We start from the raw sequence: 71,620 nt of genomic DNA, 5'->3' as shown, positions 1-71,620 counted from the left end.
AGTGCTTGGAATGTCTGCATGGACATGTATTTTATAACTTATATGTATAACTTATTTCTAATATTATATTTTTCCAAGATATATTAAAAGGATCTCATGAAACATGTGAAAAATGACATCACTGAGGGGTTAAAGACCAAGATTTATGGGAAAATATCCAATCCCCGCATCTCCATCATATAAAGAGAAGTTGTTGAGTTGGGAAACAACTCCAAAGAAGATACACTCAGAAAACGAAATACATTTGTACTTGGAACGACTCCAGATAACTCATCATTCAAAGGGCATGAAGGTCCAATTCATGCTACAGTAGCCCAACAAAGCAGAGGAGATGAAAAATGTGAAATGTCTTTGAAAAGGATCGGGAAATCTAAGAAAAACAGCACATTTATAATCCTGCACTGTCAGCATCTGCCAAAGATTTGAGCTGCTGTTGTTGTCCGTTACTCTAGAGCAGGGGTCTCAAACTCAAGGCCCGGGGGCCAAATCCGGCCCGCAACTTCATTTTATGTGGCCCCACAAGAGCTTGCAAAGAATATAATACGTTTATTATACGGTTACATACCACTTTACAGAAGCAGGTTGCCCATAAACTACATGTCCCACAATGCATCTCGTTTTGTGACATGCGCACTGAAGAGACTTGCAATTATTTGCCCTGGACTTCTACTTTCAGACGTAGTACACGTAGTAGACGTAGTAGACGTAGTAGACGTAGTAGACGTATGACTAAGTTATTACCCTATCCGATAATAATCCAATTCAGAGGCAATAATGTAATACATTATTTTATATATATATTATATATTTATATAGTTACAACCGGCCCTTTGAGTACAACCTTTATGTGAATGTGGCCCGCGATGAAATTGAGTTTGACACCCCTGCTCTAGAGCCTTTGTACTTTGCAAAGCTCACTTTGCTCTAGGAAGATCTAGTAGAGGACTTGTACTGCGTGAGATGAAGCTGTAACAAACTCGCAGTGAGCTTGAAGTGCAGGATACGCCCTGTGGACTTTGTGTGCCACGGATTTGTTGCCACTTCCACGAGCAGTTTACCCAGGCAGTTAGAGCAGGGTTTGTGGTTAGGGCGGAGGTCAGAGCGGCACGCTGGGCTTCCCTATAGAGGAGCCACTCTGGGTAGAAAAGAAAGGCCAACCCTCGGAGGCTTATATCATAACAACATTTGATCTTACATATCACTTGATAGCATAACAATTAGATCAAAAGCTTGTAGATTGTAATTGTTTTTACATAGTTTCAAACCGACTGCTAGAGCATTACACCACGCTGATGTAGCCCATCTGTACCTCATGAACAGACAGAATTGCCAATTTGTCTTACCTAAGTGATTCAACCGGAGATTGTGTTCATGGTAAAAAAGGAGGAGGAGAGAGGTTGTTGTTTCTTTAATCACACGGTTGGTGGCTCTCAGCCACCAAACCCTAAGTTGCCCTTGGCAGGACATTTGATCTACTTGGCGACTGGCTGTAGGTAGTGTGGTGGTGTAACAATCCGAAGGTTGGGGGTTCAATTGCAACCCCTAAAGTCAACATGTTGATGTGTTCTTGGGCAAGATACTTTATAGAAGTTGCTCCTGATGGCATGTGGTTGCGGTGAGTCACCATTTTTGAGAAACCGATAATGACCTCTGTTTTCTACCACCATTGTCTGCTGACTCATCACTCCTCTTAAAGGGCCGGTAAGGTCAGAAAGCGATCAACAGATTTTTTTCTGCTCAGTATTTGTAACTGGTATCATTGAAAGGCCCCCTTGCTTGATGTGTAGCCCTGTTTCTGACAGTGTGCAGGATGGCCTGGTTCTGACAGAGTAAGGTTGCTCCTGTATATTTCAGCACTGCATCAACAACACCCCAACACAGGATGGATGAGTTTAGTCAGGAGCTAGCAACACACTCTCTGCATTTGCTTGACATATGATTTCATTTATCTTACAAAGCTTTATAACTTCTTTTTGCATCACAGTCGGCCATTAAATGTTATCTTGTTGTCAATGCACAAGCGCACACTCAGAAACATATGAAATAAAGCTGAGGTTAACGGGGGAAAGGATTAGAGCCTTCAGAAATCTTTTTCTCATAAGAAGAACTACCGACTCCTGCACATACTCAAACGAAAGAACAGACAGGAAGAGAGACGTAAGAGAAGCCAGAACCTAATAATGAATGAAAGACCTTTGAAGTAAAGACAATGATGGAAGTGACAACCAAATATATGTATTTACTTTTAGGAAGTGCTTATTCCGGCTTTGGCACAATGGGTGCCATGGTTGCAAATGTTATGTTGTCGTACACGAATTTGATTATGTTTGGAAATAGGAGAATACAGTGAAAACATTTAGAGAAACAGCAGCATCGGATTACGTTGCGTACAGACTGGATTTAAAGTGAATTGACCTCAGCAGTGAAATAGTGCAAACATGCCCCTGCAGATGTGGAGTGATGGGATTTCAGGTCCCAATAAGTTATGGAATGTGCTTCTGCCACTTGTCTCTGTATGGACCATTAAGCAAGCGTCTCCTCTCTGGACAATGGGCCCCCTTGTGAGAGAGGAAAGATGTTCAGGGAGAAAGAGCTGCCAACAGAAATAAAGGATGGAGGAGATGGAGCGCTCTGCAAAAACGTGGAAGCTTTTAAATGAAAGAAGAATAAGATCCTTGCTCCGCTGTGAGACATCAATCAGTCCAGAAGCCTCTTTCTTTTTGCTACAAGAACAAATGATAATATTTTGGTCAGCATAAATTAGAAGCTCTACAGAACACTGCAGAATGTTTTATTTCGTCTCCATGACAAACATGTTAAGTGGTAGTTCTAAATGTGAGACATTTAATATATCTTATACAATGTATAGATAAATCTAAATAGGGAGTGAAGTTAAGTCTTGGCTTTCTACTATTTCTCTTTTGCCTAACTTTGTCTCTTCTGTGTTGTTAAAAAGATTTGACTGACTCCAACAAGTAATCCTGTTATGTATATTCTTGACTGTAAAACTATGAATGTTGGAACTTGCAGTATAGATTTAGTCAACATAAAAGTTGCCGGTGTCATGTTCAGTTGTTGACAGTTTTACAGTGTAAAAACAGTCAGACACACTTCAAGGATTAAATGTACCTTTGCTGAGCACAATGAAGAACAATTATCTTTAAATAGCTATCACTGTGATGTAAATGGGTTGCTTAATGTAAATACTTTTGAATAATGATACAGTCAGCGTTTAGATTGGCTCACTTTAAACCACGCTTTCACTTTTACATTTTTTATGCCATTGATGACGTTCTCCCGGGAAAATGAAGGCTTAATATAGAGCACAAAGGAAGTGCATAACCCATTGCTCAACCAAAGCAGGAAGAATATATCGATTTAAATTCCCAGGTAGCTATCAGTAGCTATCCCCAGGTACCGGAAATGCCAAACATTGGAACAACCGGATTAACTGTGGAAACTCTACCCGGCAAATGCAAAAGAGCCCCATTGACAGAGAAGGCAAAGAAGGCGCAGAGGGAGAACGATAAAAACCGAGGTAAAACAAGAGCGAACATCATTCACTCATTGGACTTGAGAGGGTTCCAAACCGACATCCAGTTGGCATTCCTTCTACTAGATCAGTATGTAACGGAAAATAAGTAAAAACGGAAAGTGATCCAGTTGTCTTTGTGCAATGGCGCCAATGACAATAATACCACTTGGAAACGATGGGGGGGAGTTGAAAACGTTGTCTTTCTTACACTATAACACACAAACATTAAGGTGGTATAAATCTTCTCATCCAACTCTCTGAAAGAACGTTATATCATACTGAAAAATCCAACTGCAGCAAGCACTGAAAACCCAGGTGGATGGGTGTAGGTTAATAAGCATTAAGCAACAGTTTGAAATATTTGACAACTTAAAAAAAAAAAACATTCAGTGGTCTCGCTGTTGTTTTTAATGGAGGGAGTTATCACTGAGGTTTCACAGCAAGGCTGCTAACAGTTCACGACAAAAACAAGCTGGAAGTGGAAAAAGTAGTGAAGGAAAGTTTGTAGTGGGATCCTTATGGGAACAAATTGGCTGCGTTAGGGGAGTTTCTGTTAAGTGTTGTAGATTCAAATATGCTGTTTAGTGGCAGCTGCAGCCACTGGTGGTTATGGAAACAAGTGAGCAATGCATGACACGCTTTTTATCAGCACAAAATATGGTTAAGGCAGCAGTTTTTCTATGACAAAAAAGCACACGTGAGCGTGCCCAGTCAGGTCAGCCATTTCTGGTGATTATTAGTGAGGACATCATTTTCTTTTGTTTTGCTAAGGCATATTCATTTGTCTTGTGTCTTGCCAATGGAATACAACATAAAACCTGTGTGTTGCTAATGCTATTGAGGATGGTTTACCAGGATTTTCAGGATAATTCTTGCTCTTCTCTTCTCTATACTATACAATTCTCTCACGTCTTTTATTGTATAACCCTCCCAACTCCAATGTCATACAGGGACATTATAGGGCTTGTGTTGCTGCTATATGACTGTGGGTCCAAGCACTGGGACCAGTGCCAAAACTACACCAAGCTGCTTTCCTTTTTTTCTTTTTCTTTTCTTTGTTTTCTTGACCCTTTTGATAATGTCTCCTGATTCTATCATAGGTTAGGTAATTGGTTGCTACCTTTAGAGACGTACAGTATAATACCATGGTATTTTTGCACATAGGTGAAATAGTTATGCCAAGTCAAAGTGAATAACAGTTGGTGCAAAGCATGACATCTGTTTAAAATTAAAAAGAGTTGCCACATTATGGAAAATTCTTTGCTTTGACTGATTGAATGTGATGATTGTTTCCAGTCATTATTTTCCCTCAAGGTACGTAGCACCGAGCTAATGTAACTTTTACTTTGTACTTCTGTGACGTTATATGCCTTACATTTTTTCTTCTTTTAATTTAATCTATGACCAAATTTATGTTTTTTCAGTTATCACTAATTACTTTCCTACCCGTCAATCCACAAATCTCCCCGCTAGATTTAACAGTCTTATTGCTTAAACTAACTGCAACAAACTATCATTTTCTCCCTTTGAGGTTGGTTTCAAATATGAAGTTGGAGCATATTTAGTGATGGAAACCACCAGAAGTGCTAAAAATACCTCTGCCAGTCTGCTAGCCACGAGGCTCCATCACACACTCATTACCACACGACCTGAGGTTGGGAGGAGAGGAGAGAGGAGGGGATGTGGTCAGGAGAGAGGCACATAGCATGTGTGTGTGTGTGTGTGTGTGTGTGTGTGTGTGTGTGTGTGTGTGTGTGTGTGTGTGTGTGTGTGTGTGTGTGTGTGTGTGTGTGTGTGTGTGTGTGTGTGTGTGTGTGTGTGTGTGTGTGTGTGTGTGTGTGTGTGTGTGTGTGTGTGCGTGTGTGTGCGTGTGTGTGTGTGTGTGTGTGTGTGTGTGTGTGTGTCTGCCTGTGTCTGCACAGAGTCAAGAATGGCTGTGGTCAGATACATTAGTATTATATGATATTTCCTATGGTCTCCTGGCATTTCTGAATGACGGCACATATTGCAGCCTACTGGGCTATTATTGAGATCTTGCATCACATCATTTCTGAAGAATTTGCAGTTTGTTTGTCTGGACAAATCCCCCTCTTCTCTGAGCCCCCTCATCATCTCTCCCTTTCTCTCTGTCCTCCGCACTTCCAGCCTCCTTCCTCTTCCCCTCTTTTCTGATTTATTCCCCTGTTTCTCTCCATCCGTCCGTCCGTCTGTCTGGTGTTCTCTGTTCCAGCTGCCGAGTCCCTCCAGGACCATCAATCCTTCTCCTCAACCCATACCTGGCCCTTGTTCAGAAAACACACACACACACACACACACACACACACACACACACACACACACACACACACACACACACACACACACACACACACACACACACACACACACACACACACACACACACACACACACACACACACACACACACACACACACACACACTAAGCATCCACACGTGTACAAATATAAAGCCCTGATGTGCACGCATGCAGACACATGTAGTATGTATGCACGAACAAGCACTAAAACATACACAGGAACACACACACATCAGGAAGCCAGAGGGGCAATCTGATCCTTCATTCAACCTTGGAGTGAATCACACAGATGGAACTTCCAGGTTTGGTCCGAATCTGAAATCAAGACTAGCAAGACGATGTGCGGCTCCGTGTGCTGGCAGAAACACGGTCTGAGCTCGGCCCACGGACAGACACTGTCCTCCCCCACGTCTCACACCGGGATTTTTTTTTTTATTTGAAAAAAAAAGAAAGAGATGGAGAAGAGAAGTATCATTTTATTCTTCACTAAGTTATATGATGCAGTTTTGACATGTGTTACCTAATTGTATTTATTATATCAATGTACTGGTCATAAAAACACAAACACACACACACAAACATATAAAATAATGACACTAGATGAGTAAAATAAAATATGCAAGAATATAATATAACATTTGAGATTCAAAATAGATTAAACACATCTTCATATACACATATCATTTATACAAAGAATATACACTGGGGTTTTAAGTGTATTACTTGATCCTGAACCACAAAATGGCCCAGGGATCAAACAAAACAATATTTTGCAGATGTCAGTGATATGAGCATATTCACATTAGGTTTGTAACTGCGGTCAAACTAATCGTGGTGAACGTCGTGAAAGATTAATTTGTGTGTGTGTAAAAGTAATTGGTATTAATATTTGGTAACTGAGCCATTATATTTTCGTTAATGTAGATTGCAGGATAGGAATTGTTTTTTATTTCATTTATTTATAGTCCTATTATTTTTGAAGTCTTGAAATGCTTTGCCGGTTACATTTGTTTACTGTAAATATGTGTGGACCCTTATCACTGCTGTTGCCTGACTGGAATGTTGGGAGGCAACCTGCGACAAACAACATTTAACGGTGCATAACACAACGGATCACTGTTGTCTTTATGGTTGTGTTTGGATAGCGTGTTCGGACCTCTGCTGGACGTCTGCAAGTGATAATTCTTGTCATGATCCTAGTTTTTAGTTTGTCTGTTTCTTTATGTATTTTGAAGTCTTTCTGGGTTTTCCTGCCTGTTTGATTGTCTGTCCTGGCCTAATTATTTTCACCTGTTCCCATCAGCGCTGCAACCACCTGACCTTCTGTGCACCATTATCCCCTCATTATTCAGATTATATTCAAGTCCTGCTTTTGACTCCAGTCATTTTCCTATTCTTGAGCATTGTGCATTGTGAAGTTCTGCTCTGTCCTGTTCGGGTTTACCTCGCCTTGCATTGTTCTATCTTGTCTGGACTAAGCTTTAAATAAAGGTATTTTCAGTTAAGCGTTTCTGCATCCCGCATTTGGGTCCACTTACCGTGAAAATCACCATCCAACAGCTTGTGTTTGATGGAGGAGGTAAGATGTGTGTCTAAATATGATAGAGAGGAGGCCCCCGTGACAAATATGACACACCATTGTGTTCGTCCATGAAAATCAGTTTCTCTGTACAACATAGATCAGGTGCAGCAGCTGCAGAGAGGAAGCATTGCTCGGTCTGTGAATTAAAATCCCTTTGCTGCTCGTGTGCGGCACCATGGGACACGGCTAAAAAGAAGACACATCTCTTCTCTATTCACAGTCATTCAAGGTAACACGAACCAGAAGTGTCAATTCTCCCTTATTTGTTGGATGCTTGAGGCGCAGTGATGTGAGAGCTGTCCCACACACACTTGTTCATTAGTCCTTCTCCCCGGGCATTTAGAAGTGTAAATGACTGTATTTGGACATTTAAACAGGCAATTAAGGGAGTTGTCTGGGTAAACATTATCACATATTTTGGCCCATTTCCATGTCAAAGAGCGCAGAGCAGCCCAATGCAAACACATGACATCAGAGAGAGACACTTACAGACATCTGTGTCGAAAGAGTCTCAGACATGAAGTGTGAGACAAACAGGAGAAAGAGAACATTTAAAAAAAATTGTATACATATAGATATGTTTCTTGGTTGGCCAGCGGCTCAAGGGTGCGTTTAATACATTTAATAATAATATACCTTTTTGAACAGTTCCTGATTTACTAAGTGGGAGAGGTGATAGTGCCGAGAGAGAAGGAAAGATGAGGAGTGAAATAAAGAAAAGAGGTCACATACAGGACCGGGTGTTGATGCGTGAAGCCCAGAGGAAAAGAGAGAAGAGGGTAAAGTGAAGGTGGTAATGTGCGCAATGGTCAATCTCAACATTGAAAGAAGAGAAGAGACACAAAGGGAAAAATACAGGAGAGGAACTGGAAGCAGAAAAACAGTGTAGAGGAAAGGAAAGAGGAGATGAGTTACATTTAGCTGGGTATTGTGGAGAATAACTTGAGTTAGCAGCTGTTTAAACATAATAGTATTTATAGCGCTTTAATAGCATTGAGTTAAAGATTGGAAAAAACATCCAACCCTATTTCAAATGGAAAACAGACTCAAATCCATAATGCTGTCACATATAGTCAACTCCTTTTGTTCTGCAACATGTGATTTGTTTTTACAATATTTTATACGAGTTTTTTATATATCCTTTATTGTTTTAAATTGAAATAGCCCTTAAAGAAAAGAAGCTGGGTTAGTACAGAATGCTGTCTCTTTGAATATATATATATATTCTAAAAAAAATCTTCCTTTGGTGGTTTCTTTTATGGAGGAGTACAGTCATACATTTTTCCTTGAATTCAAATACAGCGTGTTATTGCATGGAACATTTAAAGAAAATGCATAGGGATAAATACAAAGTGCATGAAGTGATTTTGTGGAAACAACCTCATCTAAGGATTTTCTAAAAAAAAAAAAAAAAAAGCTTAGATGTATGAAGGCCTGAAGAAGCCTAGACATATCACTTTTTACTACCTTAAAAGCCAAAGCTGTAACTTATGGTCCATAGTAATGACATATATCAATTTAAAAGAAAATTATATACGTATACATTACCTTTTTTTTCCTTTATGAATACTATGACAACACACTTTACGGTGAGACAGTTTTGAAAATATTAATAATGTATTATTTGTAACTTGAGTTATTACATTAATACCTATATTAAAAAAACTAGCAATGATTTTTGAAGTTGTAAGCACTATGAAATGCTGTGGTTATGATCGGATTGGGATCGTCAGATTTCTACAGCTGTGGAAAAAAACCTTAATGAATAATATGTTTAAGTAATTTAGCAATTCTACTTTTGGTGTTATAAGTGTTATAACAAAAGTATGTCTCATGAGTCAATTCCCTTGACTGTGGATTTGTACGCTGGGTACTTTCAGTCTAAAATATGCAGTTTTACAAAAACACTCATTATTTATTCTGGTAAGAGTTTGCTCATCTCTGTCTCTGACTCCTTCTCTCTCTGTTCCTCCAAGAAACTTTGCTCATCCCTCCAGAGACCCACCTGATGTTTTTGACATAAGGTGAGCGAAAGAGAAGAGACACGTTGTACTCTTAAGAATGTCCTCCTGACTTTGCCATACCACGTCCTTCACTCACAAACTCATCACATTTCCCCCTCTCTGTCCTCTGACTCTCCATTCTTTAAACCTTACCACTCACCCAAACCACTGGATGACTGAACTTTTGCTCCTGCGCTCAAAACAAACCGCAACAAGTGGTCGAAAATACCTACAAACACACTCACATGGAAACACAACGTTTATGTAAGCACTTCACATCTCCCCAACTGGAAAACCAGTTAGACGTAGAACATGCAGTTAAATGCACAACATATATCACACACATTTCCCCCACGCAAACACACACCTGCTAGGAAAATAACCATCTTTTATGCCAAAGGCGAATATCGTCATCATAAAAAAGGAGCAAGAGACAGGAAGGAATTGAAACAACTGAAGGAAGTGGAAGATCAGAAGCAGTAAAGAAGATAAGAAAGTGAAAGGATTTACAAATTGGAGAGATGAAGCTCTTGCTGTGGTGAATCTAGTGTAAGAATAAACGTTTTTATTCACTGCAACTTAGTTCAAAGAGCACTCCACCGATTCAGTACCATACTTGAAAATTATTTTATAGTAATACTTGAGTAACAATTTTACTTTACTTGAATATTTCCATTAAATGCTACTTTATACTTATACCTGACTACATTGTACTTTTTACTCCACTACATTTATTTAACCCTAACAGCTACTACTTAATACATTTGTAAACACATTATATGATACAGTAATGTTATACTAATACAGCATTAGAGCCATTCAGCATAACAAGTACTTTTGATACTTTAAGTACATTTAGCTCGAAAATACTGCAAAATGGTGTTATTGTGCAGAATGAGTACTTTTACTTTTTGTACTTTAAGTATATTTTAATGCTTACACTTTTGTGTTTTTACTTATAGTATAATCTTTAATTCAGGGATTTTACCTGTAATGGAGTGAAAAATCTGTGGAGCTCACTTTTACTTTATTTAACTATTGGTGCTGTTCTTGGATAGTAAAATAAAAAATAAAAACAAAACCATAAAATAATGTAACATAAGATGGTGGCAGAAAATGCCAAATCCATCACAGAATAGGGTTTACTGCTGGGAAAACCTTTATCTCACCAGTTATTGTCATGTAGCTAAACTGAATTCCTCTAGAATTCTACATTTGCTCCTTTTTTACAACTAAATTCTTGTTACTGTTGTTATGTATGCACCATTATACACCAAAGCAAATTCCTTGTATGTTTATTCCTAGTTGGCAGCAGACCTGTTTCTGAATAAATATTCTTTGCCTTCTGTGTATGAGTGATAAATTGCCAGCTCAACAGTATTGTATCACTCTGCCAGGTTGTCAAATGCATCGCTGTGGTAGCTCAGTGGAATTGGAGAGCAGTTTATTTCACAATACCTTGTTGCCTTCACAGTGAACCCCGGCCAAAGAAAGGAAAGGTTCAAACCTGGCAGAGTCCCACTCAGCGCTGAGGCTGATTGTAGAGTTATTACAGGCAGTCTATCTCTCAGAAAGACATCGCTGTGAGAAGAACTTCACAGTTGTTCCAGAGCCAACAGTGTTTGTAGGAAGCTGCCAAATCCAGGTTGAGGATTTCAGATCAGATTAACAGACATCCTACTGCGGCCTCCAAGGGAAACAGAGCTCTGTGTGATGAGGTGACACTTCCAGTCCCTCAGTGGCAGGCCAAAGAAAACAGGGAGAAGGGGAGAGGAAGTGAGGAGATATATGCAGGAGAAAGACAGGTAGGATGAGAGGAAGGTAGGAATGAAGGTGGAATGAGACATTGATCTATCTCTGCTCACTGTGGTAATAATCTGAATTATGCAAGAACATCAGAAGTACATTACATAACATGACATATCATTTAAATGACGGTTTTATCCAAAGTGACGTAAAATTAGGACATTCAACCATGAAATAAATTTAAAAAGCAAAAATCCTGCAAGTACATTAGCTTCTTCTAAGACAAACCTTTCTGTGCTACGTACATACATACAGTACGTACATTTAGCTATTATTCAATATAGTATGAAAATAATCTAAATATTATGTTGGGGTTGACAGAAATGATATGACATAATGTACAATGTCCATCTGAGGTAGCTCTTACATTCTCTGCATCGAGCTTCACATTTTTCAGATGCCCCAGGTTGGTTTTCTGCTGCGGTGAATCAGGAGGACATGGAGAGCAGCACCCAAAGCACCAGAGCCCCACATCCACACTGAAGTGAACTAAATGCTCACCATAGCTCACATTTCCATCCTCAATCTTTCTTTTTTACTTTTGTTTAAAAAAATATTTACATCTTTAATTAAGACAGGGCTGGGTTAATTTACACAAGGGGGTATTACAAAAATACAGTTTCAATTTGGAAGGGCTTACACGACTTACTGTACTCCATATGTTATCATTATCATCCTCCATTTGTACCCAAAGAAAATGAATGCTATGCTACAAAAAATACCACATCATTGTTTCAGATTGGTTTTCAGCGCATGCTTGTACATATTCAACTTTAATGAGTTTATAAATGCATTTATAATCAAATATTTGATTGTGCTCCTTGTGGTATTTAAGATATATATTTTCTCGACACACATGGGATATGGAAATATGTAGAAAAAACAGTATGTGCCCAAATAATTCATAGTATGAATAATTTGGGCCTATTTTCAGCCAAAATGCTTCAAAAATGTTTAACGTTCAAAATGTAATGCAGGCAAAAAACCAGGCTGACCTGCTAACAATAATTAGCTTACTTGTCAACACTTAAGAATAATTTGGCCAAAAAGATATGTCTCAGTTGTTAATTTGGACTTGAATATATGTAATTCCTCTTAAAAACAAAAGGCTTACAGAGTTAATAATGGTGCTCTGTATAGTGTTGTCAGGTGTGTGTTGCCCTCTGCTGGACAACAATGCAATGCAATACACCTCTCTTTGTTTTTCTGTGTTGTGGCATTAATGGAACATTTCTGTCACAATGAAGACTCATCTATCAGTTTTAATTGCAACAACAGTGTGTTCTGTATTGAAAAAACTGGTTTGTATTATTAATTAGCCATTTATAAGTATTCTGTTAGCTGTTCTGAGGGAAGAATCTTAGTCAACCATCCCAAGGATTCAAACCATGTCTTCACTTTTTACCCATGTGGCTACCGTCAGCTTCCTCCACTTTCAGGGTCTGACAGACAGTTAGGAACATTGTTGAAATGTTGCATACGGTATGTATAAGTGGTGTCAAAGGTTTGAATCTGACTTAAGAAGGCTACTTCACCCCCTATCCTTCCCATCTTTCCTTTTATTTTCCACTATATACTTTCTTAAAAGGCATCATAGGCCATAAAAAATAATTGTTGTAATGAATGTTTTAACTTTGGCTAAAATCTGGCCCTCGAGGCTCTCTATCCAGACTTTGTGGTTTACTGATGCTAAGCAGCTCTTGGCATGAGTGTAACTCTACGATTAGTGCCCCTTTAAACACTTATAATTCAGAGCCTATGAAAATATTATCAGAGAGGGCCAGCTCTCTGCCTGAGGGGGTCAGGAGGTTGTTTTAATGGTACCATGGGCTCAGTGTGTTGAACTGTTGGAGCTCTCGGCATTAGTGTTGTCTTAAATCACTTTCAGTGGGTCGAGAATGTGAAGAAAACTACAACATATAATCATATGTGTATGGAGTAATGTAAACGTGAAAATTATAGGCCTAATACTGTGGCTATTAAAGACACGACATAACTGGAACATGTGGAAATTCTTTTAAAAGTTTGTATTATAATGACAAATGGTTTGTTTTTCCAATGTTGTGTGTGAGACTGGATTCTCATATGTTCACATTTGCACACACACCTCTACTCAGACCTAAATTTCCTGTTAAGTAGTGCTAGGATGTGTATATGACGAATTTGTCCTTCAGCTGGTGGCTCATTTTAGCCAACAGTTTACAAAAGGAAGCTTAAATGTCAATAAATACTTTGTTCTGCTACACAGGTGCTTTCCGTTTTCAAGACTCAATCTATGGTGTGTGGATGAAAGAAATAATGAAAAATAACTGAGAAGCGGTTCGACTTTATGATTCGACACCAAAGCAAAAAATGCAATAAAGCTTTTTTTACCTTATCATCACATACCAGATGAATAAACTACCCTTATTTGCGTTCTTCTTTTCTTATTTACTGGTAACATCCCGGAGTCGTAAAGTCGACTAACTGGACTTTGCATTTTGCAAGGTGGATTCAAAAGCGTATAATGTTTTTTCTGTTAGAAGTGTATTTTTAGAATCCCTGACAAACATGTTAAATTACTTTTCACAGATTTATAATACTGTTATGAGCCAGACAAAACACACAAAACATGGTCCATCTATGAAAAGTATCTATAGCCTAATGAACATCTGCCTTACTTCAAAATAGTCAAAATAGGGATTTTTCAGTTTCACAAAAGAGATGTATCTTAAAACACTGATTACCTTTACACCTTGGTTTTGTGCATTCATTAGACACAACTTTACAATTTAATCACTTTAATATCTGTTTCCAGATAGTAAATATTAACATATTATGTTCAACTTAAGGTGACTGGACACAAACTCTGTCCCCCTAATGACGCTCCATATACTGTAAAGGCAAGTTCGCCCCCTGCTGTACAACAATGACATTGCATGGATAATGTAACTGGAAAATGATGGTTATTCATACTTGCCAACCTTGAGACCTCAGAAATCGGGAGCATTTCAAAACCGCCGCGGGGGAGTGAGCAGAGGGTAGAGTTGTCCATTCTTGTTCTGTTTTCTGTGATATATCTCAGAATTTCAGTTGCGCGCTACTAAAGAGACGCGCTACCATGGAAACCAAACAATGGTGTAGCTGTATTAAAGTCCAAGTGGAAACAGTCCTGAGTGAATCTGATTTTGTCAGAAATCGGGAGAAATGTGGGAGAAATATGACCCCGGGAGGAAACCGGGAGAGGGCAATGAAATCGGGAGTCTCCCGCGAAAATTGGGAGGGTTGGCAAGTATGGGTTATGTTTACATACTTATTTGGTTATTAAAATGTAAACCGATCTTTTTCATATGGGTGTTTTAGAGTTGTACACCCATCTATTCTCTAGTAATTGTGTGCTCAAAGGGCACCAGATTGAAGCATTTTACTGTAAAATGTTAACCACCAAATCATAATCTCGCCTAGGGCACCAAAATGTCTAGGGCCGGCCCTGCGTCCAACTGACGGCCCACAGCTGATAAGAGGTAAGACTGGTCCAGTGCCATCCGTCATGCAAGGTCAGGGAGATAAAAGTCTTCAGACAAACGTCAGGGACATCTTTCTTGCTGAGAATATGTTGTCTAGGACTTAATGCGCCATCCAAGTTATACAATTGTAGATAAACTAAGTTCTGGTTTGGGGTAAATATCGAGAGAATTTGGCTCTGTTTCAGAAATGAAGATCTATTTAATCTTCACCGTTGAACATCACATTGATCTTCTGCAAGCTTCATGAATTTTAATTGCTATGCTTCCTGTTACGGCTGCTGCCTTCCTGGTCGTCTGAGTGTTTTCAGCTGTGTGTTCTATGTAAATGAGCTGTGCGGTTGCCCTCCCGGTATTGGCTCCCATCTCCTGGTCCGCCTCCTGAAGATTGCGATTGGAGCACGCCGGGCCCGACGCACTCCAATCGCAGCGCACAGCCGGCGCACACCTGCTGGAGATGACTACAAAGCTTGGGGACAATCCTCATTCTGGAGGCTCTGTAGGTGGACAGATGCCTCTCGCTACTTGCTCTTTGTTCTGGGGTTAAAACTTGTGTGATTAGTTAGAGTGTAGAGTAGCTTAGTTAGTGTTTAGAGTATAGTTAGGATTTGTGACTGTTGCCTGTAGTTTAGCTGTGTTTCTGTCTAGATTATTTGTGTTAGTTGTACCACTTTTAGAGTGAGGTTTTGTTTCGTTCCTTATTTAGTATATTAGTATGTATTTTCCCTGTATGTCTTAAGACTCCCTTTTTGAGTCCTCCTTTAGTTGGTTATTTGTCAACCTGTGCCCTTTTGGCGCCTTTGTTTGTTTCAGGCTGCTTGCCTGCCATTTTGTTCACAGCTGTTTTTAAATAAACACTTATAATTAATACCAATTCCATACTGGTGTGTGTTGCATTCCTCTTCCCCTAGTTGGGACGTAACATACATGGGGGCTCGTCCGGGATAAATAACTAATTCCTGGGGTTATAAGTGGTTTGTATAGCTAAAAACAATTTGGTAAGTTTGTGTGCAGTTTAACTGAGTATGGCAACTTTTGATTTGGAGTCGTTTTTGGTCTGTCCTTCTCATGAGCAGTTAGTTCAGTGTCGTAGAAACGACTTATATGAGATAGCGCAACATTTCGGTCTCCCAGTGGCAAAACAATTGTTAAAAAAAGAGTTAAAGGCTCTGGTGGTGGATGAGTTGGTGGAAAGGGGTTTTCTGGTGCTGCCTGCACAAGCTGAGCTCACTGTGCCAAATGACCGTGCTAAACCAGAGGGTAGTGGCAGCGAGGGGGGCGAGCCGTGTGAAGCACTGCTCAGGCCGCCTCGTAAATGTCCACCCTCTCCGGTTGGTAGTATAGATTCCCGGGAAGGGAATAAACTTAAAGTCCGCCTCGCCCGACTTCAGTTAGAAGCAAAAGACAGGCAACAAGACAGGCAACTTCAGTTGGAGGCAAAAGACCGGGAGCAAGACAGGCAGTATCAGTTTCAGTTGGAGGTAAAGAAAATCGAAGCCGATAAGGAAATGAAGAAAATCGAAGCAGATAAGGAAGTCCGGGTGCGGCAGATGGAGCTAGACTCCCAACTGCGCGCATCCGGTGCTTTTGACTCTGCCGGAAGAAACTTGCCATCTCCACCTCCTCCACCTGCCTTTGACGTGAGTAACAACATTTCGCTAGTGCCAACATTCTGTGAGACTGAGGTGGATGCCTATTTTAGCGCATTCGAGAGCATTGCTACAGCATTGCAGTGGCCGGTTGAAGTTTGGGCTCTGATGGTAACGTGCAAATTACATGGAAAAGCTCGGGAAGCAGTTGTGGCTCTCACGTTAGAGGACAGCCTGCAGTATGACTCAGTAAAAGGTGCCATCCTCAGAGTGTATGAGTTAGTTCCTGAAGCTTACCGGCAAAAGTTTAGACACGATAGGAAGAGTCCTGATCAAACGCACGTAGAGTTCGCTAGGGAAAAGGGAATGTGTTTTGCTAAGTGGATTGCTTCATGTAATGCTATGGATTATTCTTCTCTGAGAGAATTGATCATGTTGGAGGAGTTTAAGAAGTGTTTGCCTGATCGCATTGCGGAGTACGTGAACAAACAAAGGGTAAACTCTCTCTCTGCTGCCGCTGTGTTAGCTGATGAGTATGTGCTGATGCATAAAACTGTGTTTTCCCCTGTCTCTACGGAGAGATCCCGCCGTGTGTCAGCCGCACCATTTACTCAGCCAGCAAATGTGTGTAACGTGAACAGAGAAGAGAGGGAGTGTTTTTACTGTCACAAACCTGGACATGTCATCGCCAACTGTGCAGCACTGAAGCGCAAGGAACAGCGGCAGAAAATATCTCCGCCTAAAGGCATTGGTCTGGCTACACACGCACACGCACAGGCAAGTAAACGTGACCCTGATGTCCCATTGTCTGATCCTGTGATTGTGCCTGTGTCTTCAGATAAAGCAGTGTCTGAGGAGAAGCCAGAAATTGTGGCTCCCCCTCGTGAGGATGTCATGAGACCAGCACAACACGCCGGCTCAGACAAGCCTCTAGACTTCTCGACACTCCCGGTAACCAGAGAGCGTCAGGTAGTTCATCGGATCTTAGTGTTGGTGTTGGCTCTACAACATTTTAAGATTCATGTTGGACCCAGCCTTTGGCCAATTGTGGTGTTTAGCTGTTACGATCCCTTCATATTCTGCCCCAGCGTGTCCAAGCACAACCAGCGTCTCCTGCAATGGGCTCTGATTGTACGGGACTACAGCAGTAGACACCCGTCCTTAAAGGGTTCAGAGAGTGTGTTGGCCGATGCTTGTCCAGGTTGAGTTTGTGATGTTAGTGTGTCAGGTTGAGTTTGAGATGTTAGTGTGTCCATGTTGAGTTTGTGATGTTAGTGTGTCAGGTTGAGTTTGTGATGAATGTGTGTTATTAGGAATTTCGTTAGAGTGCTTAGGTTCACAAAACCTGTGGGTTTGTGTCTTAAGGGGGGGAGTGTTACGGCTGCTGCCTTCCTGATCGTCTGAGTGTTTTCAGCTGTGTGTTCTATGTAAATGAGCTGTGCGGTTGCCCTCCCGGTATTGGCTCCCATCTCCTGGTCCGCCTCCTGAAGATTGCGATTGGAGCACGCCGGGCCCGACGCACTCCAATCGCAGCGCACAGCCGGCGCACACCTGCTGGAGATGACTACAAAGCTTGGGGACAATCCTCATTCTGGAGGCTCTGTAGGTGGACAGATGCCTCTCGCTACTTGCTCTTTGTTCTGGGGTTAAAACTTGTGTGATTAGTTAGAGTGTAGAGTAGCTTAGTTAGTGTTTAGAGTATAGTTAGGATTTGTGACTGTTGCCTGTAGTTTAGCTGTGTTTCTGTATAGATTATTTGTGTTAGTTGTACCACTTTTAGAGTGAGGTTTTGTTTCGTTCCTTATTTAGTATATTAGTATGTATTTTCCCTGTATGTCTTAAGACTCCCTTTTTGAGTCCTCCTTTAGTTGGTTATTTGTCAACCTGTGCCCTTTTGGCGCCTTTGTTTGTTTCAGGCTGCTTGCCTGCCATTTTGTTCACAGCTGTTTTTAAATAAACACTTATAATTAATACCAATTCCATACTGGTGTGTGTTGCATTCCTCTTCCCCTAGTTGGGACGTAACACTTCCCCTATTGCTAAATTCCTCTACTGCATTTTTAAGAACTTCTGTCTTTGCCAATCTGAACACTTTCCACATTTGTTCTAGTGTTTCCACTGCAATGAATCTTACAAACACAAAAGATCCACTGAGAAAATGAACCATCGTAAAACCTTCTATGTGCTGCATGTTTATAATCCACAGTGTGCTGACAGTCAACAGAAACAATAATGTCAATGAGTGTTGTTAGGACAAGACACAGGACGACTGCCTCTAGAACAGCTATGCACAACATAGTCGGCAAAATTGTCCAGCCGATGGCGCCATAGATGTATTCCTGATCGTGAGTGGACCCTGTGATTGTGCAGAAATAAAATAATTATATTTGGAATTACCAAAACATAAGTAGCCCACTGTGATGGTGATTGTTTTATTTCATAAACTAAAGAAAATAAAATAACATTGATTTAATTCAAAATAGGGCATGGGCAAACTGAAAGAAAACGATGAGCATGCCATGATTTTGACAATTTATTTTCATTTTCTAAATGTTTTGCAGAGAACTTAGATATATCTGCAGAAACTATCTACTGTTAGATTGATTTCTATGATTGATAGATAGATAGATAGATAGATCGATAGATGGTTTGATCCTACTTTACAAGGCAGCAATTCAAAGCCAATGCAACAGGGGATGTGCAATGTATGCAAATCATATTGGTCAACGACTTCCTGCTCACTGCGCTGCAGGGATCTCCCATGTTACAGCAATGCACGCATCCTCCCTCACGTAGGCTCGTTCTGTCTGACACGTGCTGAGACATGAGGAGAGGAGGGAAAGCAAAGAAGAAAATTAGAATAGCATGAAAAAGAATAGGATATCATTCAAAATAAGTCTAATTCAGATATACTCTTAAATATTATTTGTATTGTTAGCTCTTTTTATATGTTTTACTTCTGTAACATTAGGTAAACAAATTGATGTCACAGAATGTAGAACGTGTCTCCATGGGATCGTGGTTGGTTTTATGATCGCTTATAACAGTGCTGCATCCATAGGCACACACACACACACACACACACACACACACATACATATGCTGCATCCTAGGTGACCCAGTCTGCAGTCCTTTACAGTTCACTGCACAGTGTAGGCCTAAACATGTGTCTGTATATACAGAGGGTGATCAGCCACCAAATAGACATTGTGTTATTTTGACTATTGTAATCTACAGCTGCTATAGTTTCATGTCTCTATTAGCTACATATAAAGGCTGTCCATGCATAATCTTTGATTCTTCTGTATTTCATCCCATGCATGTGACCAATCCATCGTGGAAAAGGGACAAAATGCTTCATCATTCCCCACTTCCACGCTGGCATCCTGCCAGTGTCTCTGTCTGTCCTATCTGGCTTGTCCTTCATCTCTCTGTCTGCTTGCCTGTTTTTCTCTCTGCTTAATATCACCTTTCATCATCACACCACACTTGTCATATATTAGTTTATGAGTAAGATGTGTGAAAAAGTATTTATTCCCTCTGTAGTTACTATGGCAGCCGTGACCAGCCCCTCGTTCAGAATGGAGCCTAGCAGCATAGGATGAGGTGACGTCACGTCGCCAGGACGACCAGGCTTCCCGAGGCACGTGTCTTGTATAAAAGCGGAAGGCGGCACCTAGTACTGCGCACCCAGACTCAAGAAGCATCAGCAGGAGGTAAGCCCAACACCGATTTACCGTAAACTGCACTGTGTAGAAGCCATTATACAGTAAAACAAATGTGACTTGATAGATGACGTTACCAGTATTTGACACTACTCAGCCTTCACTACGGGTTTATATGTTAGCTTATATGTCTGTGTACACATGTAGGCCAGTCGTACAGTAAGTAGGTTAACTATGCCGCTTTAAATATACATATGTACCCTTAAATTCGTCGAATATTGTCCCGAGACTGAAATGATTAAAAGCTGTAAACGATTTATGGAAGCCAATAGCCACCCTGGAGCCATTACAGTGCATGTTTTAATCGGCCACGTAACCGTTTACAGTGGCGAGAGACAGCCAGGCAAGAGGATGAGAGTGAGGTAACATTAGCTTATGTCACATTTAATGTTGCATTGGTGAAACAGTCTAGCAGTAAGCACCTTTAATGATGGTCTGCAGGAAGAGAAAAGCGAGGATGGTAAATGGATGCGGACATGGCCTTTCAGTCAGGAGAGAGGCTGCTCGTTGTTCTCTCTACTTCAGTTTGTCATTGCATCATATAGCCAGCACCCACATCCTCTATCTATAAACTCTCAAGAGAATCAAAAGCAATCGTGCCTCATTGTGAAGAAAAGGTACATAATATGGAGCTGTTTCATAACGTTTAATTCATTCATCTGAAGCTGAGCTGTTTTACTGAGTGCGTGACGTGACATTGGCAGCTCCCATTGCTGCATCTTTGCGGAAGTGGATTAGTCTCCCTGTTATATAACCTCAATACCATAATATATATTTCCGCGTTTATCACAGCAGAAACGTAACAATATTCCATTGAAAATAGCTATGCAGTGAGTTTGAATGTGTTAGATGTAAAAGCTGTAATTTGACTGCAGGTACATTTTTGTATTGGGCTGTAATGGACGAAATTAACGGGAGTGTACGTGCATGAAGGGTAAGCTACGTGCTTTCCCCAGACTTCATGATGAAACATGTCGTTCCGCCATTAGATTTCAGAGATGAGTTGTACTTGAGGGGAATTACAGATCACAGTGATGCAAGAACGGAAACGGGAAAAAATGAAATAACCTTGGCTTTATTTAATGTCGAAAGATGAGAGAGGCGTGGTGCAACAGGCTGCAGTGATGGCTGTGAAGGGCAAAGGACTGTGGTGTCGCATTATTCTGTCGCAGTTTGACTCGACAGACCTGTTGACGCGGTTCGCAAAGAGGCCTGCACTTTTTAAAGCAGCAATACCACACCAAACTAATTGCAATCTTTTAAGCCAATCAGCCTTACACTATAAACTCTTAACTCTTTATTGCCTTATTTAGTATTCAGCATTATTTATAATAGTAAAAATAGTGTAATGTATTATTACTGTTGCAATGCCTATTTGCTTGCAGTTACTTTCATACATCCCATGTAGGTGTGGTACATGCAGATGCAGCCATGTCTGGCCTTGTCTCCCTGTTGAAGGTCATCACTGCAGCTGAGAAGGTCACAGTCAAACTGCGACAGTGCTGCAGCAGTGATGCTGACCAGCTGCTAAGCTGTATTCTTTAACTATATATCTACTTGAAATTGTGTTTTCCCCCACTGTACTCGTGGATGGGGAGTAAGGCCTCTTATCTCAGGCTCTGGATGACTGAAGGTCACTCATAACAGGCCCAGAGCTGCCAGGGGAGATGCTAGTATAGTCAAAAGCTGTAGAAGTTGCCAAACTGAAGGATCTATTATCATAGTTTCGGGGAAATTGAACAGCAATTTGCTATGCATCAGAATCATTTTAATTTACATAATTTATCATTATAACCCCCTTTGTATTTAATTAATCAAAAAATAATTTGTATTGCACATGTATAACAATGAGATTATCATGCATGTTCAAGTATATCAGTGATTACATTCATGTTATTAACGAGATATGGACAACCCACATACACACATCGTGATATATGCAAGTATGAGGGTCATGGGGTGTATTACATTGGTGATAGTTATGGTTGTGACTCTCAGGTTCTTGGCGTTACAAGTAGATAGGTTTTTTTGCTCTTCTTCTATTAGATTAAAGTCTGCACGTGCTACTTATGTTGGACATAAGCTCCTACTCTTCCTTCTGCACACACACTTAAGTAAATGATTGTATAGATGGGGAAGAATCCCTCATACTCAAACTCCTGAGAATATTTCATACAGTCATTAGTTCCTCTTGTGTTGATTATGACTTGTTTTTCACTAGATTAACACACGTTTTCCACATAATGTGATGTGGTTGTTTCAAGGCCAAGGTTAACATGAGTGTTCCTCTCCATTCTGCTCAATGATCAACCAGCCATCTTGTCCAGGATGTGTGTCAGAGAGAAGGATCTCAAGAGTGACACAGCGCTCTGCACCTAACTGTCACACATTTAGGGAAATAAGCCCTACAGTAGGTAAGGATAGACGTCTGGGACAAAAGCAGCCCTTACTTGTAAAACAAAGCAGTTTTGCATAGCTTTTTTTATACAGATATTGATGGGGCCAGTTGTTTGTACAGCAAGAAGATAGCAAACACAGCATAACACTGTAGAACTGTAGCTTGAGAAAAAGAGGCCAGTCACAGAGGCTGAGCATGAAGGGAATCTGTCATCGGCCTGTGTGTGTGTGTGTGTGTGTGTGTGTGTGTGTGTGTGTGTGTGTGTGTGTGTGTGTGTGTGTGTGTGTGTGTGTGTGTGTGTGTGTGTGTGTGTGTGTGTGTGTGTGTGTGTGTGTGTGTGTGTGTGTGTGTGTGTGTGTGTGTGTGTGTGTGTGTGTGTGTGTGTGTGTGTGTGTGTGTGTGTGTGTGTGTGTGTGTGTGTGTGTGTGTGTGTGTGTGTGTGTGTGTGTGTGTATATGATGTGATGGCATTGGACATTTAACTGACTGGTTATTAGCAGAAAGTGACATTGCCTCAGAGGTGACACTGTAAAAAGGGCAGCAAAAGAAGAAGAGGAAGCAGGAAAAGTTTTGAACACAGACAGTTTGAATCGATTCTATCAGAGTGTTTGTATCTAAGAGGCGTAAAGCATGATTTGTGATTCTGTAATGTATATCTTTTTTAAATTGCGACCAGAAAGGCGGGCAAGAAGAGAAAAGCTAATAGGCTAAAGGCCAGGCAGACTATCCAATCAGCACTGCAGTGGAAAAATACTGAAGGACGAGGGTGTGACAGAAGGAGGAAGGTTTTCAAACGCAAAAGACACTGAAAGCCAGGAGAGCGGGGGAAGGCAGGGGGAGTGGCAGAGTGGGAAAAGGAAAAGCAAGGGCAGGAGCTCTATCTTTACTCTTAAACTCTTTAAAATGATCCACTCTATACCAAATAAGTAGCCGTGTAAATGGTTTATTTATTTAATCCTCTCAAAACTCAGGTACATATTAGGTTAGACTGGAGTCCACACACTATCCAAAGGCTCTTCAAATACTGTTGACATAAAAGAGAAAAGAAGAGGTATTCTTCCCCATCCCTTGTTCGTTCACATGTTTAATATATTTAGTCGTCCACCTGATGCAGAATTATTTTCTGCCCAACTAGTCATGAGTCATCCTTCCCCCAGTGCTCTGCGATGCCCCAGTTTGCCCCCCCCCCCCCCCCGTGGTTAAACTCTGTTAGTGTGAGTGGGTCGCAGCTCGGACAGGGGGGACGAGGGTTGTGGTGCTAAATGAGGGGGATCAGACAGACAAAGAGAGGCGCGGACAGGAGGAGGTAGGGAGTTGAATTGTAATGATTAGTTTGAGTGGTGTGGGAAATGGGGGGAGGGTTTGATATTCTGAGTGTCAGCTGATTTCAAGCTGCAGCTAACAGCATGTCACTTCATTGCTTTGCATGCACAACACTGCCTCTATGAGCTGAGACATGTCTGTGTGAGTGTGTGCTGAATGCCAGATCAGACTGATTGCTCTGCAGCCAAAAAAGACAAGCCTCCAGTACTGAAGAAAGTTTGCTGCAATTGAAAAAATGAATGTTACTCTACATTGAGAAATTGCATGATTTAACAATACTGAACCAGGGATTGAACAACATATACACAGTTTAATGTTACTATCAATGCCTAAGTACATTTAGCACAGTTTATACCTAAACTAAATCTAACTTGGCACTACATTTGGAAGCTGAACAGTAGGGCTACAGTTTAATTCCTTATATGCATTCATTAAAACTGCGTTGGCAATGTTTTTTTGGCTTCTCGTATAAATGGGTAAAAGCCAGACACTGTTGCTAGGCATCAGGGGTTGCACACAGAGTTATTCAACTCACATTTTCATAGTTTGGCCTTAAACAATTGTACTATTATTCTTTGTACACTGCAAACTAGGGAAGTTTAATTATCCATCAACAGATCTCTCTAATGTGGCCATATTAGTCTTTGTCCAGGCGCTCCCCATGCCTTAGTGAATCAGAATAGCCTTCTCTTTTAAGTAGTATCATTTGTCAGTAGAGCAACCATTTTATATTGGAAAACCCAGGGAACCCGGCTCTGTGTAAAGAAAACGGAGAGAACAGAGAGAGGGAGAAAGCCACAGAGTGAGACAAATGGTGAGAAGTGCACAGGGCGAGGAGAGTTCTGAACACACAATAGGACATGGTGGGAAAGACATAGAAATGTGAGAACAGCATGGTAATACTGTATGCACCCTCTTTCTTTTCTCTCTACCTCTCTCTCCTTTGGCGACCTTGTATAATAGATGCTACCAGCAGAGTTCAAAATGGCTGCTCAGCTCTAAACAAAAGGCACATGAGACGAAACAAAAAACAAGCACATACACTTACAAATCACCCTGTTGGAAATCTGACAGTGGAAACGATGGCAGACAGTTCAATAAATAGATTTTAACTGGCATCAGATTGGCTTAAAATCCCAATTAGGAACAAGTGAATACATTAAAGTAAAAATTACTCCAAGCTTTATGGAGAATTGTTCACATTTGAGAGCGCGTGTGAAAATGAGAGAGAAATTTATTCTAATCTGCTTGCCCATTTTAGTCTATTTAAAGTGCTCCCACAATGCATTTCACCAGATCGACATCCTGTCCTACAGGCTCCCAACTGGGACGCACATGACTCACACTCAGTGAGACGCATACACACAACAGATTAGGAGATTACTATAGTCTAAAACGACAACCAACCAAAATCAAGGACAATCAGCGTTAACCTCGGTCACTCGACCACTATCTGTTTATCTGTTCACCTGTATGAGTAAGTGTTTGGGTACATGTTACAAACAGTTTTATTGACCTTTAATACATCTTAAATGAATTTGTATATTCATTCTAAATTGTGTAATTGTCTTATAACATATAACAATAAATAGTAAACATAGCTCAATTTGAATTGTAAATGACCATATTAGATAATATTAGTTATCTATGCCAAAAGGTGCAAGTCCCAAGACATGATTTGCGAAGCTAAATAAGATATCAGAGTGTATATCCCTTCGAGCACAAACAGATTCAAGGACAGCAAAGGAGAAGAAGGGGTGGAGTCAGAAGATGAAGGAGGAAAAGGAATTAAAGGAGAAGGGATGCAAGTGGTAGAAAAGTAGAAGGCGAGGACAGAAGAAGCGTTGAGAGGAGAACCGGCAAATGAGTGCACAGCATGAGAAGGAGAGGAATGCTGAGGGTAAAGGAGGTCACATAGTTGAGTCAAAGCCAGGCTTCCTCTGTTCAGTCGGCAAGTCTTTGTTTGTCAAGTTGCGTGCAGTACCTACAATTTCTCTCTCCTTTCATTGTTGTCGAAACATGTCCCTGCATGATGTAAGACGCCCCCACTTTTGTGTGTTGAACATAAAACAGCCTGCACCGTCACTGGTAACAAACAGTCAAACCCAAGCTGGTATTCTAACTTTGACAGTAGTAACCAGCTCATCTTGACATTATAACTTCAGAAACTAACCCTCATGTATACAATACAGCTTTATTTATATAGCACTTTAAACCTCCTCTAGGTGTTTTCTTCCTCGCTGTAGTGCTAATGCGCCACACTTCTACTGTACTGTGAAACTACTGCTCCCTGCCTGTCTTCATGTTATTAGGAGCTGACACCATGCAACACATTTAAAACATAGAAAGTAGCCTAGATGTTAACATTTGTTGCACAGAGAATTTTGAAATGCTTTAAGCTACATACACAGGCCTGCAGTAGATCAGTCCGCAGGGTTTAATGCAGAGATTTAATTTCAATGCTGTGAACATGTTGGATTGGAATCCTCCATTCCCCCAAATACAGACTTTTAGTCATTTCTGGAGCCTGTTCAGTACGGAGCGCATATTGGACATGGTGACAGCTGCAGTGATTCCTGGCACTGTTCATTCATTAGACTGGATATGTTGCATGTTTTCTCCATCAATCGGTAGCTGTAGTTCTAATGTCCTTGGTCCCTCTGTTTCTTTCTTGTATCTCTCAGGTATCTCAATCCCCCTAAACAGCAGCAGCCATGTCAGACCTCTGTGTTGGAATCAATGGGTGAGTTTAAAACACACACAAACAGGACTGATTTTGTGATTGTTAGGTTAGGATGTCAAGTAAAGCAGACTTTTGTAATAATCAATCAATAATGTCGTAATAATGGCACAGGAAAAGATGAACTTACTCTGATTAGATGTCACAAAAAAGCCTTGAAGTCAGGTTTTATTGTCAGTTTCATCATAGCTTAACATCAGTGGAGCTATAGGAATACAATAGTGGAAACTCATGATTTCATGTGTTTTTATGGAAGGTCTGTGACATTCGGAAAAAGTATACCACCATTTTTGCAAAACAACTATTATTGATCCCCCTCCCTCCTCTCTCTCCCTGCAGATTTGGCCGTATTGGCCGCCTGGTCCTGAGGGCTTGCCTCCAGAAGGGCATCAAGGTCGTGGCCATCAACGACCCCTTCATTGACCTGCAGTACATGGTGAGAAAGCGTAGATCTACATATTTGCATACAGAAAATGAACAGCAATGTATTTAAATATCACAGGAGTGTCTTAGAACTAAAACATACATATTACTCACTTTTATTAAATTATAACATTGGGTCGAAACACAAGCTTTAATGCTTTAAATCTTTATTTCTGAATGGGTTTGGTTAGCAAAATAACAAACCGAAAACTGACTCATAGATTATGTTTTTAATTATACCTGAGCTAAACTTGTGTTATCTTCCCGCCTCCAAGGTCTACATGTTCAAGTATGACTCCACCCACGGCCGTTACAATGGTGAGGTCTCCAAAGAGGAGGACAAGCTCATCGTCGATGGCCAGGCCATCTCCGTCTTCCAGTGGTAAGTGTGGATGATGTTTAGTGGTTAATGGCAAGCAGATTTATTTTAAATGATTTAGTGCCAGTTTCACCTCCTGTTATTCAGTATCCTCAGGGTGTCCGCGGGGTCTTAAAAAGTATTAAAAGTTGATAAATCAATTTAGCGAAAATTAAGGCTATTAAAAAGTATTAAAAAGTATTAAACGGCATTTTCCAAGGTATTAAGGAAAGAAACACCCTTTAATTTACTGAAACGACATGTCGGGAAACCCCCTCAAGGCGGCTCCATGCATAGTGCGCCACTCCGCTCTGTGGGGGGGAGGGGAGGGGAGAGAGTCTGTTGATGGGGATCAAATCTCTCCGGTCCCACATGCTAAGTGCTAGCCAGAAAACCGCGGCGTTTAAGTCCCTATTCTCCTGATGGCCAATCCGTGCCCCCCCTGACTGCACGTCGCTGACACACACCGCTGCAGTGCAGGCTCTCTGCACGGAGGTGCCGCGGAGGAGCTGCGGGGTCCGGGCGATGCTGCTCCTCCAAGGAAGAGACACATGTTCACTAAGCCAGACTATATCCAGTCACAGAGATCTGCTATTTTAAAGTAAAGTCAACACATATTGACCCTAAATATAGTCTATATTAAGAACGAGAAAAGTCTTAACATATATATCGTTTTGTGTAAACATATGACAAATGTGTGAGGGTGATGACGTCAGAGCATCGTCCTGTGTGCCGGGCCAATTTAACCCCTGGGTATTTGTGAGGGAGCTCCTATATGGCATTACCCCGCTGAAGCTCACCAAAGTTTAATATATTTCATAGTTCAAAGTTTTGTCAATTGTTTTGTTTATTGGTCAAATACTGGTTTCTAATGGTTTCTGAGGAGTTTTACTGGAATGAAAGAGCACAGAGTACAGAAGCAACAAAGCAGCATACTGCATTAAACCTGACCTTCACAGAGAGATTGAAGTTCATGTGGAGAGGAGGCTTCAGTAGTCTGTCTGCACTCTGTTTAGTTGTGCTGTCTTACAATCAATATAGTAAATGTGAGGTAAAGTGTGTTGCCAATGTAACTGGTTAGAACTCGAAGTTGCGGTGAGGTCTTAAAACGTATGGAAAGGGTCTTAAAAAAGGTCTTAAAAGGGATTACATTTGACTTCAGGATTCCTGCATATACCCTGATCCTAAATAAAGGCTTTGTGCTGACTCGGCGATCACTCATTGGAGCTGGCCCTCCACCCGTAGTGCCGGCTGTTGTTTTAGTCCGTTCAGCAATGGTGCTTCCTCATCTTCAAAATGCAACGCCATCAGAAAGAATAGTTAGAGAGTCCTGATCCTCTGAGCACTGAGCGTCAATTATTATTCAGTTCTTATCAAATAAAATGCTAAATATGGCAGGATCTGAACCTTAACTGCCTCGGTGTTGAAAAAAACTAAAACGTTTCATCACTGGCATAACATGATCCAAAGAGGCTCTGCTGTACTCTATTTTAAAAGGCCCTGTGTGTGCTGTGAGGACCCCTCACTTCACTCTCGCTATTTGTATTGTTTTGGTGCTACTTCTTTTGTTAACCTTTTTATTTTATTAGTATCGACTCGGAAAAAGATTGCATACAAGTGTATAAAAGTTTTTCTTCATCCTCCCCCTTCTTAATTTTCCTGATCATCATTTTATTTTTCCCTTGACTACAGCATGAAGCCACAAGAAATCCCCTGGGGCAAAGCTGGAGCCAAGTACGTTGTGGAGTCCACCGGAGTCTTCCTCAGTGTGGACAAAGCCTCAGTATGTACCCACATGCACACACACATAGAAACAGATAACACAGACTGCCTAATGTCTCGGTTTCTAACCTGTGCCCTCTTCCTTCTCCGATCGCAGTCCCACATCCAGGGTGGAGCACAGCGCGTGGTCGTGTCCGCCCCCTCACCCGACGCTCCAATGTTCGTCATGGGAGTCAACGAGGACAAATACGACCCCTCCACCATGACCATCGTCAGGTGTGTTTGGATATGGACCTTTCATTTTTCACAAAGATGCTCATAGATTTGGGAGGAGCAATTCCATTACATTTGAGTCCTATACTAAGTGACCTGTCTTTCTGTTGATAGCAATGCCTCCTGCACCACCAACTGCCTGGCCCCCCTGGCCAAAGTCATCCAAGATAACTTTGGCATTGAGGAGGCTCTCATGGTAAGTCGCAGTGTGTCTAAATGTTATACTGTAAGGACTTTAACATAGAAGACCCTGTATTTTAACTCATGAATGTGTCTCAGAGCACTGATGTTCTGTTTGATGTGACACTCCTCTCTTTAGACTACAGTGCACGCATACACAGCCACCCAGAAGACCGTGGACGGACCCAGCGCCAAGGCCTGGCGTGATGGCCGCGGTGCCCACCAGAACATCATTCCAGCCTCCACTGGTGCTGCCAAGGCTGTCGGCAAAGTCATCCCCGAACTCAACGGGTAAGGACACACACATCTTGATATTATTACTTGGCTTAGATGAAAACTTAATTCTGATCGGTCAGTTTGTACATTCAGTGGCCTGCTCATCATCCATAGAAAACTGCTAGGAAGGACACTCAGATCAAGGGACCTTTGGCAAAAAATAAATAAAGCACTTGGTTTTTGTTACTCCATCAGAAAAAATACTTTTTTATATAAGCAAATAGCACGCAATGCAATAAAAAGCAGGAAAGAGGTTGAAGACTTGTGAAGTAAACACTAAAGGAAACAGCCGAGGAAGACAAACAGGAAGTAAACCCTAAAGCAGTGGTTCTCAAACTTTTTCTGTCATTCCCCACTTTGAACAGGTGGGCTTTTTCAAGCCCCACCTTCCTCATCGCTCCAATCAAATGGTAGGCCAAGCTTAAAATTGTCAAATGTATCGTTCTATAGCAGGGGTCTCCAACCTTTTTTAGGATGAGAGCTACTTTCAAAAAATAAAACAAGTCGGGAGCTACTTTTATTTTTGTATATATTTAGCACATTTTAACATTATTATATGCTTACCTTTAACCTTTGTGTGCTGTTTGGATCTGTAAGACACGTTTTCAGTGTTTACTCAAATAAAATCTATGCAATTTAATTATTTTAAACTGCTTTATTTGGGGGTGGACCTAGGCCTGTCGCGATAATCGATAAATTGACTTATCGTACGATAAATAAAAATGGACTCGATAACTTTTCTGAGCTCGATAAATTGCCGTTTACATGCGTGTTTGTTTACATAAGGATGTGACCAGCATTTTAGCTAGGAGCGCTGTGGCTGCCAGACGAGCTGTGGCTGCCGTCCATGCGCGTTGTGAGGGGCGGGGCTGACACACAGCCAGGTCAGTACACTCTGTGTGCACTTACAGCAGCGTAGCAGCCAAATTAATAATATAGCGACAAGCGGGAGACAACGTGTGACTTACTCGCGGGGAATTTAAAGTGAAATGGAATTGGTTACAAAACCTACACATCTCGATTCTCCGGTGTGGCAGTATTTTGGACTCAAGCCAAATCAACGAGGCCAACCTACGGACTTGAGTGAGCCGGGCGGTGTGTCGCATTTCTTTAAAAAAGGTAGTGACAAAAGCAGGCAATACCACGCATTTTAAACTACACCTAAAACACAACCACTCCATTCCGTTTTCCCAGCTGGTAGCAAACACGGCAGCTGGAGATGGAGAGCCCCCACCTTCCCGACAGTTTACAATCAAAGATGCATTTGCCCGGCAATGCAAACATGTTGGTGTTCCTTGCTCGAAAACTTCGAAAAACAGATTTGGATATGGCCTGTTGAGGCATCTGGGCCTTTGTATGGACAGTGGACTGTACACATGACTGTTGTTTTAAGGAGATGTTTTTTGCTTGTGAGACAATGTGTGCTCATATTGATTTATTTATATATATATATTTATATATATTTATCTATCCATCTATATAGAGATGGATAGATAGATGGATTGAGAGCTCTGTTTTCCAGCCTGAGTCTATTTAATGTATTGTTTTGGTTGTGTGTGATTTAATTAATTTATTATAATTTAATTAATTTGTTTTATTTATTATATATCATTTATATATTTTAATATTATTTCACATTTAATTTGCAATGTTGAATGTTCAATAAAAAGTTCTGTTTGAAAGGATGTACTAGAATTATTATGATATATTATCAGTATGTCAGTGGTCTAAAATGGTCTTACAATGGTGCCGACAATATTATCGTTTATCGCAATAATTTCCAGGAACATTTATCGTCCAACAAAATTATTTATCGTGACAGGCCTAGGTGGACCTCACATTCTCTAGGGGGGTCCGGGGGCATGCACCCCCGGGAAGAGTTTTTTTTAAAATGTTGAAGTGAAATGCATCAATCTGGTGCACTTTGAGCACAAAATGAATTTATGGATACAGCTCTCAACACTCAATGAAAGGGAGCTGTATACTTTTCAATGATCCAAACATCTTTAGAACACGATCACAACCAATAACAAATCATTTAAACTTGTTTATTCTTATCTTATGTTACCTAGTCAGCATTCTTTCTTTTTATTTATGGATATTTTACGAATCAATCCCCTTTTAAACTTTTTTTTTTTTTTTACTGTCCTATAGTACACATTGGAATGATTTCTTACTTTATCTATATTAAATAGATAAAGGTGTGATCTCTTTCGCTCTCTCTCTCTCTGTCTGGCTCGCTCACAGAGGCTGTGTGCTCCTCCATGGCGATGACGGCTTGCGTTAAAAAAAAAAAAAACATATTTGTAAAGTGGGGGGACAAAAGGGGATTTCGAAAAGTGTCACGGTTAAACTCCTTATGAAGTGGTGAGGTACCGCTCCACATTGCTTTTCTTCCTGACTGCAACGCTTTTGTGTGTGTGCGTGTAGGTGTGTGTGTGTGTAGGTGTGTGTGTGTGAGCGTTTCACATGTGTGTACGAGAGATTTTTACATATGTCTGTAAATGATTTTGGTTTCAGTTGTGTGTGTGTGTGAGCAGGCTCGGATTGGCCATTGGGAGATTCGGGACTTTTCCCGGTGGGCCGCTGCCTTTGGTGGGCTGCTGGCTCTGACATAGGTGGGCCGTGGACTTTCACAGCAGCGCTGCGGCTGTACCGCACCCGCAGCCGCAAACACCCGCCGTTTCGAGGCTCCGGCAAATCCGGCGCTGTGAAAGTCCACCGCCGTTGCGAGTCTCCAGCTGTAACAGTCCACTAAAGCCCGCGAGGACCCAGGTTCGATTCCGGCCTGAGGTCAAAAAAAAAAAAAAAAAACTTGCGTCCATTCGCGACCCACCTATCACATCTCTGGGGCGCGCCCCACACTTTGAGAAACGCTGCCCTAAAGGGAACATGGTATTGGCAATGGCATTGTTTAAAGACTTTTGAATTTAAAGGAAACTTTGAACAGTCTTGGACAGTTATGTTGCGGAAACCTCAATCAGTTGCATAAAGTTACATTGCTATAGCTGCCGATCAGTCTTTGGTTCGCAATTGAACAGATACTTTTTTTAAGTCAGGGTCCTGCTTACATTGTCGGGATACTTTCGCAATAATGACCGGGCCGCTGCATATTATCCCTTCCACTACATGCAGTAAGAAGAACATGTCTGATATCTCTTTTATGTCCATCCTCTCTCCAGAAAGCTGACCGGCATGGCGTTCAGGGTGCCCGTGGCTGATGTATCTGTGGTGGACCTGACATGCCGTCTGATCAAGCCTGCGTCTTACGCCGATATCAAGGCAGCCTGCAAGAAGGCCGCGGAGGGACCCATGAAAGGAATTCTGGGTTACACCGAGGACCAGGTAACACCCAGAGTTACTTCACACACACTGTGAAGCTAATACATGGCTCCCAGAACTACAATTGTGAATTACCGGTAGTAACGATTCGACAAAGAACTTCAGTTCAGTCCACGTTATGTGCATTTGTCCATTTTATTTGGATGCATGGATAAAGATGAACAATTTACATAATAATTATTATGATTCATTTTGCATGAAAGGTGGAAATGGATGTTTCCTCTGTGAGTTCTGATTCACTTTGTAATTTGCAGGTGGTTTCCTCTGACTTCATTGGCGACACCCACTCCTCCATCTTTGATGCTGGTGCCGGTATCTCCCTGAACGACAACTTTGTCAAGCTCATTTCCTGGTATGTTTTCAATTGTCTTGATCAATAGTCTACACAGTTCTATCATTTAAAAACCAAACAATTTATTCCTCTTTCTTCTGTCCGCTCCCTCTCTCCCCAGGTATGACAATGAGTTCGGCTACAGCCACCGTGTCGCTGACCTGATGCTGTACATGCACTCCAAGGAGTAAAACTTCCTGGCCAAGAAGGAAGTCAGAAAAGGGACCAGCCCCACCATCCTACCACACTTTCCCTTCTCTTTTACACACCCCACCCATAGCAAATTCATAGCATCACGGCCCCTAACTCTACTACATTAAACGTAGGCAGCAGCTACTGTGTGTTTGAGTGTTCTAAGTTTATCTGTTTTCCTTTAACAACAATCGGTCGGTGACAGTATTTGTGTCTGTGTGCCCCCTCTGCACCTCCCACTGCATCTTTAGATGTGTCCTTATGGCTCACTACTATGGTAACTACTGTATTCATCTCCCTGTTGGTGTGTTTTAAAGACTTCATCACCAGTGGAAGGAGGAAGCTGAGGGGAAGAGCTACTGTAACTCGGCTTAAGAGTAATGAGACAGAAATAAAACTTCAAAAACTTCAAGCTGTCACGTTGTCCTGTTTTTATTGGTATTATCTGTTCACTGTGTCTCATGGAGCCATAACACTGTCATAATGTTGTAAAAGGTCAGACACGTAAAAATATATATAATTGAATACATAAAAAAATTATATTCACAAGAACTTTAAAACGTTGTGCTTCTTACCTCTAATGAGTATAACATAATTGTTTTTATTATTGCTAATAAGTCAATCAAATTCAAACTTAATTACTTACTTTTTTATTGTTTTTATCCTTAATTTTCTAATTGTGTTGGCATAATTTAAATTTGCCATGTTTTATTTCCACCATGCTACATTTTCTAATTGTTTTTACTACTTATTTAGTTGTAGCAGGAACCTTCAGAGTCACCTGCTGCCTCTCTAAGTGTACTGCAGCGGGACTCAGCATGAAGGCTGCATCCTTATATAGAAGAAATGCTGCCCTGCTGTTTTTTCCTGATGCTTCGGCCAATTTACTCGCTATTAAAAGGAAATTACATGAAAAGCTTAGAACATTTGTATAATGATTTTTGCTGCAGTGCCCCCTGCTGTTTGATTGGGTGCACTAAAATAGGGACAACCCATTAAACGCGGCTGTGGAACTATGGGCATAACAATGATCTGGTAACATACTTTTTTATAAGATCATGTTCTAGGAGGAGGAGACAGATGGAGAGAGGTCAGCACAAAGATGAGGTCAACAGCATCTCCTGACTAAAAAGAAATCCGATCATTTGCCTGCTGCCTGATTTCCCCATGCATGCATGGAGAGACTGGACCGTTTTGAATGTAGAACATTTGAATGTGCTCCCAGATGAAAACAGAGCTTTCCCCTGTTCCACACATGACTGGAGTTGGGTCCACTTTGTTTTTTGTCTCTTTGTTTTTTGAATCCTTTTTTTCTTGTCATTTGTTTATTTTAAGGCGACATGAAAAGCAGATAGAAGCCAAACAAACTATGGTACTCTGGTTTATTTATCACCACTCCAAAATGCCAGTGCCATACTGTAAATGTGACATGCTATTTGGTATTGGATCTAATTATTATAATAATTTTAATATTAATATAATTATCTTATTGTTGTCCCTATTTGCACGGATATTTTGTTTAGGGAAAAATAGAGTTGTCTCTTTGGGATAAAGAAGAAAAAACAATAAGTTGTCTCATGAGGAAATCATGAAGGAAGAATAGGACATAGAAAATATGTTTTTTTCCATTTCCCCAAACCATTGTTAATCATATCTTTATCATTCACATTATGTACCTTATGAACACAGAACAAACTAAGACGGACACTAACACACTCAGTTTTACTCACAGATGGGTCCTCTTGGCCAATTTATCAATATATTAAGTTTACATTTGACACTAAGTAGTTTCAACAAATGAGAAGTTAAAGTTATTTCTCCTATGATTGTAATAAAATGAAGACCCCCTTTTATGGCCTATATTTATTTCTGCAGTAACCATTTAATGACCTCTCTAAATAACAGTTTCAATTGTTTGTATTGATGAGTTTCCCTCTTCTCAAGGAGCCTTTGGCTTATAATCAAAACGCACTTGCTGTTCACACGGAAATCATGGATATCTCCGAATTAACCGAGATGGAATTTGTACACAAAATACAAACTTCAGGTGATAGAGCTTATCCAGGTCACGGAGAAATTGAGGCATGATCTGTGTAGTCATATTATCATAGGCAAAGCTGACAATGTGACAACAAATAAGCATTTTGAAATCCTATATGTCTGTTGATTTTCCATTAGTTTTTCCATAGAGCTTATACTGGTCAGCTGGGTGTGGCAGGGTGTGTCTCAGTGGGACTGTGCAGGTATTTAGTGGGTATAAAAGCAGAGGGACAGCTGGCCCTGCTTTCAAACGGACACATCTTTGTAGAAAGGAGCAGTCATGGTGAACAGCCGCTCTGAGCTCACCCTCTCCCTCCTGCTCTTCAGTGCTCTTTGCTTGGAGGCGTTCATCATAGAATTGGAAGTCTACTCTCCAGCTCAGAGGATGAACTGGTCAGAGGCCAGACTGTACTGCCAGAGGAACCACATTGACTTAGCTGCTGGGAACATAGTGGATATTTTGGGCATGAATGGGTTTTTGTTGAACGTCGGTCCAGTCTGGATGGGTCTACGCAGAAGCCCTCTGAACGACTCAGCGTGGAGGTGGATTGATCCAAAGTGAGTATTCTGATGCAAATATCGTGTAATATTGATGAGATAAATTCTAGTTGCTGAGCGAGACATTATTCATGTCTTTTCAGAGGTGGAGAGGGGGTCTCAGGAGGAGTCTTCTCACAGAGCGTCCTCTGGGCCGGTGTAGAGCAGAGCGACCACTGTGCACTTGTGGATGCAGATTTAAAGTGGCACAGTGTGAGATGTTCAAGTACACATCCATTCTTCTGTACAGAAGGGAATGAGATTAAACATCATGACAACAAAAAAGACTGGTATGCGGCTTCTGATTCCTGCAGTGATAAAAGTGACAGTTACCTGGCTACCATCACCATGGATAACACCGGCGAATTGAAGTCTGCTGGCTGGATCGGGCTGCACCGAAAAGCTGGTGAGACCTGGAGCTGGATCAGGGATCAGCAGTCTGACTTCAGAAACTGGGCCCAAGGAGAGCCCCGCTACGCCGACTGTGGCTCTTTTGATCCTGTAAATCAAAAGTTTCACAGCAAAGCATGCTCCACAGAGCTTCCTTTTCTCTGCTATGATGACAACCTTGTGGTGGTGAACGAGAACAAGACATGGGAGGACGCCCTGAAGTACTGCAGGAAAATGGAGAGCCCATGTGAGGACGAACCAAGCCCCTGCATCTACAAACACGATCTCCTGAGCCTGGAAGTCCCGGCTGACTACAACTACGTCAGAGATAGGATCTACAAAGCCACCACTGATGAGGTTTGGGAGTAGGTGGTGGGCTTTCAATGCTGGCTTGTGACCCTTTAGAGCAGTGGTCGCCAACCAGTCGATCGCGATCGACCGGTCGATCGTGAGTGTGGTGCGGGTAGATCGCGGACCGTTAAAAAAAAAAGTAACAAAAGAAAGAAAAATAAAATTAAAATAATAATGTTTGAAAAATACGTTTTTAGATGTAAACCTATCATCCCCCACCCCGTTAGCAGGTGCCACTTGATTGACATATATTTGAGACACCTCAATAATATAATACATTAACCGTGCTTTACGTGAACCTCATCATGAGTCATGACACAAGAAAGGACGGCAGGACTGCAATTTCCCGTTTTCAGTGAATGCAACAGAGGCAAGTCACCAGACCAATCAGAGAGTTGCATGGAAATACACGTGTGCTTGTGTCATTCAAGCTCGGCTCTGTGTGTGTGTGGCAATAGCGCATTTAGGGAGAGAGGGGGAGAGGGGGACCGGTGCTAGCGGGGACTGTGATGTTAGCATCTGGTTAGCTAGCTGCACTAACGGACATAAGGAGCTGTCTCCACAACAAGCTGGAGGAGAGTCCTCCCCTGTCAGACTGAGGGGCTCAGGTGAGCTAAAGGACTCTCTGAGTGTTTAGAACGGTTTTGTCACCAATTATTCAAAAGATTATTTCCGCGGCACACCTTCATATGATCATTATAGTTATACAAACAATAAGAGAATAAATGAAAAAAATGTATGAACTAGCCTACTATATGGCAGTAAAACAAGAATACAGTTTGAAAGGGGAGTGATTTGTAAAATATCCATAAAGAAAAAGAAAATCTGTTTACAGTTCTGTTTCATCTGGGTGTTGAGAGATGTATCCATAGATCTCTTCATGTTGCTCTCAAAGTGCACCAGATTGATGCTTTCAACTTCAATATTTAAAAAAAAATCTTCCCGGGGGAGCATCCCCCCGGACCCCCCTAGAGGAGGTGAGGATCCCCCTAGAGGAGGTGAGGTCCTCCCCCCAATAGCACTTTACCCCTGCCTATATGCCGTGAGCTGATTATGGAGCCTTCATTGTAACAGTAATTCAGATGCAATTAGCCTATATAAAAGGCCTCAAATTGGAAGCATTGTCTGGGCCGTGTTTTTCACTCAATTCTGCAATAGGTAGATCTCGCCTTTCACCTAGGCCGAGGTCGGTGATCTTGGGCTTAAAAAGGTTGGTGACCACTGCTTTAGAGTGAAGCAATGTCCACCGTGTATACCCGGTTGAAGTGCTCGCAATATACAACCTGTCATAAAAGAGGGATGATTTTCCCCTATGTAATAGTTTATTTAAAAAATGTTAAGACCTCTAGAAATAAAAATATCAAATATTTCTAGAAACAACATGTATTTGTATTAACTCACAGCCCCCCAGATGTTCTTGCAGTTCCTTAATTGTCTGAATTATGAGAGTCATCATGAATAGGATATTAAGAACTTTTTTTTATTTCAAAGTTTTCAATGTTAATGTTTAATAATTGAAGGACAGAATAAGGAGTTGATTCATTAATTGGCTTATTTATTTTTCTACCTTTTGAGATATCATTTAAATGCAAATGTATCCACTGATGGCTCTTTTATAAGCACAGGTGTATTGTTACTAAGTAATATAAAAGAAATGCAGGGGTGCCTTAGTCCTGTTTTTTCATGGTTACTTTTTGCTAAAAAATAAACTAACCTTTAGCTTGTTTTTTAAAACTGTATCTTCAGCTTTCAAGGTCAGTTCATTGAGTTACGAGAATATCATTTTTGGGGGTTTTCAATTAACATTGGCAACCTTATTGTTTCTAAGCTTAATAAAACTACAGCTTCATCGCCAGGCAAGTGTAATGTGAATGAAAGAGTGAGCAGTTACAGATAAAACCATTTTAAAAGGGGGAGTCACTCTCAAGGCCTGTCTTATGTTTCTCAGGTTTGGACGAGCCTGCGCTTCCTGGGAGGGGAGTGGCGATGGTCCAACGGACAGCAGCTGGAGGAACAGACCATGCTGCCGGACTGCCCGTCCCAGTGGAAACACTGTGGAACCCTGTCCAAACATGACACCAACCACTGGATCACCAGGAACTGCTTGGAGAGAAGAAACTTTATCTGCTACAGATATAAAACTATCATTAATCAGACAGACTATCTTGGGGTTTGAGAGCTTTTCAGTGCTTCATTTCTGCCTGTTTTGTTTGTTAACACACTGAGCCCTATCTATATATTAAAGGGTTTGATCAGATCATTAGAATTAGACTAACCTGGGTTATTTTTGCCAGAGAGTTAGAAAGAATATTGGCATACAGTGGGAATGAAAAATGTAAAACAAAAAGGTATTTGTTTTTTCTGATGGTTTTCACAATATTAGGCTTGTGTGATCTAATCCCAACGGACAACACATATCATGGACATATGAATACTCCTTGTTTAGACTTTCATCATTACCATGAAATCAGACCTTGATTCAGCTGAATCCCATTAGCTGCGATAGGTCCATAAATGTGACAAATAAAACATGGTCTATCTACTCATGTATCATATTTTTTCCTTTTTTTTAATTGAAAAGTAAAGCTATAGGCCTACATATCACCTAGTTCATAACAGAAAAAAAAAAAGTTATCATCAGATATTACAACAACCACCTCAAAGTCGTTGTAACAAATATTTAAAATGCAGACTTTTGGAAATAAAATCATCTGTTGATTAAGTGAACTTGCTGTTTTCTGAAGAAAAATCACACGTTCACATTTTGGATCATCAAAAAACATGCACGCCCACAGGCAGTACCAGTTCTTTCAGTATTTAAATATGTACCTTTATTGGAAATATAGTTTTCAACTCAGCTGTTTATACACGCACTATTTTTGTTATACAGGTACATACAAATACACAGTTATGTTCGTTCACACATGCATTTTTGTTGCACAGAAACAAATGCACACTTGTGCATGTGTGCCGCCCATCACTTCCAACATCACTCAAAAAACACAGAGAGTAAGGATTTAAAATGTTTAACTATTTGTATTAATTTTACAATTTATATTTTTTATATAAACTCAATACTTAATGCAATATTGTCTGTTAGACTCAAATGAACGCATTTCATGTGAACTATGGTTCCTATCTGTGACGTAGTCGGAGGCATTTCGAGGCTGAGCCAAACGCACTTCCGGTTGTCATTCAACGAGCCAGCACTGTGCATCACCCCGGCTCTCTAATACAGTAAGTACAGGACGGGTTTTCCTTACAGTTGCTAAATTAAACACTTACATAAAACCTTAATGAAGACTCGCTTAATGTGACACTTCACATACAAAATAACCCTGGAGATGGGTTCTGTAAATACAGCAGCAGCGCGTTTAGCGGTGCGCAGGCGACGGGATTGTAGTTAAGCTAACATTAGCTAATGTGCAGTTTATTCATTTCCGTAAATACTTTTTACAATAAATAGTTTAGCTATGTAAATGTCTTCAAAAAGATAATTGCCGATCATTTCACTTGTTATTGCTTTACAAATGCTGTACATTAGCCCGTTTGCCTGTTCGTATAATGTGAGCTAGCTCCAGTGTGAACTGTACAGCAGGATGTGTAGGCTGTTAATGACTGTCGAATAAAGGTCAGCAAGTAGACATACATATGCCAAATCAGGAATAAAGAAATATTTCTAAATATTATTATAGATAAGTGTCGTACAAGTGTAGAAACAAATGAATTACAGACATTAAGAAACTTCTCTGGTTTAAGCTCATCAAATGCTAGCTGCTTCCCTGTGTTTTATGAATAATACATACATTAATATATTATTAAAATAAATATATTTTGGTTTTGGAAGATTCATAGTCAGTCGGTCAAAAGAAGACATTTCATATCTTGAAAACTTTTGTTGGGTACGTTTCAATATTTTGTGAAAATAAAAAATATGTGTTTGTGTGTGCCAAAGCCATTAACAACAGACCTGCTGAGTCGACTGAGTGAACTCCTCTTCTTCTTTATTTCTTTAGGGAGCTGAATTCTGTGACCAGACACCATGACGCTGTTTCACTTCGGGAACTGCTTTGCCCTGGCCTATTTCCCTTACTTTATAACATACAAGTGCAGTGGCCTGTGAGTGCTTACTATTAATACACCGTTTTTGGCATTGGTTTTCTATGTTCCTGTGTTGTAGCAACATGCTCTGCGACTAAGAAGTCTGTTAATAATCTGCTTAGTATTGTGTAGGGTTTGGGAGGGGGTCAACATAATCTTCTTAGAACTGTGTAGTGTGCTCTTGGATTTGGCAGTACCTCTGCCTTACCACACATTTTTGTTTTTGTAACAATTATTGCTATCAAGTCTTAAAAAATGGCCTCCTATTTGTGATTTATCCATGTGTTTCTGCCCCCTTATTTTACAGACCGGACTGTCATTTAACTCTTTCTCTTTGTGTTTTCAATCTTTAGTTCAGAGTACAATGCCTTCTGGAGATGTGTCCAGGCTGGAGCAACGTACTTGTTTGTCCAACTTTGTAAAGTGAGTTGGCTTTCTGGGGATTAAATAATATTCCATTGTGAAATTGGGCAGGGGAGTTTGCAGGAAAAAGCTTGAGTTTCGGAGTGTGTAAACGGGTTAATATTTTTGTGTTGCAGATGCTGTTCCTAGCTACATTTTTCCCCACATGGGAAGGAGGAGCTGGAGTTTATGATTTCGTAGGGGTGAGTGTTCCTTCCTGTCAGATTCCTTTCAACTATTTTAATGAAAATACAAAGAAAACCAGTGTCTTAATATCTTGTGAAAGAGGTTATAATGATTGTATTTACTTGTTTAAAATGAAATGTGTTTTAGGTTGACTTTTCAAATCTGTCCAGGGACTATAGTAGAAAAATAGCCTCTTGGCTAACTCTGTCATATTTACAGCAATGTTAATTAATGTGCACTGTCCCTGTTAAATAAATAAATGTTTTTTTAGGAATTCATGAAGTCGACAGTGGACATGGCAGACCTGTTGGGTCTCCATCTGGTAATGTCCCGTAATGCTGGCAAAGGAGAGTACAAGATCATGGTGGCGGCCATGGGCTGGGCGACAGCGGAACTTGTGATGTCCAGGTAAGCTGCGACGCTGCGCCTGAAGAAGAAACATAAGCGTTCTTAAATTACTATTGATATAAAAATGATGAATCTTACCCTTTGTGTTGTGTTATGAATCTTCAGGTGTCTTCCTCTGTGGGTGGGAGCCAGAGGGATTGAGTTTGACTGGAAGTACATCCAGATGAGCTTTGACTCCAACATTAGTTTGGTGAGTAGCCGTCCTATTCTTGCTTTTCACTACTCCACTCTGCCTGCTGCTGTGTTTTTTAAATTGTCACTTTATCTGTTGTCTTTTATGTCAGCCTTTTCCCCCTCTTCCTTCCATCTCACTATCCTCTATCATGTTTTTAGTTTTTGTTTCTCGATGCAATTTTTTGAATCTTTTTTTCCTATCTTGTTAATTGCAAATGTCGCCACCAAGTCTGTTGCTATATTTGATTTACAATTCAACCATACTACCGCGATATGTAAAAAAAATATTAAAAAAATGAAATATGAGGACCACTCTAATTCATGTTCAACTTTTTTCCTCTAAAATGTTAGAATTTCTGGATATCTCAAGAAAAAGACACGAGACAGGAGCTTACGATTTTGTTCGTGTTTAATTGCAAGAAAACCATTGAATACAATCTATTTAGTTTATTAGCATAAACGTCGTTCAAATAAAATGTTCAGTCGTTTTAATTATGTATCATAAACGGCTTAGTTAGTGTTAGGAGATTAAACAGTGTCAGTGACTTTTTTAATTCATTCCTAAAATAAATGTTTACAGACTAGCTTTTATGTGCTTTAATCTTTTAATGTGTTTACTCCTTTTCTTTATACATTTTTTATTGCTGTACTTTTTATTGTTTAACTTGTTTACTAATTTTATTTTTCATAATTGTTCTTCTTTCCACTATGCTTATGCTGTTGCTGTTACTTTTCCTCCTGGGTATCTGTCCAACAAATGTAACATGTTTTTATTTGTATGTTTTTCTAGGTCCATTATATCGCCATGGCAGCAGTGGTGTGGATGTTCACACGATACGACCTCCCTAAGAGCTTCAGGCTTCCTGTTACTGTGCTGCTGGCTCTGTGTGTCTACAAGGCCTTCCTCATGGAGTAAGTCTGATACACTTATACACAAACTTCAGACATACACAGCACCTAATCTAGCTTTAGACAAGAACGCACATTTCCAAAAAGTATTTGTTTGAGGGAAAAGTCGGGTCTGTTTTTACCATCTATGTGGTGGCTGTGCTTTGTTTTTGCAACCACAGGAGGGCACTATATAACAGCAAGAATACTAATTCCAATTTACAATTCAAGTGCAAGTCAGAAAAACAAACTTGCAGGTCAAATGAACGACATAAAAGTTGCATCAATTGACAAACCTAAAATATCTTTGAAATCTCTTTCCCTGAAGTATAGAGAGTTGTGCAGTGCTGTGATCTCATTTTAAATGTGAGAAGAGATGGTACTGGACCCCGGGTCAGTTGGGTGGACGTTTTGTCTATTGGAGAGATTACACTTTAAATGTGTGCGCCGTGTTGGAGTCCAGAACAAACTGTCCTAGCACGTGATTTACAGATTTACTGTTTATAGAACATGTTGCTCATTAAAAAATCCTCCAAAATGTGTTAATGTTTTGCAAGTGGTAAAGAGACCAACGGGAGGACCAGCAGATCATTTTATTACATTTGGGTTTTCAGTATTAGTGGCTGAAGTAAACCATAGTTTGTACAAACAATACATGCCATTTAACTGTGCGTTTGTACTTGCACTTTATCTTACGGATGGTTGCAGTAATGCACTGTTGTCCTTTTGTTCCTTCCCATTTTAACTTACTTTGTGTTTCTTTCCCTCTTCAGGCTGTTTGTCAACATCTTCCTGCTGGGCAGTTGGACCGTGTTGTTGGTGAAAGCCGTGCTGACCGGGGCCATCTCTCTCTGCTCTCTGTTTCTCTTTGTCACTCTGGTCCACAGCAACTAAGTCAAACCCAGTACCCTGGGATAAGCCTCCAACGGTCTTTTGGGTCCAGACTGGACCCCAGTTGTCATAACCTAGAAGCTCCTGAGGCCTTTTGTTTTCAGTCGATGTATCACCATACAACATCAAAGACTACTGAAAAATGCTTGTTGATAATGGGTTGCTGAACTGGTCTTAGGTACAATTCTGGCTAAGCTACCCCACTGGAAAGCTAACCAGTTCTTCAAGATGTTTAGTCATCAGTCAGTAAAGACCTGTGATGGGAAACTGAAGCTTTGCTTGCTTTCAGTCCAACCAGTACACACTGCTGGTTGAGTGATGACATCAGAGAGCTTCTGTCACATGATTGGCTTTCCATTGCTGTGTTGATTTTGTTACACATGGGAATTTTGTACCAGGAAGACCATAAATGAATTTATATAACATTTCTTTTTTATGTGTTGTCGAATGAGCCATCTTAGATTATATAGTCAAGTGAATTTATAAGAAACGAATGACAGTGATAGTTCCTCGCGTGGCCACCAATTTATGAATTTATTTATATATTACTTGTATTACAAGTAAATATTATGTAGTAGTTCAAACGTAACTAGCAAGATTTTTTCTAATTCTTAAAGAAATTGATTTCTGTATTTGTAGTTTAACAAATAAATAAACAGTCCTGCAGTTTGAGTGAACTCAGCATTATGATCACATTTTGTTGAATTGTGAGTATCTGTGATTTTGACATTTAAGTAATAAATATGTCTTTTTGTCTTATCTCTGCTCTCCGAGTCTTCATTGTCAATACTGTTCAATGGCTGTCATGAGTGACTGTCATATTTTTAAGAATGAGTTCACAGGGGCCCTAAATGCTCACATTCTAGTTTTTTAATTGTATTTAGTTCTGTGACATGTCTCCATGCTTTAATGTTCAAAAAGCTCTTTATCTTTTTCATACTGCCTGTGCTGCAGCACCTCTTTTCACCCTCTGTCTGAACCCAGAGCCCAGTCTGCTCTGATTGGTTAGCTGGCTGACTCTCTTGTGATTGGTCAACCAATTAGAGATGTCCTTCCCCTATCACGTCCAAAGTGTTGGAGCGCTAGCCAATAGAAGCTACATTGTTACATAGGGATGTCACTCATTGTGAATAGTCCCTGTTGTCCTACATTTTTGGATGTATTTTACTTCTGTATATGTTAGAGCTTGTGCTATTTTTAACACCTTTTACATACAGTTTAATCTTTAGTAGCTCATCTTATTCTAAAAGATCATTAAATATGTGCAGCCTCGCTCTGATGTAAGAACCAAATATCTCTAAAAAGTCCATTTATTTTTCTCAGAAAAATCTATTTTTAGCTTTGTTATGGCACATTTTATCGCAGCTTCAAACAGGTTTTTAAAGTAAAATATGTTTTTTAAATTCTTAAAAGGTTCAATTCATCAGAAAGAAGTCAAAATCATCACATTTGGACATGAATTGTTTTCACTGGATAGAAAAATATGTGAACAAATGTGTAGTATGAAAAGTAACTGCTGTCAGACAAATGTGGAGTAAAGTGTACAACAGCAGCATTATTTACACTTTGGACTAGAAGTATAACCTTTATGAAATAGAAATACTCAAGTAATGTTCAAATACCTCAAATATGTGCTTTAATGCAGATCTTGAGTAATGTACTAAGTCATATTCCACCACTGGTGCTCATAAGAAAACAAAAAGATAAAGAACAGATTACAATGTCCATAGAAAAATGTTGCAGAACTCTAAAACTATTAATACCATTGTTTTTTTTTGATAAATGTAAATATGAACCTTCAATCCAATGTAACACTGCATCTCCAATGAGCCACTGCAGCAGTAGCAGCCCAGTGTAAGTTTGCCATTTACTGTTGGATGGTTATAAAAGTTCTCCCTCTGTTCCCACACCTCTGCGATTACATTTGACAAAGAGAAAAAGAGTCTTGAATCGGCGGAATGCTGGAAAAGAGATCAACCTCCACACTGAATGGATGGTCCTTCTGATGGAGGGAGGGAATACAAAAAAATAGAAATTAAGAAATAGGAGAAGAAGACATTATTTTACGTGAAAGCCTTGGTTAAGATACAACTTTGAGTGTTAACAGAGGGAGATAAAGAACAAAATCACGGACAATGTTTTCTTTACCTGACTAAACCATAATTCCAGACAAAGATCATGTTACAGACAAGGAATGTTCTTTGTGTAAAGTGTTGAAGAGATGGAAATGCGCCAAATTGTGCGAGCTATAGAATTTTTTTTAATTTTGAACTTCTTATAACTTTGTAGCAGGTATATAAACGACACATATGTTGTGTAGTCAAAGATAGAAGTTGTTCATTTTTTTTCTGACAACTTCTGTCCAATTGTTCTGTCCAATGAGCTTCAGTGCATTGCATTTGTTACTTCAAGGCTGGATTATTGTAACTCCTTATTATCAGGGTGTACCAAGAAGTCAGTCAAGTCGCTTCAGCTGATTCAAAATGCTGCAGCTCGTGTACTAACCAGAGTTAAGAAAAGGGACCACATTACTCCTGTTCTGGCTGCCTTACACTGGCTCCCTATAGAACACAGGATAGAATTTAAAATTCTTCTTCTCGTCTACAAAGCCCTTAATGGGCAGGCGCCATCTTACCTTAAAGAACTCATTATACCCTATTGTCCTACTAGGGCATTGCGTTCCAAGAATGCAGGGTTGTTGGTTGTTCCTAGAGTCTCTAAAAGTACAATGGGAGCCAGAGCCTTTTCTTATCAAGCTCCACTTTTGTGGAATCAGCTTCCAGTTTGTGTTCGGGCGGCAGACACCCTATCCTTTTTTAAGAGTGCGCTTAAGACCTTCCTTTTTGACAAAGCTTATAGTTAGGGCCGATTAGATTCAGCCCCTAGTTTTGCTGATATAGGCTTAGTTTATCGGGGGACATCTTACTTCGTCCTTCTCTCTGTCTATACCTGTGTACTCTCATGTTCCGATTAACCCAGCTTCCCCAAATTTCTTTCTTTTTGGTGTCTATATACGCCGGGATCCGGAGTCATGGATGATCCTGCGGTCCTGTGTCATGGATCGCGAGTCCTGAATCTTGAGTCGTGGCTGTGGTCCTGGATCATAAGTCCTGGATGGATATACTCGTGGATTCATCTTCCTATTATACACACATGCATTTCCAAACATTTGGACTACCTATGTTGCAAATGTATTATCTTTTCAATTTACACACGGCATCTATTGCACGTCTGTCCGTCTTGGGAGAGGGATCCCTCCTCTGTTGCTCTCCCTGAGGTTTCTCCCATGTTCCCCTTTAAACTGTGGGTTTTCTCTGGAAGTTTTTCCTTGTACGATGTGAGGGTCTAAGGACAGAGGGTGTCGTATTGTCATACTGATATTCTGTACAAACTGTGAAGTCCACTGAGACAAATGTGATATTGGGCTATATAAATAAATAAACATTGATTGAGTGCATTTGAAATAAACAGTAAGTGGAATTTATTTAAAATAAATGACAGAGAAAGTTACTTGTGTACGAACTCTATGGTGAACACAAAAATGGACAAACATGGCTGAAACATTGTAGCTTTGGGAGTTTGGTTGACTTTTGCAAATTATTATTCTGATGTTAGTTGGTAGTAAGCTTTTTTTTTAATAAGGGATGTATTGATCAAATGCTGCCCCTATTTGAATGAAGCACGTAGTCCTGTTGTACACTTTTATAAATGAACAAGGATTTTTGCTCCAACACACCTCCTCCGTTGTCACTTCGGGTTTTCCCCTTTCACTTCTACGGTTTAGTAGACTGTCTGCATTCTCTGCTTCTCTCTCCTCCCTCTGTCAGCTGGGGGGGGGGGGGGGGGGGGGGGCGCTGGAGTCCAACAAGGCGATCATTATTGGAATTCAACAATGGGCTCTGCTGCTACCTAATAGTACTGTGTGTTTGCAGCAACACATCGACATTAGCCTGACCTTGTGATTTGCAGCAAGAATTAGAAGAGTGTGACTAACGATCAGGATGGTTCCACCCCTGACCCTTTGCAGGTGTACCGGTCACAAGGCCCAAGTCAAAGCTTCCCAGTAGCATTTAATTTGACTAAAGAAGCTGCGTATGCTGATCACAAGCCTGTTTATTGGACCATTTTATTTGGGTTACACAAACAGTGAGAAAACATAGTCTTGTAAAGGGTATATTTTATGTCCCATGTATCCTATGTTTTCATATTTTTGCCCCACCAAAGGTTGCTCTGCCTCTGAACCGTAGGCCTGGACTGCTTAGATATTCAGTCCATGAAGGCACTGATAAGGGATCTTTTCTTGGAAATAGTTCCTTGTACCCTTTTACTTCCTGGACACATTAACCTATACTTCCTTTAGGTGCAGATCTAACAGTAACCCCAACATTTAAACCTGTGCCCAGTGAAGTAGGCATTGACATTCCAATTCCATTGATGTTGTTAGCTCACTGCTTGATGGTTCACCAAAGTGATCCCGGGACGCTCTTCCTGTCTGTGGCACTGCGAAGATCATATCGAGGGATATCTTCAGCTACATTGAAGCTGGCTTTCACTGCAGCATGATTTTTTGGTGGAACTTTTGCATCTTACATATTCTGAGAATAGAATAGAATGCAATCTTCTTGGACTTTATGTTTTTTATCTTCGTGGCTGAGGTAAACATACTTGGCATTGCAATTGGTGTCGAAGTGCCGCTGTGAATTGTGTCCTCAAGCACGGCCACTGCATTTTATAGTATTTTAATCTATACCTAAAGTGAAAACAAAGACCCAAAATGAGGCGTCTTTCCATTACTCAGCCCACAATTGCGGAAAGCCTCCCTGAAGATCTGAGGGGGCAAAGAGTGTTCATACTTTTAAAAGTGAACTAAAGACCCACTTTTTTAATGTGGCTCCTAATTGAATTACATTTATATATATTCAAATGTTTGATTATTGTTTCATTCAGTCCTGTGTTTACTGACTTCTATTGGCATTCAATGTTTGTCCTAATCAAAAAGCGATGTGATACTTTGTTTATTACCTGGGAAGGGAGGATTTAATTTAATTTGCCCTTCCCTACCCTGAGCCTCACCAAGATGGCGTAAAGGGAATGTGGGTGGGCCCTTCCAGCTTGGAGAAAAGAATGGCTCAGAGAAAAGGGCCTTTATGTAACCAGATACACTCCCATATCACCTCAGACAGAGGAAGGAGCAACGTGTAGGCTACCAGACTAGCAAGCATCATGTTCTTCAACGAGTACATTCAGTATCATGGCCTTCCCCTGCCCCCTGTGGCTCACAGCACGGAGAGCTTGGAGTACGCCCAAAACTTCCCTGTGGAAGACACCGACGTGTTTGCTGTTACTTACCCCAAATCAGGTACAGTGCATTAATTCTCAGATCTGTAAGGTGTTTTTATCCGGCTGTTCCACTAATCCCTGGGTGATACATCACCTTTTAATAACTTTTTTCCGGATACATTCTATTTTTTCAGCTGTTTAGAAAAACTCTTTTGACCATTGCCTATGCTCACCCTTACCATTAAGGTATATGTCTAACTTCAACCATCTGCACTTGTGATGTCAGGAGTTCCAACGGGTGTGAGGTTCATCTGTTTTTGATGCAGGCCAGGTCTTAAAAATGATGTATGTATGTTTTGCCAAAGATTTAGAGAAGATATTGTCCCAATATTGTCCACATACGACCCAACGCAAAAAAATAAATGTCATGCGTATTTGGTTGACGTCAGAGCGTATTTGCCCATCCACACATAAACATCTAGTTTTTGGTTCAGATCAGGCTGAGACAGTTTGATCAGCATCAATACTGCCTGACAAAGAGAACTGATCTGTGTGTCATTGTTCTGTATGCTTTGGTACTGTGATGTTTAGTAACTTAATTTGCTTCTGGTGCTGCAGCAGATTATGAAAATCCCCGTTGATGGATCAATTAAGGCACAGCTGAACTACAGTTCTGCAGTTTTGTACACACTGGTGTTATAGGCTACTATGTATCAGATTTTATTTTTTCTGTTATTGCTCGTTATAAAAACTTGAGCACTTCCTCCCAGACCAGAACATCTCATCACCCCCTCCATCAGTTCATTGTTACTTCTTGCAATAAACCTAAGATCACACTGTTGTCCCTGCTAGTGAAAATGGTGTTAAGTGGAAATCATGACAGCTGCAAAAAAACATGTCAGAATCACAAGCGTGTGCTTGTGAAGCCATTTGGTGACTGTTGGGAAAAAAAGTTGTTATGGTCCTATATTTTGTTCTGTTTATCGTTTTTTGGAGTGCCTGTAAAGGCCCAGACACACCGGGCCGATTTCGGCCATCGATAGATGTCTGGCCGTCGATGAGCGTTGATGAGTGTCGTGTCGCCCTACTCAGATTGGTGTGTCCGGGGCCGTTTCTAGCTTTTTGGGGGCCCTATGCAAGATGCTGTTTGGGGGCCCTAGTTTTGACAGTTTTTTTAACTACAATGGGGGAGATTCCGAAGCCTTTAAGATGATCTGTGGAGATGCATCAATCTGTTACACTTTAATAGGAAAACAGGCTGATTTCACGAAAACCAAGCAATTGAAAATTACAAAAAATGATATTAAAAAGGTAAATGTAGCGTGGTACAGAGTGAAGTAGCCCTCCACTACACATTTAATTTGAAAGTCTTTTATTTAGTTCTGCAAAGAGCAAAAATATGTATCTTATTATCACAGTTCGCCACACACACACACACCGTGACTTCACTGAAGTGTGTGTTTACGTTCTCTGCACGTATTCACTATACTAACACAGAAACATAATGAACATTTGCATCAACATCCAAACAATAATGATGTCTATTGCATTGCTATTCCAACCAGTTTCATCTTGTACATTCAATATCAATTATGTTACTCTTTTAACTTATTTATTTATTTATTGACTATACACAGCAGTCCGGGCTCTTTAGACCGGCTCATTGTTCTACTCTCCCGCCTCACGCTCGCTCAAGCTAACTAGGCCACCAGTGCTAACTACTGGCTAGCCATTTTCATTACGTTACGTTTGCTGAACAAGTAACGTTCATAAGCACTACTACATAAAATCCAACCGGGATCATAAACTCACACATAACATATTCACCCATCAATTACAGAATTCCAACTCTCTGTTCTTACCTGCATAGAGCAAAAATATGTATCTTATTATCACAGTTCGCCACACACACACCGTGACTTCACTCAAGTGTGTGTTTACGTTCTCTGAATGTATTCACCCGAGACTTCTCTTTGTCCCCGAACACAGTGTAGCGAACGCGCCCTCTGCTGGTCGGAGTTAGACACTACATACAGCTAGATAACTACATTTTTCAAACAATAAACCAACCATTCCTTATCAGAAAACACACAGACAATTCTCACCACACTCTGAACATAAGCTGTACTAACAGCAAATCATGTTAACCATGTAATTACTAATACTGTAGGTATATCAACCCACTGATGGCTCTGTGTGCCACATAAACAATAAGGCTCCTCTATGTCAATAAACGCTGTCAGCCCAACGATGATTTGGACTGTATGACCCCAAAAACCCAAGCCACAGCTTTGCTATCATTGCAGTTTAGTCGTGTTTATATACTGTGGTGACACCATGTGGGACCATAATTCACCTTGTTTATTGTGTTGCCACACGGACCCTTTAGTGGGAACACCTGTTGCTTTAGCTTGCCACTCCTGCTAGCTTGTGATACAGAGCAGTTCATGTACTAACCTAATGGAGATGAATGGATAATAAAGATTGGAACTCCATTCTTAATACACCGCCTCCGACTCCCTTTCTCCGGCACCACACTGGTGACCCTGACGGCTTCGAGACAGTTTCCGAAGTCTCAATTAACATGGCTAATTGCGATGTTTTCGTAAAGCTGCCGGAGTTTTGGGAGAATGCCGCGGCGGCGTGGTTTGCACACGTGGAGGCGCACTTCACCTGCCGGCAGGTCCGTGACGGGGACCTGAAATACTACCATGTCGTAGCAGCGCTGGGAAGCTCCACGTCGTCCAGGTTGGTTGGATTTATCACAGACCCCCACACCATGGCAAATATGAGGCGATTAAGGCCCTTCTCCTTAAGACATTTAGCTTCTCTGCTAAGGAGAGGGCCCGCCAGATACTTGACATTCAAGGTCTAGGGGACAGCAAGCCATCTCAGCTAATGGAGAAAATGCTAAATCTGCTAGGGGGGGGAAGATCCTCGGATTTTATTCATGGATATTTTCCTGCGTCACTTACCTTCCCGGGTCCAGACGGCGCTGGCCAACACGCCTGTCACGGAGCCCCGTGCCTTGGCTGAAGAAGCGGATAGCTTTTTCCTGGCTACACAACAGCCCGGTGCAGAGACGTTAGCCGCAAAACTCAGTCGCCCGTCAGCAGGCAAGAAAGCATGGCGGAGGCCGGACACCGCAGTTTCGAGCCGGCGTGGGGACACCGGAGAGTGCTTTTACCACGCACGTTTCGGGACAATGGCTAAGAAATGCATCGCTCCGTGCAGCTACAAACCCCCTGGAAACGGAGGAGCCGGCGCTCAGTAGTGGCCCTGAGCATCGGCGGCACGGGTAGGCTCCTCTTCGTCAGTGACAGCGTTTCGGGGGGCCTGTTTCTGTGTGACACGGGCGCTCAACGGAGCGGGCTGTCGGACTCGCTGTCGGGGGCAGACACAGTTCTCAGACTGTTGGCCGAGTTTCCGGACCTGTTGCTGCCCACCTTCTCTGCGCTTTCCACTAAGCATGGCGTGGAGCACCACGTCACTACCGAGGGGCCTCCTGTCTACGCCAGGGCCCGGGGGTTGAACCTTTCTAAGCTGGCTGTGGCGAGGGCGGAGTTCGCAACCATGGAGCGCCTGGGCATTGTCCGCCGCTCCGACAGTCCTTGGGCTTCCCCCCTGCACGTCGTCCCCAAACCGAACGGCGGGTTCCACCCGTGCGGGGATTACCACCGACGCCACTACACCTGACCGCTATCCGGTACCGCACATTCAGGACTTTTCGGCGCATCTGGCCGGTACGGGGGTGTTTTCCAAGGTGGACCTGGTGCGTGGATACCACCAGGTGCCCATGCCCCCCCTGGACATTCCCAAGACAGCGGTGATAACACCTTTTGGACTTTTTGAGTTCCTGCGGATGCCTTTTGGGCTCAAGAATGCCGCTCAGACGTTCCAGCACCTGATGGATTCGGTGCTGCGGGACCTGCCGTTTGTGTTTGTCTACCTCGACGACATACTCGTCGCCAGCGCTTCAGTGCAGGAGCACCTGTCCCACCTCCGAGCCCTTTTCACGCGGCTCAACGAACACAGATTAATCATCATTGCTGCAAAGTGCCATTTCGGGGTGTCTGACATTGATTTCCTGGGGCTCTGCGTCACCAAGGGCGGTGCGACACCTCTGCCAGCGAAGGTGGAGGCTGTTGCGGCTTTTCCTCGCCCGCTCACAGCCCGGTCGCTCCCTGAGTTTCTGGGGATGGTGACCTTCTGCCACCGTTTCATCGCCCGGGCCGTGCACATCATGCGGCCGCTGTATGAGGCGTTGAAAGGCAAGACCCCCGTCCAGGCGATCGACTGGAAAGCAGAGGCGGACGTCGCTTTTGCCGGGGTCAGGACTGCGTTGGCTCAGGCGGCTTGGCTAGCACACCCATCATCTGCGGCTCCCATCTCCATCACCACGGACGCGTCGGACTATGCGGTCGGCGCAGTGCATGAGCAGTGGGTGTAGGGCGCTTGGCAGCCGCTCGCCTTTTTCAGCCGCCAGCTGACGCCCAGAGAACGCAAGTACAGCGCTTTTGACCGTGAGCTCCTGGGTCTTTATTTGGCCGTGCGGCACTTCCGTTTCATGCTGGAAGGCCGGGAGTTTACGGCGTTTGTCGACAACAAGTCGCTCACTTTCGCCATGTCTAAAGAGGGGGAGCCTTGGTCCGCGCGTCAGCTTTCCTACATCTCTGAGTTCACCACAGACATTAAGCACGTGGCTGGCAAGTCGAACCTGGTTGCTGATTGCCTCTCCAGAGTCGTAATCGGTGCCGTCCAGTTGGGCCTGGACTATGATCGCATGGCGGCGGACCAGGTCACAGACCCCGGCGTCCAGGCTCTGAAGGTGGGGGGCGCGGGGCTGCGCTTGGAGGACGTGGTGTTCGGCGACGCGGGCGTTACCCTCCGGTGTGACGTTTCCACGGGCCTGTCGTGGCCAGTCGTTCCCGCCAGCTGGAGGCGTCCTGTGTTCGAGGCTGTGCACGAACTGTCACACCCCGGCGTTAAGCCTTCGGTGTGCTTGGTGGTCGCGAAGTTCGTCTGGCATGGGCTGAAAAAGGACGTGAGCCCTTGGGCTGGTGAGTGCGTGGCTTGTCAGCGCGCTAAGGTGCACCGCCACACGAAGGCCCCTTTGGACCGTTTCCTGATGCCTGAGAGGAGGTTTGACCACGTTAACATAGACCTGGTTGGTCCATTGCCCCCCTCTCAGGGCTTTTCCTACCTCCTCACCATGGTGGACAGGGCGACCCGTTGGCCTGAGGCGGTCCCGCTCGTTTCGACGTCAGCCGCAGATGATGCCCGGGCCGTCATTGCAACGTGGGTGTGTCGTTTTAGCACCCCGTCTGACATTTCCTCAGACAGGGGCTCTCAGTTCACGTCCGCACTCTCGAACGCCGTGGCAGGCGGTTTGGGGGTTAAGCTGCACAGGACTACCGCTTACCACCCTCAGGCTAACGGTCTCTGCGAGCGCTTCCATCGCTCCATGAAGGCGGCCCTTAAAGCCGGCCTTACGGACGGGAATTGGGTCGACAAGCTGCCATGGGTGATGCTGGGCCTGAGGACTGCGCCTAAGGAGGACCTGCAGTGCTCTACGGCTGAGATGGTCTATGGGCAGCCGTTGAGAGTTCCAGGGAATTTCCTCCCTAACGCGTCGGCTCCCTGGTCGGCGTCAGCCCAGCGGGCTTTCCTGCAGGACGCCGCTGAGGCCTTTGCTCCGATCCCTACTACTCGGCACGGTACGCAGGTGTCCCAGGTTCCCGCAAAGCTCCGATCGGCGGGGCACGTGTTCATCCGGCACGATGCACACAGGGGCCCCCTGCAGCCCCCTTACAATGGGCCTTTCCGGGTCTTGGAGCACGGGGACAAGCACCTGGTGGTCGACCTGGGTGGCAAGGCCGAGCACGTCTTGGTCGACCGGGTGAAGGCTGCTCACCTGGACTTGGACCAGCCGGTGGTGCTGGCTCGGCCTCTGCGACGGGGCCGCCCCCCAGCCTCGACCCCTGTCACGGATTTAAGACCTGTTGTTCTGGTCCCTCCCCTTCCGGGGGCCGCACAGGCGGAAGTCACTTTTCCGACTCCCGTGCTCAGGAGTCGTGGGGGTCGGCGTGTCGTTCCTCCCCGCCACGCTGATTTTGTTTATGTGTGAATTCTGGGGGGGCTTGTGTGGTGACACCATGTGGGACCATAATTCACCTTGTTTATTGTGTTGCCACACGGACCCTTTAGTGTGAACACCTGTTGCTTTAGCTTGCCATTTCTGCTAGCTTGTGATACAGAGCAGTTCATGTACTAACCTAATGGAGATGAATGGATAATAAAGATTGGAACTCCATTCTTAATACACCGCCTCAGACTCCCTTTCTTCGGCACTACAATATCCTACATTGGATTTGTAAGCATTTAATGCTTCACCGAACACACAGTGTTCCACTGCCCGACCTAGCCCCACCTAGTGTCAGCAGAAAGTATTACAAATAATGATTACAAAAAAATGCAAAAAATAAATAACAAAATATATAAAATATATTTTAAGATCATGTTTAATCATCTGATTCATCTCATTGCTGTTTTAGTCTGTGTTCTTCTAATTAGTGTCTACAGTGTGTGCCTATTGAGCTATTTAGAGCCATGTGGGACAAAACCCGATCATGCCCCTCCCCCTCCCTGTCTAAGTGAACGGTGACTGTAAAAACTACACTGCGCATGCTCAGAGTATTTTCCTATTTAATGTGTGTGGCAAAAAAAAAAATGACCATGGGGCAGTGAGCTGCCATCCCCACCATACGTCATCTCACATCATTCAGAGCTGATTGGCTGTAAGTACGTGTGCCGCGAAAAGTGTGGTGTGTGAAGAGGAGGAGAGAGACGCGTCCTAAAACCCGGAAGTAAGCTGCGCATGGGTTCCCTCCACAAAAAAGCAATGAGATTTCTTCATGGGATTTTAGAAAATAGCTGGAAATAAGATCTATGGGAAACGTAGCTGTTAGACAAATGCACGTTTTGTTCAGCCGGATAATATCCACATGTCTACCCTACTTTTATAATTTTCTAATCATAAATCTATCGATTAGATTTATGCAACTACAAGAAGATAAGGAGGGCTTTCACAAAAAAGTAATAGAGATTTTTGTCCAGAAGGATAGCCAAATGGACTTCATCTTCAAGTCAAGGTAAGACCACCATTTTATTGAAAATGGGATCTTACTAAGAGAACAATTCATTGTTCAATATTTAAATGATAAAATTACATTTTTTGGGTATCCTTCTGTTGAACTGTGTGTTTAAAATTAATCGAAGCATCAGACAAAAAAAGCTTTTGAAAATAATATTATATTTTGATTTAGGTCAAAATAGAATATGTGTAAACCTGAAGAGTCAGAGCCTCACCAGCCATGAACCTCACTGCAGAAGCTTATATATAGACATCTACGTTTTTTGTTCCCCACCACTTTTGTACATAAAGTGGGGCAAAAAAGTATTTAGTCAGCCACCAATTGTGCAAGTTCTCCCACTTAAAAAGATGAGAGAGGCCTGTAATTTTCATCCTAGGTATACCTCAACTATGAGAGACAAAATGAGAAAAAATAATCCAGAAAAATCCCATTGTCTTATTTTTAAAGACTTTATTTGCAAATTATGGTGGAAAATAAGTATTTGGTCAATAACAAAAGTTAATCTCAATACTTTGTTATATACCCTTTGTTGGCAATGACAGAGGTCAAACGTTTTCTGTAAGTCTTCACAAGGTTTTCATACACTGTTGCTGGTATTTTGGCCCATTCCTCCATGCAGATCTCCTCTAGAGCAGTGATGTTTTGGGGCTGTCGCTGGGCAACACAGACTTTCAACTCCCTCAAAATATTTTCTATCGGGTTGAGATCTGGAGACTGGCTAGGCCACTGCAGGAACTTGAAATGCTTGTGTGTTTGGGATCATTGTCATGCTGAAAGACCCAGCCACGTTTCCTCTTCAATGCCCTTGCTGATGGAAGGAGGTTGTCACTCAAAATCTCACGATACATGGCCCCATTCATTCTTTCCTTTACACGGATCAGTCGTCCTGGTCCCTTTGCAGAAAAACAGCCCCAAAGCATGATGTTTCCACCCCCTTGTTTCACAGTAGGTATGGTGTTCTTTGGATGCAACTCAGCATTCTTTTTCCTCCAAACACGTCAAGTTGAGTTTTTACCAAAAAGTTATATTTTGGTTTCATCTGACCATATGACATTCTCCCAATCCTCTTCTGGGTCATCTAAATGCTCTCTAGCAAACTTCAGATGGGCCTGGACATGTACTGGCTTAAGCAGGGGGACACGTCTGGCACTGCAGGATTTGAGTCCCTGGCGGCGTAGTGTGTTACTGATGGTAGCCTTTGTTACTTTGGTCCCAGCTCTCTGCAGGTCATTGATTAGGTCCCCCCGTGTGGTTCTGGGATTTTTGCTCACCGTTCTTGTGATCATTTTGACCCCACGGGGTGAGATCTTGCGTGGAGCCCCCAGATCGAGGGAGATTATCAGTGGTCTTGTATGTCTTCCATTTTCTAATAAGTGCTCCCACAGTTGATTTCTTCACACCAAGCTGCTTAACTATTGCAGATTCAGTCTTCCCAGCCTGGTGCAGGTCTACAATTTTGTTTCTGGTGTCCTTTGACAGCTCTTTGGTCTTGGCCATAGTGGAGTTTGGAGTGTGACTGTTTGAGGTTGTGGACAGGTGTCTTTTATACTGATAACGAGTTCAAACAGGTGCCATTAATACAGTTAACAAGTGGAGGATAGAGGAGGCTCTTAAAGAAGAAGTTACAGGTCTGTGAGAGCCAGAAATCTTGTTTATTTGTAGGTGACCAAATACTTATTTTCCACCATAATTTGCAAATAAAGTCTTTCAAAATAAGACAATGTGATTTTCTGGATTTTTTTTTCTCATTTTGTCTCTCATAGTTGAGGTATACCTAGGATGAAAATGACAGGCCTCTCATCTTTTTAAGTGGGAGAACTTCACAATTGGTGGCTGACTAAATACTTTTTTGCCCCACTGTATATGCAATTTTTTTACAAGTGGGTTGGACCAAACATCCTTTAGGGGGGTCGTCGCCTCCTCTAGGGGGTCCGGGGTCATGCTCCCCCGGGAAGATTTTTTTAAAATATTGAAGTTAAAAGCATCAATCTGGTGCACTTTGAGAGCAACATTAACCCTACCTTAATAATACCTTAAAGGGGACATATCATGCTATATTTGAACAATATATTGTAGGGCCATACCTATATAAAGTACAGTATATAAATATATATGTACTATATATATGTGCATATGTACTACAGCGTCTCCAGCGCTTTCGAGTGGCAAAGTCCGGCCGTGGCCCAACCCTGCATTCCCCTGATAGGTGGAGAGTTGACCACTAAGCAGAGCACCACTTCTGTGACGTAGAAATTAATTAATATCTGGATCAGTCTGTATCAGATCCGTTGCAGCCCCGTTTTTAGAGATTTGGGTATGGAGGAAAAGAGAGGGGGTTGTGTTTTCTGACACCTGGGACACATATTCATGTATAAACGACGTACAAAAGTGCATTTTACATGATAGGTCCCCTTTAAAGCGGACAAAAGGCACTGGAGAACACTTATTCATTAACACCCTTTAATGAAGCAAACTAATGCCTTAACTCACTCAAATACAGTCGTTTACTTATTTCGGTGAAACGAATGTGCATAGAGTTTTAAAGGATGCGGATAGTCTCACCTTGATTCTGGCGCATTGCTTATCGTTTTAAAAAGATCTATTCTCACCCACCATCTTTGTTAAAAGTTTCGTAAAGAGTGTAAGAGTCACGTTTCTGACTGTTGCCTGTCAGTTCCGTTGCCTGTCAGTTCCGTTGCTATGGTTCCGTTGTTATGTGTACTGAAACGAGAGCCGGTATAATTCCACGCGCGAAAACAAAATAAAAATTGGAATACGTTATTTTAGTGTCTTAAAAGTAGACTAGGTATGAAGGGTTAACGTTACATCTTAGGGTAATTTTTAGTCATGTTCTGTATACATACTAACATAAGGGTATACTTAGTGTGGTTACTCCATGTTTACTAGCTATAACATTAACGTTACATCACTCTTTTTCACTTCTTACTCAGTCAGCCAGAGTGCAGATATCACCATTAGATTCATAAACCTGAAACATCATCCATTTCTTCACTGCTGGTGATGACATTGTTTTCAGCTGCTGATACTGCTGCTGCTGCAGCAGCAGCTTGTGGCGCCTGCTTCGATGAAAATAACTTTCTAATATCCATAACTTTATAGGCTATTAGCTTAAAACTCGTCAGGCTCTAGGAAGGATCACTTCTTCTTCAGGGCAGGGAAGGCTACGCAGTACGCAGGCTAATGTCGCGCAGCGGCTTCCTCTCTGGGGGACTCCGGTACTGCACATTACTCCCGAGACATTTAAAAATATATATATATATATTCTTTTTTTAAATTCTTTTTTTTAAGTGAAACATCCGGGGCTTTTCAGAAAACATCCAGGGCTTGAGCCCAAGTAGCCACCACCTAGTGCCGCCACTGCTCCTTCATTTCTATACGTTTTTGACGCAATGATGCCGCTGTATTAGAATGATGCACGGGAGGGCTACTTTCCACAATCTATGCTTCAGCCCTCCCGCTTCCACTCATTTTGTTCATCTTTGTGTGTATGAATTAAACTTTTTTTGTTTTTCGGATGAAAAAAAATTATAAATACTTTCAGCTTGGGGGCCCCCTAGTGGCCGTGGGGGCCCTATGCCCCCTTATAGTCCGCCTATAGGAAGAAACGGCCCTGTGTGTCCCGCACCGTCGTGTCTTTTTGGCCGAAAACCTACCGATTCAACAATCGGCCAAAGGCTGTCGGTCAAATAAATCACTCTGATTGGCTGTTCAGCTAGCGAATCAGTGCATGAGAAGCTAAACGGAAGTGAGGGACCCTAACAAACTATTAAGAAGGCACACACAGACGGCTATGCTTTTTCATTTTCATCTCAGCTGGAGGCAAGAGTTTATTTTTCATCATAGCGATCTGGAATGAAGAAACCGAAGACCAACACACACGCTATTTGTTTGTTTATATCACGCAGTCTGTTCTTCTTCTCTCGGTGTATCACGCAGTCTGTCTTCCGGTTGTTGCTTCTTTTGAATGACGAATACACACTATCGCCGGTTCGTACGTGCTACTTGGCCGTCGGCTGAAGTCTTTGCAGTGTGTTCCAGTGCGACTGTTGGCCAAGACGCAGGAGACGTGAGGAGACACAACAGTCGTGTTCCGTCGGGACGTGTTCTTTGGTGTCAGTTTGGTGTGTCTGTTATCATCTAAAGATGGCCGACTTGCTATTGATGACGTCACATTCCTATTCCCTATACATCCATACAAAGTATGTGCCGAAGTCATGGCCAAAGTGGGAAGAAGACAATTCAGAGGCAGAGCAAACTTTGGTGGGATAAATTATAAACATACATGAGACACAAAATATACGCTTTACAAGACTATGTTTTCTCACTGTTTGTGTAACTCAAATAAAATGGTCCAATAAGCAGGCTTTTTCTATGATCAGCATACACAGCTGCTTTAGTCAAATTAAATACTACTGTAACGGCCCGTCCACACGGCGGCGTGCGTTGAAGCTTCAATGCAGCTTACCATTCACTTTGAATGGGGTGACGTCAGGCTTTCCGAACTGCATTGTGGTTCCGCCGCGTCGCTTTGCCTTTGTTGCTCGCTTCGAAAGTTGAGAAAAGTTCAACTTTTCAAGCTTCGACGGAAGCATCAGCCAATCAAATCATATGCCAGTACAAGCTCTAGCCAATCAAACCGCGTGCTTGTGTGTCCGGGGCGGGAGATTAATGTGATTGGTTGTTGGTTGCGCTCCAGACACGCCCACCGGCAAGCTTCAACGCACGCTGCTGTGTGGACGTACCGTTAGGGAAGCTTTGCCTTGGGTGGTACTGTTATCTGTTACTTTACAGCAGGGCTATTCAATTAGTTTGGAATGGGGGCCGGTTGATGAAAATTATCCAAAGCAAGAGGCCGGGAAAAAAATGGCTTGAAATATGAGCAATCATATTAAGAGCTTCAGATACAGTAAATACTACAACAGCATAGTGGAGTGCATATATTTTTGTTTAATTAAATCAAACATAGCCCCAAGGCCTTTATAAAAGGCAAGCTCAGAACTCAGTACATGTATGTGAAGCTAATATAACCATCAACATCATTAGATTTAGATTAAATTATCTAATAATTCACACAAAATAGCAATTTAGGGCCATACACAAACAACAGTGCATATTATGGTATAATAACAATACAGATATGTGAGACGTACCACATAAATTGCTTAATTAAAAGCAAAAACAATTATCAAAAGACTTGTATTAATTACCAAACCACAACACACAGCCTTTTACATTACATTACATTAGATTACATTACATTACATTAGATGACATTGCATTTAGATGACATTGCATTTAGCTGACGCTTTTATCCAAAGCGACTTACAATAAGTGAGAAGCTAAACGGAAGTGAGGGACACAAACAAACGATTAAGAAGGCACACACAGACGGCTATTCTTTTTCATTTTCATCTCAGCTGGATGCAAGAGTTTATTTTTCATATGGGTTTTCTCAACCCATATGAAAACACAACTGTAATCGGAAGCTCTTAATTTCTTTATGGATATTTTACAAATCACTCCCCTTTCAAACTGTATTCTTGTTTTACTGCCATATAGTATTTCATAACTGTTTTACCTTTATTCTCTTGTTTTTTTTATAACGATAATGATCTGTGCCGCGGAAATAATCTTTTGAATAATTTAACCGTTTGAGACCCACTGAGATAACTTAGACTAAAGTTAACTATCTAAACACTCAGAGAGTCCTTTAGCTCACCTGAGTCTCTCAGTCTGTCAGGAGAGGACTCCTCCAGCTTGTTGTGGAACAAACAGCTCCTTATGTTCGTTAGTGCAGCTAGCTAACCAGATGCTAACAACACGGCCCCTGCTGGGTTATGGCTAGAAAGGATCCGTCTAGTGTAAATATGACGTCACGTTCTCGTTGTAACTCTCGTTGGAGCGGCTCGGAAAAAACATCTACAGCAGTGACATGATGCAACATACACATTCATGCTGCAGGATAATAGTAAAACACTGAAAGGGAACATTTTATTGCACCAGGAGCTATCTTGGGACTTTTACTGTGACAATGTTGACTTGCCTGTGAATAAAAAATAAACCGCAGTGTTGGTGATCTACAGTGTTGTCATTCTTCTTTGAACAGCAAGACCACTAACACCCTATTTCAACAATCACACTCCCTGTCATTGACATAATTAATAGATGGTTTAGCTTCTCACGATCATTTGATGTGGCCCACTGATGTTAACGATCGTAACTGAAAGGCTGCCTGCCAAACGTAAACATTCAGCCACGTGACTTGCAAACTCTCGCGAGAGTTTTACACTAGACGGATCCTTTCTAGCCATAACCCCCCTGCTGGCACACACACACACAGAGCCGAGCTTGAATGACACAAGCACACTTTTATTTCCATGCAACTCTCTGATTGGTCTGGTGTCTTGCCTCTGTTGCATTCACTGAACACGGGAAATTACAGTCCTGCCGTCCTCTCTAGTGTCAAATGTATTGGCTACATTATTATTTATTAATAATAATAATGCATTACATTTTTTATTTAGAGCGCTTTTACAGGTGCTCAAAGCGCTTTACAATTACATATTACACATATTAGGCAGGTAAATGTCATTACTGTGGACATTACCCACAGGTCTTGCCCAAGGACACAACGGCGGCCAAGGCGGGTTTCGAACCGGAGTTGACTAACGCCATGTTGATCAGATGATCAACGCTCAGGCCTATTCAACTGGCGGCCCGCGGGCCAGATGCGGCCCAGAACCAACTCCCGAGTGGCCCAGCCTCCCGTAGCCAAATTCCTACACTAGTACAGACCATGAATGCAACACTCCGCGTTGCATAGAAACCACCAAACCACAAAGCAGCACGTTTTTTGAAAGTGCATCTAGTGGTGCTATTAACGGTGGTCCTATGATAGCAACTCTAAAACATGTCTCTCTCAACTCTGAAGCGTAAACAGAGACAAAACGGTCATTGATCTTGTGGAGCAGATGCAGATCCAAGTCAAGCTGGACCTTTTCGCGACCGACTTGAGCACGGGTCGGATGCTGCATTTTCCGACGCTCCCCAAACACATCACATCTCCGGCACAAATCACGGATGTGATGACAGATTTCATTGCGAGGTTGAAAGAGAACTTTGCCGGTCGATTGGATGGACTTGCTCTGCCCATAGAGGTGATGGGCTTTGCCAGAGACCCCTTCACTGTTGCAATAGAGGGGGACGTATCAACCAGAGCAAAGGAACTGGTCTCCTGCATCGACAAGGGGAAATATACACTGGAACTTATTGACATGCAGCGCACTAACGGGCCAGCGAAGTTTTGGAGTGATGTCAAAAAACAGCAGTTCCCTAACGTTCAGAAAGTAGCAATCTGTGTGCTCAGTATGTTTGGATCAACATACACATATGAATCAAGCTCTTCACACATGAACTCAGTCAAAAGTAGCACTTGCTGATCCCTGACTGACAGCACTCTTCACCAATGTCTTAGGATGTCCAATGTCAAAAATCACTGCTCTTGTTCAAAACAAAAAATGTCCCTTCTCCCATTGAGAAAGTCAGCGATGACAAATCACAAATGAGGTGAAAGTAAGCACCTAGTTTACTATAGTAGACTTGTAGTGTAGTATTCATTCATATGTTAGTTACCCGTATCCCTTGTTATGGGTTTGTGCACTGAAGGGTTTGACAGTTCTTTCTGTATTCATTTAAATGCACTTTGTAATGTGTCTGGGTCAAATGTGACCAAAACGTATGATTTTTTTGTTATTACTTGAAAAGTGAAAAAATAGTATTGCTACAGTACTACCTCTTTCCGTTGCATTGGAGCTCTTTAGCTGTTTTTTTTGTATGTGAGGACTTTTATTAAGACTACTATTATTGTATTCAGTAAATGCACTTTGTGATGTGCCTGGTTAAAAAACAAAAAACCTGAATATTTTACTTCTAAAGCAAACAATTGTAATGCTACAACTGTGCACTTTTTTTCAGATTCTGTTAAATTAATGCTAATTGGTTGTGTTTTTATGCACTTTTTGACCTACCTTTGTTAGATGAACAATGAATAAAAATTACATGTTTTTCATCACAGTAATATGTGTTGGTTTAAAATGTGTCACTACCCGCTTTTTACACGCCGCTGAATGTCTGGCCCAGCTGAATGTTGTAGTTATAAAATCTGGACCAACTGAATGTGTAATTGAATAGCCCTGCGCCAAAACCGCCCCTGTCCCTATTACACAGCAAAGCCTAATCAGCAATAACCGTCAAATAATAATTCAGACAGGGGAGCTCCGCACCGCCTGCCTGCCGCTAGGGGGTGCTGCAGCGCCCTCAGCGTGGGTGAACGGTGGATCTGGTGACCCAGCGGTGAGTAAAGGTGAGTCAGAAAAAGAAGAGCGAATATCATCAACCTTTTTTTCAAAGTGGTTAACAAAGTCGCTTGACAGAAGGGAGGAGGGGGAAGGGGCTTTGGGGGGGGGGGGTCCAAGACGGTGGAGAAGATGGAAAATAATTTTTTGGGATTGGAATAGGAAGATTGGATCTTATCTTGAAAGAAAGTGCTTTTTGCCTGAGAGATGGAAGCAGAGAAAGAGGAGAGGAGAGCCTGATAGGTTAGGAGGTCATCATGGTGTTTGGATTTTCACCATTTCCGCTCTGCTGCCCGAAGGATGGTTCTATTAGCACACAGTGCGTCATTTAGCCAGGGAGCAGGAGGGGACTGACGAGGCTGCCGAGATGTGAGAGGACAGAGAGAGTCCATAGAGGATGAAAGAGTAGAACTCAAACCTTTTTTGGTTAACATAGTGATAACTGACATACAGTATGCAACCAACTTGGCAGATATGTGCCATCTAATAAGAAAAATTGCATTTTTTCGATTTAGCAAGAGCAGGGAAGTTGGGAGTATACGTTGTCATGGCAATACGATACAGTGATGCAGATGCTGGTCAGTGAGGGATGCGCGATTATTAGTTTTTATGGCTTTCATGTGTGAGAATGCCGATTTGCATGTGTAAGTCGAGCCAAACATTGAGAGGACAAAAAGTGCAAGACCCCTTGAATGAGGGAATTTCTCGTGGCTGACTTCACTAGTCCAGAACTTTTCAGAACCTGCCAGCTGAAATGACTGTCGCAGGTCATCTGATGACTGAATGTCAATGAATTCGAGTTGTAAAGACGCCTCATTTAATATCACAATCTGCTTTCAGTGCAAACTCCCCCTCTACATTCACAGAGAAAGGGTCCTTCACAAATCTCATCACTTCAGTAGGGAGACTGAAATGTTCAAACCTTGCGGCAAAGTTGGTTTTCAATGCGTCCATAAGTCCAGTCATCACCTCTGTGATTTGTAAACCTGCAGTGCGCAGTGTTGGAAAATCGTTTCAAGACGTTTCCTTTGCTTAGCCATCTAATGTCACTTTGCATGAGCAAATCATTATATTGAGCTGACATGTCTGACAACATCTGGCGGAAAAGGCGGTGCTGTAAACTGGAGTTACAACGAATAAAGATAATAATCGCCATGACAGAGTCCATTGTGTTTTTTAGCTCACCACTTAGTTTTTGCGCACAGGAGGATTTGGTGGATGAGGCAATGAAGCGATCTCAGCTGTGGAGCCACATCTGCCAGCCTAGCGAACAGTCCCTGTGTTCAGCCCGACATCGCAGGTGCCCCATCCGTTACAAGCATGTTAATACGATCCAATCCCAACTTGTGCTCCTTGAAAAACGAAACCACTTTGTGGAACATCACCTCACCAGTCGTGTGTCCATCCAAAGGAACTAATAAAAGTAGATACTCCCGAAAGCACTCACCATCAAAAAATCTAACATAGACGCACAGCTGTGCAACATTGCTGCTGTCAGTGGATTCATCAATAGCTATCGACATAACCTCCGCCTTTCTCAGTTTGTCCAAGAGAATCTCAAAAACGTCCGATGCAAGGGTCTTCACTCTCCTTGATGTTGACGTGTCAGAAATCGGAATGTTCTTAATTGAGTCAATAACTAGACCCTTCAGAAAAACGTGGGCAAAAATCCTTGATTCTGCGGGCTAAATTCCTTGATTATGCAGGCTAAAATCCTTGATTATGCGATTAAACATGCAGGGTTTTTATGTGATTTTATGCGGGGAAGTTGCGGGAAGTTGCTAAATATGCGGAAAGTTGCGAAATATGCGGGAAAAAAGAATAACAATTTTTTTAAATATTGGGCTGTCTTATTTATTCTCTCTCACACACAACCTGCCACTAACGTTAAACCCCTCTACTATTCAATTAAACACATTCAATGTTTATTTATTGTAAAAGCAATTGGGCTATTTTAATCTCACACACACACACACCCCCCCCCCCCACACACACACACACACACACACACACACTTCTCCGCCTCATTCTGTTTTCATCTACTCGTTTGTTATCTGACCAGCTTCAATCTTGTAGGCTACTCACTTCGTTTCTTGTAGCCCTCGAAAGGGTTTTGGAGGTTGATGTCTCGGTGACCGTGAGTTGTTTGGCTTTCTTGTCCGCAGCAGCAGAAAGCATTTTCGAATGTTTGAATGAATGAAAGTGGGTCGTCACCGTCGATTTTCTCTTATGCTCCAACACACAGTTGCACGGGGTGCAGAATAGTTAATAGTTTCCCCCCACTTTTTGCCCGGTCTTTAGTAGAAATGTTCGTCGGTAAATGAGATGGATTAGATTTTTTCATCTTGGTGTTTTCTCTATCGTGTGAGCTCCACACGTTCACTCAATAGAGAGGCGAAGTCACGCCCATCTACTTCCGGTCCATGGGACCCCGGAAGCGAAAAATTATACATTGAATTCAATGGAGAGAGAAAACGTATCTTTTGATCCCGTTTGAATTGTGCCACGAACTACACATATGATGTTTGTCCATTTTAAACAATAATTTCCATGTCAAAAAAGTCACATTTTGTCGTAAAACTGTTGAAATATATGACTATGAAAAATACGTGACTACAAAGACTACAAATCCCAAATCCCATTCTGGGTCGCGCATGTGATGTCACAGGCAATAATGCTCCAAGTGGTTGCGACTCGTAATTAAAGCGAAGAAGAAGATTTCATAACTGATTTATTCCCTCCAATAAATATAAGAGATTGCTCCAATAAATTCACTTTTACAAGATGCCTGTGTGCTTTGTACCATGTTGTAATCACAAAAGTGATCATACCACTTGCTCGTTCTATCGCTTCCCGTCTTATGAAAGGACCAGGAGTCGCTGGATCAGACATATCAGGTAATATCATAGGTAATATACATGTTGTGCATGGAACATAGTCAAGTTAGCTACCTAGCTAGTAGCGACGAGTAGCGAGCACGTTAGTTAGCATTACATTACTTAGCCTTGTCATTTTTAGTAGCCTTACCATGAAGTTATTATTTTATTACATGAAGTACACTAAAATGTTAAACAGTAAGAGTAGTCATCATGGTAAGTATTTCGTGAAACATTTGAAGAGTAGCATACTGCGCCCTCCACCGGGTGCTAAGGAAGCAGTTCAGGGAGAGTCGAAGGAAGGCAGGCAGGCAGGGAGCTTTGCATGACATTCTTCTGGACATGTGTCATTGTGATGACAGTGAGGGTGAGTCAATCTGTTTGTTGGAAAGACATTAGTTGAGTGATTACTGAGAGAAAATTATTAAAAGAGATAATTATTCAGTGTTGTTACTTTAAAGTGTTGTTACTGACCTTTTTCTCTTTTATTTTCTTTACCTCACCTGTAACTGCTGAGACCCTGAGGAACATGCACACTGGACTGACCTGCTCTGGCAACCTGATTTCCACTGTACGTAATAGTATTTGGTTATGGTATATTATTTATATACATCAAAGGCACAATGCACCCCCCAGAGAGACACATGTATTGAGTGTGATATTTTGCATAGGTCATGTGAAATCATCTTTACATACTAAAAAACTGTAGGAGCGGCAACTTGTTTTGAAATTGAATTTTTAATATCCAATAATAAAGTTGATCTGTTTTCTTTATTCTTCTCTCTTCCCAGCTCCATCCATCACCGTTCTCTGTTCCTGCAGGTCCTGCTTGCTAATAAATGCTTTATTTTGTTACACAATTACAAATAAAGTCAATGTATTGTATGACATGAAGTTGTGCTTCATTCTGAGTCAATAATAAATTCATTCTGCCTTCAACTGCAAAATGATTGTGGACTGCACCGACATCCATGTAGCTGCCCCCCAGTAAGACGAACCAAGCAAAGCTGACACTCAACATACAGCTGTGCTCTTAAGTTGACATGAAGAATTTGTGAAATATTGGTAATTATTTGGAAAAAATGACTGACGATGCAGAAAACTTTTTTTATTTAGGAACAGTGGTCAGGTGAAGCATTTATCACTACATACAGTATGTGTCACACTTAAAAGGCCAAACACACCTCGTTTACAACTCCCCAGTTGACAGCCATGACTCCTTCTAAATTGTACCCCCCAAGCACCCTCTTCATGAGGGACGCGCATGGAGTGGATGAAAGTCCCGACCTCAGCACAGCACCAAAATTGCTGGCTGTCAACCTGCCCTGCCTGTGTAACTGCCACTGAGGATTTGTCTGCTGTCCTACGGTCGCTGTCTGGATGGCAGCTTGCTGGTCTCTGCTCAGTCGCATTGAGGCAAGAATTGCCTCAAGCCCCCGACCCCCATGCTCTTTCACCAGCTCCGGCACGTTGAAAATGGCCTGATGTTGAGGCTGCAGCTCTGGCTCAGGTGACAAAAGCCATGCCATGCCACGCTGCGCCCCTCAGTGCAGACCTGAACCAGTCTACTTCCTCAGTGGCGATGTCTCTGGCCAGTGGGTTGTATGTCTCCTCTTGCTGTTGGTAGAGTTGAGACACGGGCTGGACTACTTTTGAAGTGCCAGGCTTCCTCTACTGGCACTCAACTTCTTTGGAGCTGATCTGCCACATGGCAAATATTGCCAATGCTGCAGCGTGGCTGCATTTGTACATCCCCCGTGCACAACCACAGACAGCGCTCTGCATCGCGCCATCCTCTCCCATGTAGATCTGTACAAATAAAGTAAGTACCATGTTTGTTAACATGCTATAATAGATTGAATGAGCAATACAAGGATGGTCCAGATCTGGGGGTGGGAGGGTTTATTTTTCCATAGTTTTGTCCTCTTGTCTGATTGTTGTTATTGTTTGTTTTTTCTGAATTTTTTGTAATTTGTGTTGTATTGGTTGTGATTGTACATTGTATTTTTTTTAATGTGTATTACATTTTTGAAAAACATTTGATTGAAGGATTTAGACTCAGTGTGTAGTTTATGAATTAATCAATGCTCTCTACATTAGGAAAACACATACCAGTGTACCAGAGGGAGTCACACACAGCTGTGCCTAGATAACCAAACAAATTGACAAGATAACCAAAATCCTTGAATCTACACACAGCAAATAAACTCAAATGACACAACGAGATGTAAAAAGGAGATCACACATATAGTCGATATAAAACTGGCCGCTTCAATCTGAAGAGCAACTAAAACAAAACACGGGAGTGTACCTTGTTCTTGTGAACACTAATGTTATCCACAGCATACACACCCGTATACAGTACACCCGTTCTAGGTTCTGATTGGCTCTCTAGGTTGGCATTCTAGCTTCTGACTGGCTGTCCAGGTTGTCAATCACAGCCGTGGTTCATATTATGCTAGTCGACTCGTAACATCGCTAAACTTTTTTTCTTGACGGTTTTCTCAGTCAACTAATGCTATTGATAACAGTAACATAAATTAACACAGCCCTGCACACTGCAGTCATTATATGCCGGTTCTGTGGTTCATCATCTTCTTTTTCATTCTCCTCCTTATTGACCGACATTAACCTTAAACATTGCACTCATATTACTCACCGAAACCTTGTAAAGCCGGTCCCGCATGCTGGCTCTTACAGAACCGACTAACTCCCCTTTCGTGTATGTACAGCTCTCAACGTGCCCAGACTTGTAGTGATTTTCACCTCGTTCTATACTTTTATTCTCATTCTGAAAGAATGAGGTGAAATGTGCCAACGTGACGGCCATCTTTGTGTTGGTGACGCGTATTGTGCGGGACCAGAGACATGCAGTTCACTGAGCGGCTTAACACAAAAAAATGTGTTACTTCACAGTTTTACGACACATTTTAATTTTTTTGACTTGCAAAATGTTCTTTTAAATTGACAAACATCATATGTGTCATTCGTGGCACAATTCAAACGGGATCAAAAGATACGTTTTCTCTCTCCATTGAATTCAATGTATAATTTTCCGCTTCCGGGGTCCCATGGAGGCTCCCGGAAGGGGAGGGACTTCGCCTCTCTATACAGTGTTGTTTACATTCTGTGATGCGCGAGCTGATGACGTCACGTCAAGACGAGTTAACTTTTTTTTCCCTCAACTTTGTGTGGAAAAATGCGGGGATTATGCGGCCTTTTGATAAATATGCGGCATTTTTAAAATCTGCGCCATTTTGCTGATTATGCGGTAAATTCTGCGATCGCAGAGAGGGTTTAAATAACGCTTTTTCGGATTTTCTCATCTGCAACCACTTCCTCAATTGATGCAAGCATACACTCTTTGACTGTCTCTGCATCCGTAAAAGGCCTTTTCTTTTAGCCTAATATCCAGGCCACTCGTAGGGATGCTGCAGTAGCTCTCTCTTGGTCAGTGCAAGCCCGAAACAGGGAGCTACGTCTTTGGTCATAGCACGAAGTTAGCCCCAAAATCGTATTATTTATTTTTTAAATAAAAAAAAAAGAAATTAAACTTTTCAACATTATACTCAAAGGGCCAGTAAATATCACTCGGGGGCCGGATTTGGCCTGCGGGCCGCCAATTGAATAGCCCTGCTTTGCAGCTAGATTTATCAATTAGTATACTGTGGTCCCTGATACTCAAGTTTTTATAACAAGCAATAGCAGAACAAATCAAATCTGATACATAGTATCACACCAAATATAACACCAGTGTATAAAAAACTGCAGTAATGTAGTTCAGATGTGCCTTAATTGATCCATCAAAGGGGATTCTCATAATCTGCCGCAGCACCAGAAGCAAATGAAGCTCATTTAAAGATTTAATTAAAACATTGTTTTATAAATGAACATTTAATTAAAGGTCAGCGCCTGGATGACGGGATGTAACGATTGAGGGATGAATGGA

At 41.9% G+C, this 71,620-nt stretch overlaps 4 protein-coding genes across 5 annotated transcripts; all 4 read left to right on the top strand.

Moving 5' to 3' along the window:
- The first annotated feature begins 14,983 nt into the window (after positions 1-14,983).
- On the top strand, positions 14,984-18,347 carry LOC307047502 (uncharacterized protein). Of its 2 annotated transcripts, none has more exons than XM_079694514.1 (2): positions 14,984-17,564; positions 17,620-18,347. In XM_079694514.1, the coding sequence occupies exon 1, from the start codon at positions 15,773-15,775 to the stop codon at positions 17,540-17,542; it is 1,770 nt and encodes a 589-aa protein (XP_079550640.1). In that variant the 5' UTR covers positions 14,984-15,772; the 3' UTR covers positions 17,543-17,564; positions 17,620-18,347. The 2 variants fall into 2 exon arrangements, with proteins under 2 accessions (XP_079550640.1, XP_079550641.1); XM_079694515.1 differs by having other exon boundaries at positions 14,984-17,537; positions 17,620-18,346.
- Positions 18,348-19,957: 1,610 nt separating this feature from the next.
- On the top strand, positions 19,958-34,034 carry gapdhs (glyceraldehyde-3-phosphate dehydrogenase, spermatogenic). Its single transcript, XM_079641079.1, has 11 exons — positions 19,958-20,052; positions 26,466-26,524; positions 26,861-26,957; positions 27,220-27,326; positions 28,995-29,085; positions 29,182-29,300; positions 29,412-29,493; positions 29,617-29,768; positions 32,936-33,098; positions 33,350-33,447; positions 33,548-34,034. The coding sequence occupies exons 2-11, from the start codon at positions 26,496-26,498 to the stop codon at positions 33,615-33,617; spliced, it is 1,008 nt and encodes a 335-aa protein (XP_079497205.1). The 5' UTR covers positions 19,958-20,052; positions 26,466-26,495; the 3' UTR covers positions 33,618-34,034.
- Positions 34,035-35,035: 1,001 nt separating this feature from the next.
- LOC307045970 (uncharacterized protein) lies at positions 35,036-39,478 on the top strand. The gene is made up of 3 exons (XM_079692051.1): positions 35,036-36,216; positions 36,300-36,942; positions 38,885-39,478. Exons 1-3 carry the CDS (start codon positions 35,939-35,941, stop codon positions 39,110-39,112), a joined length of 1,149 nt encoding a protein of 382 aa, XP_079548177.1. The 5' UTR covers positions 35,036-35,938; the 3' UTR covers positions 39,113-39,478.
- Positions 39,479-40,028: 550 nt separating this feature from the next.
- Positions 40,029-44,745, top strand: tmem147 (transmembrane protein 147). Its single transcript, XM_079641320.1, has 8 exons — positions 40,029-40,173; positions 40,953-41,055; positions 41,391-41,460; positions 41,577-41,642; positions 41,897-42,033; positions 42,139-42,223; positions 42,998-43,119; positions 43,869-44,745. Exons 2-8 carry the CDS (start codon positions 40,979-40,981, stop codon positions 43,987-43,989), a joined length of 678 nt encoding a protein of 225 aa, XP_079497446.1. The 5' UTR covers positions 40,029-40,173; positions 40,953-40,978; the 3' UTR covers positions 43,990-44,745.
- The last annotated feature ends 26,875 nt before the right edge of the window (positions 44,746-71,620 follow it).

Source organism: Notothenia rossii (genome assembly GCF_949606895.1).
Source record: "Notothenia rossii genome assembly, chromosome: 7".
Lineage (NCBI taxonomy): Eukaryota > Metazoa > Chordata > Actinopteri > Perciformes > Nototheniidae > Notothenia > Notothenia rossii.
The sequence above is the reverse complement of the archived record's forward strand: the minus strand, read 5'-3'. Positions and strand labels throughout refer to the sequence as shown.

Bases quoted from the DNA above. Each gene is read 5' to 3' on its own strand.
- gapdhs (XM_079641079.1), top strand. From the start codon at position 26,496: ATGTCAGACCTCTGTGTTGGAATCAATGG. The intron at 26,525-26,860 runs GTGAGTTTAAAA...CTCTCCCTGCAG, and splicing joins CTCTGTGTTGGAATCAATGG to ATTTGGCCGTATTGGCCGCC. The intron at 26,958-27,219 runs GTGAGAAAGCGT...CCCGCCTCCAAG, and splicing joins TCATTGACCTGCAGTACATG to GTCTACATGTTCAAGTATGA.
- LOC307045970 (XM_079692051.1), top strand. From the start codon at position 35,939: ATGGTGAACAGCCGCTCTGAGCTCACCCTCTCCCTCCTGCTCTTCAGT. The intron at 36,217-36,299 runs GTGAGTATTCTG...ATGTCTTTTCAG, and splicing joins TGGAGGTGGATTGATCCAAA to AGGTGGAGAGGGGGTCTCAG. The intron at 36,943-38,884 runs GTTTGGGAGTAG...TATGTTTCTCAG, and splicing joins ACAAAGCCACCACTGATGAG to GTTTGGACGAGCCTGCGCTT.
- tmem147 (XM_079641320.1), top strand. From the start codon at position 40,979: ATGACGCTGTTTCACTTCGGGAACTGCTTTGCCCTGGCCTATTTCCCT. The intron at 41,461-41,576 runs GTGAGTTGGCTT...TTTGTGTTGCAG, and splicing joins TGTTTGTCCAACTTTGTAAA to ATGCTGTTCCTAGCTACATT. The intron at 43,120-43,868 runs GTAAGTCTGATA...TTCCCTCTTCAG, and splicing joins TACAAGGCCTTCCTCATGGA to GCTGTTTGTCAACATCTTCC.
- LOC307047502 (XM_079694514.1), top strand. From the start codon at position 15,773: ATGGCAACTTTTGATTTGGAGTCGTTTTTGGTCTGTCCTTCTCATGAG.